This window comes from Aegilops tauschii, chromosome 7, assembly GCF_002575655.3.
Source record: "Aegilops tauschii subsp. strangulata cultivar AL8/78 chromosome 7, Aet v6.0, whole genome shotgun sequence".
Taxonomy (NCBI): Eukaryota; Viridiplantae; Streptophyta; class Magnoliopsida; order Poales; family Poaceae; genus Aegilops; species Aegilops tauschii.
In genome coordinates, this window is record NC_053041.3 from 530,175,527 (window position 1) to 530,247,615 (window position 72,089).

General features: G+C 42.0%; 3 protein-coding genes across 3 annotated transcripts; 1 reads left to right on the plus strand and 2 right to left on the minus strand.

Moving 5' to 3' along the window:
- Positions 1-20,098: 20,098 nt before the first annotated feature.
- On the plus strand, positions 20,099-20,773 carry LOC141027345 (uncharacterized). The gene has a single exon (XM_073504346.1). It carries the CDS (start codon positions 20,099-20,101, stop codon positions 20,771-20,773), a length of 675 nt encoding a protein of 224 aa, XP_073360447.1.
- Positions 20,774-28,267: 7,494 nt separating this feature from the next.
- LOC109765156 (myricetin 3-O-rhamnoside 1,2-glucosyltransferase UGT709G2) lies at positions 28,268-30,256 on the minus strand. The gene has a single exon (XM_020323930.4). The coding sequence runs from the start codon at positions 30,002-30,004 to the stop codon at positions 28,643-28,645; it is 1,362 nt and encodes a 453-aa protein (XP_020179519.1). The 5' UTR covers positions 30,005-30,256; the 3' UTR covers positions 28,268-28,642.
- A 3,783-nt stretch (positions 30,257-34,039) lies between these two features.
- LOC109765155 (myricetin 3-O-rhamnoside 1,2-glucosyltransferase UGT709G2-like) lies at positions 34,040-35,730 on the minus strand. Its single transcript, XM_020323929.4, has one exon. The coding sequence runs from the start codon at positions 35,681-35,683 to the stop codon at positions 34,307-34,309; it is 1,377 nt and encodes a 458-aa protein (XP_020179518.1). The 5' UTR covers positions 35,684-35,730; the 3' UTR covers positions 34,040-34,306.
- Between the last annotated feature and the right edge of the window lie 36,359 nt (positions 35,731-72,089).

Consider the following 72,089-nt stretch of genomic DNA (forward strand, 5'->3'; position numbering starts at 1 on the left):
GAAGTGTACAACTTCTTTGGCGAAGCCATGTCGATCTCAACGTGATTGGGTTGGCCGGTGAGGATGCTCCGGCTGACTTGGCTGTCGGAGGAGGGGAAGAAGATCTTAGGCGTCTGGAGATGGAGCCCGAGGTACTGCTCCGTTGTGATGGAGGGTTTTGTCGTTGGAGCAGCTCCGGTGAGTTACGACGCCGAGGCTGAAGCAGGACAAGAGAGACAACGTTAACCTGAGTGGAATTCTAATAGCATCTCCAATAGATGACGTAAAGTACATAACCACAAAGTGCTAGATGTATACATCAGCCGCTCATCTCTGAACTTAACTGTCGAAACTGAATTTAACTGTCGAAACTGAATTTTATTGTCGAAACTGAATTTTACTGTCGAAACTGAACGCACTAGAGGTGAGGCTACACGTCAGTCGACTGACTTTTTCATCTCTGGTCAGTCGATTTTGCAGTTGTTGGATACGAAATCAAGGGCCTGCAGTTCATCTTCAACCTCCACCCCCCTGAGCCGCCAGCCACCACCGGCCAAACAGCCGCCCCCCGCCGCCCGCGGCCGGTGGTGCGCCGCCCCGCCCGCCCCGAAAACACTCCCCACCGCCGCCCCGGCCATCCCACTAGCCTCCCCCCCCCCGTGTCAAGCTTTTTCTCCGGCGATCACCACGCCACCGCCCCACCACCGCCGGCGACCACCGCCCCACCCTGAACCCTAAGATACATAGTAGGGTACTTCTCCGGCGAGCACCCCTCCTCGCTGCGGCTGGTTCTTCCTTAACTCCAGCGAGCCCCCCGCCACCCCCTGAAAATCGACTGACCCAAAAGTCGATTCAGTCGACTGAAGTGTAGCTAAATCGGAGCAGCATCTCAAGCAAGAGCAGCAGCGCGAGCAAGAGCAGACCAGCCAGGGGACCGAGAGCAAGAGCAGAGCAGCAGCGCGAGCGAGAGCTAAAGCAGCAGCAACTCCTACTGATGTGGGCGTCGCCGCCGAGGGAGCGATGCCACGGAGGAAGTGGCCGGCAACGCCACGGTGGATGGAGCCGCGCCGTGTCGGCTCGGGACCGAGCGCCGGCACCACCGTGAGATCGAATAAAGAAGAAAATGCGGCGATTAGTGTACAACCTCTTTGGTGGCACCGATTAGGCCGCAGCTTCATCCGAGGAAACGGTGATGCTGATGCTCTTCCGGTGGTGCAGGTGAAGACGGTGATGTGGGAATGGAGGTGGCGCGAAAGACGAGGGGAACGTCGGGGCAGCTCCTTGGAGGTGGAGGACGGGGTGGCTGAACCGGCGGGACGACCAGATCGATGACGGATCCTCATCCGGTACGGTGGATGAGGGACGTCGAGGTGTTGTTGTGGACGACGTCGTCGGGGAAGAGGCTCCGGCTGGGTGGCAAACGGAGGAGGGTATGGGGCTTCGCGGGTTTTCCCGGCCTCGGTGTACGAATGGGTGGGCGGATGGGATGGGAGTGGGGAACCATGGCTTAGGGACGCGCTTGTCCGAAATGTGGGGTAAGTTACGAAACTACCCCCACCGATTTGAGGCGGTTCTTTCGGTTCAGGGGTATCACGGGCATTTCGCGTGTCGGGATTTCACAGGAGGTCGGAGTTTTCGCGCGTGTTGTAATTTTGGAATAGCAAGGCGCGGGTTGAGATGGAGGGAGTTGTCGGAGCACAACGAGACAAAGATATATCTTAAATATTTCGGGCTAACAAGGCGTGGGTTGAAATTTCTGGACAAGCCTAACGTGTACTGTACCAAATCAATTCGCACTACAAATGTCATTCAAAACTTTGAATTCATGTTATGTTCAATTAAAATATTTTGCTACGTGTATAATGCATGCAACCTAGTACTCAAATGAACGATTTAGTGCATTCCAAACGTATATACTACCGCTTCAATATAAACTAAATTTGAATTCGTTTCTCTATTTGAATAAGATCTACAATAATGATTGTTGTGAAGTCAAAGCGTTTGAATTCGTTTCTCTGTTTTAATAAGATCTACAATCGTCATTATTGTCAAGTTAAACCATCGTTTGTGTATTATCTTCACAGCACACCACATGATTAGTCTCGAGTTACATATGAACTATGTGTACTATATGAACTCGAACTCGATTTTTTGAATCCAGTTTATGTTGATTTCAAATCATAGTACATTTCAAGCTCTAGCTAGATCTTCACAAACTAAACCATGTCTCATATGTATAATGTGTTTATCACATTATGTATGGTGCCCCGCCCCCCTACGCCTACAAGTATTTAGATGTGAGTTGCAAACACCACACATTACCACAAATTCAAATAAAATGTGAGAATGTTCGATATATAGTATTGTTTAGATTGTTCGATATTTAGTTGTAAGCTGCAAATGCCACACATTATCACAAATTCAAATAAAATGTGAGATTGTTCGATGTATAGTATGGTTTAGATTGTTCGACATTTATCTGTGAGTTGCAAACGCCATGCATTATCACATTATGGTATAACATGTGCAAAACCACAACACGCGTATCACCGCTATATTCATGCATGCATATGTTTAAAACACTATGATCTCCTATTCAAATATATGAATCCACTTTCATATCAAATTATGATCTTTGTTAGTCTCTTACACCCACACAATCCTCTAACCTTTGTAGCTACCACTAACTTTCTCTCGTGCATGCACACGCCCTCCTTGCCCTCCCCTCCCTCAGCATTCTATCCATCGCGAACATTCATTTTTCTTCTTCTTTAGGTCGTTCTCCCACAGTCTCCACAACTCCTTTCCGACACACACCGATCGATAAACCTCTCCAGCGATGTCTGCCTACAACATACACACGCACCTTCAATCTCCTCCTTTATGTGTCCTTGCCTCGTGTCTCTCATACGGTCCCACTCACGTGTAAACTCTCGCCCCTCTTTTCATCGATCTCACAACCGCACACTCCTCCCCCTATCTAGCTAGTAGCTGGGCCTCTCGCACCACCTCCTAGCTCCATTCTCTCTGTCTATCCATCTCGCCGGGCCTTATTTGCCTCTAACAAATGGACGCACACCGACCGATCTCCCGCTATACATATAGCTAGCTAGGTCCTTATAACTCGTTTTCCCCCACGCGTCGATCGATCTACCTCATTAGTTATGTCTCTCCCTTCCTCCGACAAACAACAATTGATCTACCGATCTAGTTAGGTTTGCTTACCAAACACATGGTTCCCCTTCATCATCCATGGATGTGTCCCGACAGATCTATCACGCACAGGCACACACAGAAACACATCCCCACTTATTGATAATATTGCAGTTCCACCCTCAGTTTGTCTAGTAGGCCTCTCCCACCATCTTCGAGAAGCAACTCCATCACCCATCCAGCACTCTACCCCTCTCCCTCCCTCTCTCTCTCCTCTCTCTCTCTGTCCCATCCTATTTCCCGTCCTTCAGTTATGTATGGATGTCGACCGATCTCCCTCAAGACATAGCTGGGTCTCTCCTTCTCAACACATATACGAGTCGTTCTACCTCTATAGTTAGGCCTCTGCCTACCCCTCCCCCCACCCCCCTCGCACACACACACACGATACATCGAGCGCTCTAGTCATGTCTCCCTGCCAGACACAAACTTGACCTGTGCCCTCTGACGTTCCGGTAGCTAGATCAGTCGCCCTATATCTTTGACTTGCACACACACACAATTTCGATGGCTCTCTTCATCGATCTCGCACCCACCCACTTGATCCTCTCTTCGACTCTATCAATATCTATGACCCCTCCCTTTCTTCTCGTGGATCGCCCAACCCTCTATATATGATATGGATAGGCCTCCATTTCACACACATTGCATGCAAAATTTTGTTTGAGATGTCATCGACACATATTCCCACAAATACATTCACGAAATCAACCTCCCCCCCCAAAACAAAAAACACTCACGAACACACAAGCCATTTGTTTAGGTTTGTATCTCTCACACACACCCACGTAGGTGGGGGACGTGCACAAAGAGAAGAGGTGCACGCACGGCGCACGTACTCCCGTCTCTTTCCCAACCAGTGGCGGAGACAGCACCCGGCGAGCTGGGGCTGTTGCCCGGGCTCCCATGGTGCAACTCCATGAATCTCTAGTACAGAAAATTGGGTGAAGTAGAATTTTGTTTGGGCAAAACAAATTAATTTGGCAGCACTTAGATCTTGCCCAGGCTCTAAACTTGAGCTGGCTCCGCCACTGTTCCCAACCACACCCGTGCGGGTACATGGTGGAGCTCATTTCTGTACAAAAAGGCAGCCCACGTGGTAACTTGACACGTGTACTAGTTGTCCACTAGATGGAGGGAGGATCGTCTACCATGGGTGAACAAACAAATTGCGACTTGACGCGTTATGTTAAAAAAGAGGCAAACCATGTGGGGCCTACCTTAGAGGCAAGGCTCTATACACTGGAGTACTTTTGATGTGTCCCGTCAACTCGCAGAACAAGGAGAAGCTTGCTTAGTACGCCGTCTCCCCCGCCCACGGGCGCAGTGGCTCGCAGGATGAAGTGAAGCTTGCTTACTACGCCTTACGCCCGCTCCCTCGCCCATGCGCGCGGTGGCTCGCAGGACGAGGAGAAAATTTTACTAGTACTCCCTCCGTTTACTCCTCGTCCCTACCTTGGTTAGAGAGATTATCATATTGTTTGGAATATATGTCCTTTAGTAGATTTCAATATGAACTACTAGTACATACTCCAAACACTGATGTATATAGACGTATTTTAGAGTGTAGATTCACTCATTTTGCTCCGTATGTAGTCCATATTGAAACGGACGTAATAGTACGCACTCTCCCTCGCCCCTCGACCCTCGCCACGTGGTGGACGTGCAACAATTCATTCGGTCTCATATAGCCAGAACGATATATACTGCAGTACCATTATTGCTCGACTTCCCGAAGAGGCGAAGAGCCAATCGCAAGGTTAATAGTTTGGAGATGCCAAGCGCAAGGTTTATAGGAGAACGAGTAGTAGGTACTGCGTCATTTATAAATAATGTTTTTTTTCTTCAATGGCACGTACGCAATATAAATAGGTTCATATGGAGAGAAAAGGAAACCGCTCCACTATATACATAGGCAGGACGAGCCTACACGGTTGCTTGCTGGGGTTGCTCTCTTCAGTTTTCACACTCTCTCGCACAAAACCACTGTGGCCACATCTCTAACATCCCGGTGGATCACGTCCGCCGGGGGAAGGGGTGGATGCTTAGTGTAGATGCGGTCGCCGTCGCTGATGGCGAAAACCCACTGTCGGCACGTCCTGATCAGGGGTCCCCGCCATTCTCTCTCACAAAGCCGGTGAGGTTGCCTTCGTCCATTGCTCATTGCCGCGACGTGGGTAGTTGCCTCGTCCCGCCGCCCTCCTCTAGGTTGAGCTACGTCTCGACATCCCTCAGGTACAACTCCCTTTACAGCTGGCTTGCACCACTGCTCCAGCTGCCCACATCACTCCATGTGGATATTTCTCTACTTCTTTGCCCCGCACATACCTCTACTGGCTTCTACGTACTGTATTTGTGATGAGTTTATGTCTCATCAACTAGTCCCAGTAATCTTACTAATTACGCTTCTTCAATTTCTTTGCCACAGGGATGCTCATCTCGATTTTGGTGAAACTGCACAAAATGATCCAATGGTCGAAGGGTTGCAAACTTAATTTCTTAGGAAGCGCCGACGTTGTCAGCAAATTAAAGCCTGGTTAGGGTTTACGGTTCAAGGGCCAGGGACTGCATGGATCTTTTTTTCTTTAGCTGTCTCTATTTCAATGGCTAGGGACTGCATGAGTAGTAGTAGTACTGTACGCCTTACGCCCGCTCCCTCGCCCACGCGCGCGGTGGCTCGCAGGACGAGGAGAAAATTTTATACTCCCTCCGTTTACTCCTCGTCCCTACTACCTTGGTTAGAGAGATTATCATATTGTTTGGAATATATATGTCCTTTAGCAGATTTCAATATGAACTACTAGTACATACTCCAAACACTGATGTATATAGACGTATTTTAGAGTGTAGATTCACTCATTTTGCTCCGTATGTAGCATAAAGTTGAGACACTTATTTTGGAACGGAGGGAGTACATATTTGCTATGATCTGTCAATTATTGAGATGCAATAGCATGCATGTTACTCTCCTTTGTATTTGATGAAATGTTGCAACGGGCAACCTTGGACGCAAGATACACGTAACAGAAGCTGGAAGCTTCATAGCATTGTACTATCTCGCTGATAAATTATAGTACGTACTATACAAGTACTTCCTCCGTTCCTAAATATAAGTCTTTGTAGAGATTTCACCATGAACCACATACGGATGTATATAGATGCATTTTAAGTGTAGATTCATTCATTTTGTTCCGTATGTAGTCCACCTAGTGGAATCTCTACAAAGACTTATATTTAGGAATGGAGGGAGTACTATGTAAAGAGTTAGGTGTCGCACGGTGTCCAGAAAATATGGTGATAGTGTGAGGTGGGCCATGTAATCACTGAGCCTGCGTGTTTTCACTGCTCTTGCACTCCTCCGCCGTAAGAATGGAGAAAATTGTAATCTAGTAGTACCTCCTTTCGCCGAAAGCGTGGGACATCCAGCAGTCCTACCACCTCATGAGCCATCAAATCACATAGACCCAGAAGTAAGTTGGACGGACGAAGCAACCATCATTCTTGAATCCGCTTCTCCCTTCAACGCAGGCGCCAGTGAGAGGTCGCGTCCGCTCTGCCCGGGCATGAATGCGGCACCGATTCTTTGGAGTGGCGCTGACCGTTTCGGGCGGGAAGTGCGCGCGGGCGATGGAGGGGCTTTGGGTGGGACAGGCTGGTCAGGAGCGGGCGTGGCAGCTGTCCGCCTGTCCCTACCGGACGCCAAGAAATGAGAGGATGCACCGACTCTCGTGGCTAAAATCATACACTACACACCATCTCTCTGTAGGAGTAGGTCGATCTGTCGCTCTCTCTAACACACACATGCTGTTAAACACACACACGCACACACACACGCACACGCACACACAGGTTCAAAGAATAGGAAAATCATGCGAGTGCAAAGCCACAGGAAGTGAGATACAAATGGTGTACGTACAAGAAGAGAAGAGGCATCTCTTAGTTGTTTGGATTAATTGTTGCGTTTAGAGACAGAAATCAGGGCTTTGATTGGAGGAATGACCGGTCAAGTTTCTCCTTCTCCTCCAATCTGCTTGCACCTTGGTCCCGTTGCACCTTCTAACGTGACTTAGTACACCTAGACGGAGGGAGTCGTACAAGATATGGTGGCACACTGACTTAGGTCGAATACAAGTGCCCAAAATTGTGTGCATGTTATAATAAGGATTCACTTAAAATAGTACGTGAGCGAACAGAGGGATCAATTGGACAGTGTTCCCGAGCAGTAGCGAGATGTGTGAGGTAAGATACACCGCTGGCGCTTTTAATTTTTCTTATTAATTTGTTTGTTTCACCCTCTGACTGGTGGGACCCAACATACTACGTGGAGAGAGGTAAGGTGACTAAGGCTGCATTATTTCTGCACCACTATGGATAGTCTTACCACCAAAGCCACAAGACACAATTATGATTTAAATCCCAATGACTCCCACACACAGAAAAAAACATGGCATGCTTGTCACACGAATGCAGGAATGTATAAAAGGTTATTTTCCTCTCGTTGAACATAACGGGAGGGTTGTGTAGCTGGTTAGCCTGTTCGCTCATCAAACTTGAGGTCTCGGGTTCGATAACTACACTTGAGCATAATTCGTGCCAGGAGGATTCTTTGACTGGTCAAAATGGATGGATACGGAGCTATACGATCTCGTAGTGACCGTATAATCACCTCATCACGTATAAGCTGCAGCCTCGGCGCTTGTTTTCTAGGGTTTGCACTCTTCACACTCTCTCCAGTATATATATACACGCTGGAGCATCAGCGCTTGTAGTTGCTCTCTTCACACTCTCTCACCCTCTCCAGATCTAAACAAGACTTCGTTGGCCTCTCTCTCTCTCCCCTCACTGCTGGTCTGCTTGTAGTTGCTCTCTTCACACTCTCTCACCCTCTCCAGATCTAAACAAGACTTCGCTGGCCTCTCTCTCTCCCCTCACTGCTGGTCAAAGAGCCGGCAGGATCCGTCCGCCGGGAAGGGAAGGAGGCTTAACGCTGTCGCTGTTGGCGAGGGAGGGAATCCACTACCGGCGCAGCTGTTCACTTTCACCCAGCGGCGGTGCGGGAGGGCCTCCAACCCCTTCTTCTTTGCCGCCGTACATAGTGTGGGTCGAACGGCCTCCGGTCGCCCACCGAACCACACCCCAAGAACCTTAAGGTATAATTTACTTATTCCACATGCATTGCTCTAGCTGCATGTGGGCTTTTTCCGCTTCTGCACTCGAATCTAGGTGTTGGATCAAACAGGAAAGTAGTGGGGAAAGTTGTATACCATGAATCTAGGACGTGGTTCAAAGAAGAAAGGAATGGGGGAAAGTAGTGGGAAAAGTTGTATGGCATGAATCTAGGACGTGGTTCAAAAAGGAAAGGAAGGGGGAAAGTAGTGGGGAATGTTGTATCGCATGAATCTAAGACGTGGTTCAAAGAGGACAGGAATGGGGGAAAGTAGTGGGGAAAGTTGTATAGCATAAATCTAGGACGTGGTTCACAAAGGAAAGGAAGTGGGGAAAGTACTAGTACAGACTGGCTATCCAGCACCTACATTGGTCGAAAAGGTAAAACAATGACAAACGCAGTACGCAGATGTGTAACGAACTGATCTTTTGTTTTGGGGGACAAGGCTGTAGAGTTTGAGCGGGACTAGATTTGCCGCGCTCACATAGGGAAAGGTGTCTAAAGATAACAAAACTAGGACCAACACACATATGCTCCTTGGTTGTATGTTCTTTGTTGCAACAGACTGTGCATCACCCCAGTACATCGGCAGATGCACATGGTGCTCGTGCGTCCACTGTCCCGTGCAACTCTTTAGCTGTTGTTAATCTAAGGCCCTGTTTGGTTAAAAACTCCCTAGTCCCTACCTGCTTGGTTCCAGGGACTAAACATGGACTAGAGGTTATTAAATGACATGCTAAAAGACCATGTTACCCCTAGTAGTGAACTAATAGAGACAAGGTGCGATGCGTGGCAGGGGCAACTGTTGGAAAAAGTCCCAAAAAGACTCTCCCTCGGGGTCTTCTTTCCTTAGTCCCAAATTCCCACTTTTAGTCCCTAAAAGTCCCTCCTGTTTGGTTTAGATGGGACTGACACGGAGTTTTTTTAGTCCCTCCACCAAAATGTCCCTGTAAACAAACACCCTCTAATAATGCCGCTGGAAAATTGATGCAATACCACAGTTAAAAGCAAATTACATGTTTAACGAATTTTATTGTTAATATAATCTCTCTGTTAATATTAATCAATGCCACCGTTTGAGAAATGCTACTGTCTTGCTTTCTTTCACATTTAGATAAGGTAGATGCTTCTTTTTGTTGGCTTCTGTGTCATCCACCGTTATCGATCACTAGTTGTTTCCTTTGCACCTCTGTGTAAACAGGGTTATCTACTTCACCTTGTTGCCATTGTGACCTTTTGTTGCACTACACAAAACACTTTTGTTTTAAGAGTGTTTTGTGCAGTTCAACCAAAATGTCACACCGACAACGTTGCTTGATTGCTTGATCTTAGTGGAACTGCACAAGAGGAGATCTTACTTCCTATCCGTGTTGGCAAATTTGGTTCAGATCTTCTTCTTGTGAGTTGTTTGAATTCCGCGTCATGAGAGGTCAGTACTAGCCTTCTTTCACATGATTCTGCAGTGTGCTTTCATATGTTGTGCTACTTGTACGGTAATGTTGCTTGATTTTAGTGAACTGCACAAATGGAGACAAGACTTCCAATTTGTATGTGCACCGTAACCTCCCATTGAGGTAAGATAAGGGTATTTCACAATTGTAAGCCTGTATTTTGCCACTTTCATCAGAAAAATAATGTCATTGTTTAGTGCTATACTTGTGCAACCTAATTGACATGCCAAATCTTACATTGAAGGCGAAGCTTGTCTGTTATTGAACCAAGTGATGAAGGGGAAGAACAAGCAGAAGAAAAACAAAAATCAACTCCTGGTGCTGTAATGAAGCACTGGAACTGTGATGACACAAGTAATGATATAGTTTTGCATCTTAATTTATTGCTATGTCTGGAACGAGCAATTGTTTTGCCACTGATTTGATGCCACTCTTAATGTAATACGTAATTATCTCTACTTGTGCAAACAGGGATCTTCTTTGAAGATACCATATATTTTAGTGGAACTGCACAAGAAGATGTTGGAAACATTAATCTAATCGAGGAGTATATAGTAAGCATGGCCACCACAATAGATAGCAACAGATGGTTCCGGAGAAGTGCTTCATCTGTATGCTCTACATAATAAGCCTCCTGACAAAGGTTGGTACTCGCCCACTGATTTCATCCATATGATTGAGCTTTGTCATATCTATTGGTGTTGTGCTACTGTTTAGATGCTGTCATCAAAAAGTGGTATTGTCCTTGAGAAGTGCTTCATCTGTGCTGTTTTAAATATTTCCTTTCCTTTTTTCGAGCAAACAGGGATGCTAGCATTTAGTTATCCTCTTGCCTTTGCACAACAGGATCATCCTCCTCTGAAGAAGAATATGGAGTACGTGAAGTGACTAGTTCCGATTATGCCAGGATGAAGAAGCCCTGTCTATCTTCTCATCAGAAGGAGCAGTTGAAGGATGGTTACATTACCCCCCACAAGACCAAACTAACTTCAGCTCAGAAGGACTGACAAATCTCCATTTTCTTGCTGTGATGCACGAGTACAATGTTGTTCTAGGATTCTTTCCGGTGAGTTCCATTTTTGTAAAAGTGTGCTCTACATGGACCATGTAGGTGCCTGTTTAAACTGTCAATTCATAGTACATTTGCTTTATACTAATGACTTTTTTTGTATTTGTGCAAACAGGGGTGCTCAGCTTGATTTCAATGGGAACTGCACAAAATGTTCATGAATACATCGAATCATTCATTTCCACCACAAGAAAGGAGGTGCCGATAAGTTCAAGGCGTTGCAACATATAAGGGCGAAATCATACAAGCTACGTGCGAATTTGGTTGATTTTGGTGGAACTGCACAAAAAGAACAACTGGTTTATTTAGCACGAGGTGCCATGTCAATGTCCGAACTGATGGCAAACCCTGCCCATTCCACAATCGTAGGCATTTGATATTTTGGAATAGGAAAACCTTGTCAAATTTTGCTCATTGATTTTAGCAAGAAGACATGCGTTTGATATTTTCGAATGGGACGCCCTTTGCTGTCAGCAGCGTCGATCCATTTTTTCTTTATTCTTTAGTTGTGAAGTAAATATTGGCTCTGACATGTGAATCGCTGAGATGCATAATCATCAATTGTTTTGAATGTTCTCTATGACATGTAAATCGCTGTGATTGCAATGTACAGGAACGCTAAAAAGCTGCTCAAACTCTTTGTACTCCTTCTGTTCCTTTTTACTTCGCACATTGTCCGGTAGCATACAACTGAAGTGCTCAAGTTCTCTAGCAAATGACTGTATCTCATGAGCTTGCTCAACCACGGAGCCCTCTTCAATCATCCTGTAATCATAGAATTGCTCCATGATGTACAGCTCAGTGCCAGCAACCGAAGGGTAGCAGCGGTGGCCTTACTTGGACCGAAGTGTAAAATGATCGTAACAAGAAAGTAAAGTTTCTACGATCTGATCGTGGAGGAGAATATTTGAGTTACGAGTTTGGTCTTCATTTGAAACAATGTGGAATAGTTTCGCAACTCATGCCACCTGGAACACCACAGCGTAATCGTGTGTCCAAACATCGTAACCATACTCTATTAGATATGGTGCAATCTATGATGTCTCTTACCGATTTACCACTATCGTTTTGGGGTTATGCATTAGAGATAGCTGCATTCACGTTAAATAGGGCACCATCTAAATCCGTTGAGACGACACCATATGAACTGTGGTTTAGCAAGAAACCCAAATTGTCGTTTCTTAAAGTTTGGGGTTGCGATGCTTATGTGAAAAAGTTTTAGCCTGATAAGCTCAAACCCAAATCGGAAAAATGCGTCTTCATAAGGATACCCAAAAGAAACTGTTGGGTACACCTTCTATCACAGATCCGAAGGCAAGATCTTTGTTGCTAAGAGTGGATCCTTTCTAGAGAAGGAGTTTCTCTCGAAAGAAGTGATTGGGAGGAAGGTAGAACTTGATGAGGTAATTGTACCTTCTCCCAAATTGGAAAGTAGTTCATCACAGAAATCAGTTCCAGTGATACCTACACCAATTAGTGAGGAAGTTAATGATGATGATCATGAAACTTCAGATCAAGTTACTACCGAACCTCGTAGGTCAACCAGAGTACGGTACGCACCAGAGTGGTACGGTAATCCTGTTCTGGAGGTCATGTTACTTGACCATGACGAACCTACGAACTATGAGGAAGTGATGATGAGCCCAGGTTCCGCGAAATGGCTTGAGGCCATGAAATCTGAGATGGGATCCATGTATGAGAACAAAGTGTGGACTTTGGTTGACTTGCCCGATGATCGGCAAGCCATAGAAAATAAATGGATCTTCAAGAGGAAGACGAACGCTGATAGTAGTGTTACTATCTACAAAGCTAGACTTGTCGAAAATGGTTTTTGACAAGTTCAAGGTGTTGACTACAATGAGATTTTCTCACTTGTATCGATGCTTAAAAGTCTGTCCAAATCATGTTAGCAATTGCCACATTTTATGAAATTTGGCAAATGGATGTCAAACCTGCATTCCTTAAATGAATTTCTTAAAGAAGAGTTGTATATGATGCAACCAGAAGGTTTTGTCGATCCTAAAGGTGCTAACAAAGTGTGCAAAGCTCCAGCGATCCATCTATGGACTAGTGCAAGCATCTCGGAGTTGGAATATACGCTTTGATGAGTTGATCAAAGCATATAGTTTTATACAGACTTGCGGTGAAGCCTGTATTTACAGGAAAGTGAGTGGGAGCACTACAGCCTTTCTGATAAGTATATGTGAATGATATATTGTTGTCGGAAATGATGTAGAATTTTCTGGAAAGCATAAAGGAGTGTTTGAAAGGAGTTTTTCAAAGAAAGACCTCGGTGAAGTTGCTTACATATTGGGCATCAAGATCTATAGAGATAGATCAAGACGCTTGATAAGTTTTTTCAATTAGTACATACCTTGACAAAATTTTGAAGTAGTTCAAAATGGAACAGTCAAAGAAAGAGTTCTTGCCTGTGTTGTGAGGTGTGAAGTTGACTCAAAGCGCGACCACGGCAGAAGATAGGAAGAGAATGAAAGTCATTCCCTATGCCTCAGCCATAGGTTCTATAAATGTATGCCATGCTGTGTACCAGACCTATTGTATACCCTGCACTGTGTTTGGCAAGGGAGTACAATAGTGATCTAGGAGTAGATCACTGGACATCGGTCAAATTATCCTTAGTGGAATAAGGATATGTTTCTCGATTATGGAGGTAACAAAAGGTTCATCGTAAAGGGTTACGTCGATGCAAGTTTTGACACTGATCCAGACTCTAAGTCTCAATCTAGATACATATTGAAAGTGGGAGCAAATAGCTAGAGTAGCTCCGTGCAGAGCATTGTTGACATAGAAATTTGCAAAATACATACGGATCTGAATATGGCAGACCCGTTGACTAAACTTCTCTCACAAGCAAAACATGATCACACCTTAGTACTCTTTGGGTGTTAATCACATGGCGATGTGAACTAAGATTACTGACTCTAGTAAACCCTTTGAGTGTTGGTCACATGGCGATGTGAACTATGAGTGTTAATCACATGGTGATATGAACTATTGGTGTTAAATCACATGGCGATGTGAACTAGAATATTAAATCAAGTGCAAGTGGGAGACTGAAGGAAATATGCCCTAGAGGCAATAATAAAGTTATTATTTATTTCCTTATTTCATGATAAATGTTTATTATTCATGCTAGAATTGTATTAACCGGAAACTTAGTACATGTGTGAATACATAGACAAACAGAATGTTACTAGTATGCCTCTACTTGACTAGCTCGTTGAATCAAAGATGGTTAAGTTTCCTAGCCATAGACATGAGTTGTTATTTGATTAACGGGATCACATCATTAGAGAATGATGTGATTGACTTGACCCATTCCGTTAGCTTAGCATTCGATCGTTCAGTATATTGCTATTGCTTTCTTCATGACTTATACATGTTCCTATGACTATGAGATTATGCAACTCCCGAATACCGAAGGAACACTTTGTGTGCTACCAAACGTCACAACGTAACTGGGTGATTATAAAGGTGCTCTACAGGTGTCTCCGATGGTACTTGTTGAGTTGGCATAGATCGAGATTAGGATTTGTCACTCTGATTGTCGGAGAGGTATCTCTGGGCCCTCTCGGTAATGCACATCACTATAAGCCTTGCAAGCAATGCAACTAATGAGTTAGTTACGGGATGATGTATTACGGAATGAGTAAAGAGACTTGCCAGTACCGAGATATTACTAGGTATTGAGATACCGATGATCGAATCTCGGGCAAGTAACATACTGATGACAAAGGGAACAACGTATGTTATTATGCGGTTTGACCGATAAAGATTCGTAGAATATGTAGGAGCCAATATGAGCATCCAGGTTCCGCTATTGGTTATTGACCGAAAATGAGTCTCGGTCATGTCTACATAGTTCTCGAACCCGTAGGGTCCGCACGCTTAACGTTCGATGACGATCGGTATTATGATTTTATGTGTTTTGATGTACCGAAGGTAGTTCAGAGTCCCGGATATGATCACGGACATGACGAGGAGTCTCGAAATGGTCGAGACATAAAGATTGATATATTGGACGACTATATTTTGACATCGGAATGGTTCCGGGTGTGATCGGGAATATACCGGAGCACCGAGAGGTTACCGGAACCCCCCGGGAGGTATATGGGCCTTATTGGGCCTTAGTGGAAAAGAGGGGAAAGGAGCAAAGGAGGGGCGCCCCCCCAAGCCCAATCCGAATTGGGAGGGGGGCCGGGCCCCCCTTTCCTTCCTCCCTCCTTCCCCTTCCTTCCCTCTCCTAATCCTACTTGGAAGGGGGGGAATCCTACTCCCGGTGGGAGTAGGACTCCCCTAGGGTGCGCCATAGAGAGGGCCGGCCCTCCCCCTCCTCCACTCCTTTATATACGGGGGAGGGGGGCACCCCATGAAGACACAAGTTGATCAGTTGATCTTTTAGCCGTGTGCAGTGCCCCCCTCCACCATAATCCACCTCGGTCATATCGTAGCGGTGCTTAGGCGAAGCCCTGCATCGATAGCAACATCATCACGGTCATCACGCCGTCGTGCTGACGGAACTCTCCCGCGAAGCTCTGCTGGATCGTGAGTTCGTGGGACGTCACCGAGCTGAACGTGTGCTGAACTCGGAGGTGCCGTGCGTACGGTACTTGGATCGGTCGGATCGTGAAGACGTACGACTACATCAACCGCATTGTCATAACACTTCCGCTTACGGTCTATGAGGGTACGTGGACGACACTCTCGCCTCTCGTTGCTATGCATCACCATGATCTTGCGTGTGTGTAGGAATTTTTTTGAAATTACTACGTTCCCCAACAGAGGGACTATTGTGTTTGTGAGAATTGCAGGATAACACAGGTAGTAGTCCCTCATTGATTCGGTTTACCTACCAGAGATGACCCCTAAAAATGTGTGAAGACCTTGAAGACAATGGTGGTATATGAAGATATTCACAACGAAGATTATGACTCGAGAAGACATTCACGTGAAGACTATGGAGTGCGAAGACATAGTTATTTCGTAGTTTCTTTTTCTTCTTTGTTGAGTCATAGGAACCACCACATTGTTAAGTGGGGTCCAAGTGAACAAAGTCAGAGTGACTGAAGTGATGCTCAACCAAATCCTATGTCTTCGAGTGAAGACAATGAGAGCAAATTTTATCCAGAGTTGGATGAATCAGCTTTACTTGTAGCCCAAGTCAAGCTGCCGCGTGTGTTTGAAATCTGACCGTTGGACACGTGTCAGTTCCTTAGTGACCCAGGGTCATTTCGGACAAATCATGTCGGGTTGCCTCCTGGCTATAAATAGCCCACCCCCTACACCATAAATTGGTGGCTGCTCAGAGTTAGTGCACGGCTTTTGTCGTTTGAGAGCAACCCACCTCCGAAGCATTTGAGAGAGAGATCCTTGCGAGGACAAAGCCCAAAACACTCAGAGCCAAAGAGTGTTAGGCATCACTGAAGTCTTTCTGTCCACGTGATCTGAAGACTTATTACACTTCAGGACTGTGAATCCTCTAGCCGGTTAGGCGTCACGTTCTGAGCATACAAGAGTCATTGTGGATTGCCGGTAAACGAAGTCTGTGAAGGTTTGGAAGTCTACCTTGAAGACTTTCCTGAGTGATTGGGCGAGGACTGAGTGTCCTTAGCTCAAGGGGAATAAGGTCAAGGCGCGGTCTTCTGAGTTGAATCTCAGCCTCCCTAACCAGACGTACAGTTGTCACAGCAACTGGAACAGGTCCAACAAATCCCTGTCCTCACCAAGCAACTGGTTCTATCTCCTCCCTCTATTTACTTACAGTTTGTCTTCATGAAGTCTTTGCCTTCCTGTTAGATATGATTGACTTCACTGTGTGACGACTATTGTTGTTTAGCTTCATACTATCTTCCATCCTGATCCATATTACCTAGCTGCTAATAGTCTTTGTACTTTCACTTCATTGCTTACTTGACTTTGGTTGTCTAGTGTAGTCTTCTGTCCGCTGCACGTCAATAGATTCATTTCTATTGTTTGTCTTCAAAACACCATGTTTTGAAGACTTTCATAAAAATCGCCTATTCACCCCCCTCTAGTCGATAACTAGCACTTCAATTCTAGCATGAATAATAAACATTTATCATGATATAAGGAAATATAAATAGCAACTTTATTATTGCCTTTAGGGCATATTTTCTTCACTGACTTGGCAGTGGCACATGCTCTAAGAATAGTGCAGAGCATCTGACGGCAGCTAAAGCGTTCGGGTTAAAAGTCAAAAGACAGGCCGTTTGGGAGTTATTGAACCCGTTCTTTTTTTTGACGGGTGAGGGTTAGCTAGCGGGAGGGGCACTGGTTCTGTTATTGTTTTTCCTACGAGAAGAGATAGGAGAGGATAAACATAACGAGAAATCTAACAGATGCGAACGATTTCATCGCCGTCCGATGCGCACGTGTGGGTAGATGGGCCTCGATCTGTTTTCCTGATTTTTCGACAAAGTTGCCTTGCACGTCGCGATCCAACAGTCAGCCTGCAATCCACGCACACGTCCGCGTTTTTTACCAGGTCAACTGTGATTCGGCCCATAATCCCCATGCTTGTCTTTTTTACCGGGACCTCCTATTGCGATTTCCTATTTGCGGCAAAGTGTCGACTAATCGCACAGGGGGGTGCGACTAGCGAGCTATTTGGGTCGGCCCATCTTTAGCATCCGTACAGATTCCGGTTTTGGGATCCTTCCAGAGCGTTCCAAGCCGGTTCTTACTGGTTTTGGGAACCATCCAGAAGGTTCCTGAACCGGTTTTTATTTTATTTTTTTTCTTTTTCTATTTTACTCGTTCTGTTTTCTGCTTCCTCCTTTTTCTTGTTCTTTTTTTCTTTTCTTTTTGTTACTTTTTTGTTTTCTTCCAGTTTTCCTTTTCAAGTTAATTTCTCTTTTCAACAAATTTTCTTTCTTAGATTTTTTCTTTCTTTTCTATTTTCTTATATTTTTTTCAAATCTTTTTTCAAAGTATTCAAGTTTTGTTCATGTTGATAAAAAATGTTCTCCAAATTTAAAAATTGTTCTCATTACACAAAAGGTTCAAAACTTTCGAAATTCATAAAATGTACTGGATTTCAATTTTTGTTCACGTATTCAAAAACATCACGCTTCAAATTTGTTCCCTGTTTCAAAATTTGTTCTCAAGATTCAAAAAATGACCTTGCTATAAAATTTTGTTCGCGCGTTGAAATTTGTTCTCCGTTTCGAAATTTGTTCTCAAGATTCAAAAAAAGTTTGTGCTTTAAGAAACTGTTCACAAATTCCCAAACGTTCATGTTTTCAGAAAATGTTCTGTTTTCGAAAAAATGTTCTCAATACACAAAATAGTTCAAAACTTTCAGAATTCAGAAAATGTACCGGATTTCAATTTTTTGTTCATGTATTCAAAAATAATTACGCTTCCAAATTTGTTCAGGATTTTTAAAATTTGTTCTTCAAATCCAAAAAATGTCCGTGCTTTAAAAAAATGTCCGTGCTTCGAAATTTGTTCTCAAGATTCAAAAAATATTCGTGCGTTAAAAAATTGCTCACAAATTCCAAAAGCTTCATCTTTTCAAAAATGTTTGGGAAATTCAAAATTTGTTTGCGTGCAAAAGTTGTTTGTGTTTCCAATTCAGTTTTTTGGGTAGTTTAAAAAATGTTCCCTTTGTAAAAATTGTTCGCTTCTCCAAAATTCATTTGCGTGTTTAAATATGTTTGAGTTTTCAAAAAATTTGAAAAATGTTCGCGTATGGTAAAACATTCACGTTTTATTTCCGAAAAAAAGTTTTTGCGTTCGAATTTTTGAAAAAATTCGGATCGGTGTTTGAGTTCTTAAGGTGTTACGCTGTGCTACAATCATTAAAGGTCCCTAGGTCAACTGGATATAGTTATATGCACTCACGCAGCAGGTCGAGCGCCACTGGGCCAACCCAGTAGAGGCTGCCGTGAGCGCTGTAAACCAGCTTCGTTATTGTAGCCGCTAAGTGCTCGCATGGGTTCAATCCCAGGATCTCATGTTCTTGTGCGTGCTTTGCTAGCCAACGGAGCTAATGACCTATCTTGTCTATGTACTACCGCGAGACTCTAAGAACCAAAGACAGCAGGAAATCTGAAACTTTTTAAATTTCGAACGTGAACATTTGTCAAAATGGGAATATTTTTAGAATCACGAACACTTTTCGAATCCGTGAACAGAATTTAGAAAACTCTACTTTTTTGAAAAAACGGAATTTTATTGAATCTTCAACAAGGTTTGAAATTCTTAACAAGATTTGAAAATGTGAACTGATTGTTAAAACAATAATATTTTCATAAAAGAGGAACGCTTTTCAAACTCATAAACAAAATTGGAAAATGCGATTTTTTTAATTTGCAAACAAATTTAGAAAACATGAACATTTTTCGTAATTGTGAATAATTTTAACGGGAACAATTTTTGAAATTCCAAAACATTATTTGAATTTGTGAACAAGTTTAAAAGTTTTGATCATTTTTGGGCAAAAGTTAAAAGTTTCTAAATCTTGTGAAAAAATTGAAATATGTGAACAATTTTTTGGAAACACAAACTTTTTTGAATTTTCCGAACAAATTTTTTAAACTAGAAATTTTTTTATTCGTGTTTATATAAAATAAAAAATAAGAATATTTTACGTGAACGCGAACAAATTTTAAATTATGTTAACATATTTTGAAAAAACTCAAACATTTTCGGAAAAGATGAACATTTTTATGAATATTTTTTAAATGGAACATTTTTTGAATATAATAACAAAATTTGAAAATGTGAACAACTTTCGGAAAAGTGAACAAATGTTTGAAACTCCCGAACAAATTTGGAGAAGTGAACACATTTTGAAAATGTGAAAAATTTCTAAATTTGCAAACAATTTTGAAAGAGACGAACATCTAAAAATATTGAAAAGGAAAAAAGTAAACAAAAAAGGAGAGAAAAGCAAAAAAAACAGGAAAGAAGAAAATAATAAAAGAAACAACAACAGAAAAAAGGAAGAAAAAAGAACCGATTCAGGAACCTTCTAGAAGGTTCCCAAAACTGGAAAAAAAAGTGTGGTCATCTATAGAAGGTTCGGAAAATCGGGATAGCTGAAATGATTAATGGGCCGGCCCAAATGATCAATGCTTGGTTTCCAGGAGCACTTGGGCATTAACAAGTGAAGCAATCCTTGACAAACTAAGTGCTTCGGCAGAAGATAATGTGAAGAGATGGATCTTCACTATGCACGAACACTTGAGCCAGGAGGATTTCACACTGTTCGTGGTCACATTATGGGCAATCCGGGGTGCTCGCAGGAAGGCCATGTATGAGGATATTTTCCAGACTCCTTGGTCCATCAACGGTTTCATACAATCTTATATAGGCGAACTCAAGGCCATGTGGAAGCCGGCTACTGCTAGCAGGACTGTGACTAGAAGCCAGCCGACCCACTGGATTGCACCGTCGGTGGGTTTAGCAAAGCTCAATGCTGATGCTGCTGTCGGGAGAGGAGGAGCGTATGGGACTGTTGGAGTGATCTGTAGAAATCATCAGGGCTTATTCTTGGGAGCTTCGGTTGTTGTTTTTCCCAACTTGTCAGACCCAACTACACTGGAGGCAATGGCCATAAGAGAGGCGCTATCTCTAGCTGATGATCTTTACGGACGGAAGATTCAGGTTGCCAGCGACTGCAAAGTTGCAGTAGACGACAAGGGAAGATATGGTGCAATTGTGCATGAAATAGTGCAGCACAAGTGTACTTTTCATACATGTAATATTAGGCATGAATTTCGTAGCTTGAACTTCGAGGCTCACAAGCTCGCAAAGCACGCTTTATCATTAGGAGCTGGTCGCCATGTTTGGTTAGGCCAGCCCAATGGACTTGGTTTCGTCCTTGTAAACATTGTGACGGAGTAATAAAGCTTTGCAGTTTGTCTAAAAAAAACCAGGTGAACTAGTGATCCAATTTTTTTGGGGCGAGAAAATAAAAATTAAGGTGGGGAAAGGAGGATCGAAGGCATTCTAACTGTCAGCCCGCAATCCACGCACACGTCCGCGCTTTTTACCAGGTCAACTTGTGATTCGGCCCATAATCCCCGTGCTTGCCTATTTTACCAGATGAACTGGTGATCCAATTTTTCCGAGCTGGCCAACTCACCCACCATTAGTTGTTGTCATCAGTTTCCAGATCTTTTCTATGATTACTTAGGTATCTGTTTTACCACATTGAATATGACGTGAGATTTTTTTTTCCTTTTTTGATGATCAAATTTTTCTAAGCATTATTTGAACATTTTATTTCCTTTTTTCTAGTTAGACGACATGCTAAAAGTCCAGATAACTTATGCCTAGAAACACCGTGGTAATTTTTCTCCCGGTGATTTCTTTTGTTCAAACATATCCCAATAAATTATGTGTAAATATCATAGTAGTTTACACACCGTAGACCTGGTTACTTTTGATCGAGGGGAAAATGTTTATTGAAACATAACCCAATATTTTCTTTGTAAGTAACATGATAGTATATGCATCACAGACATGATAACTTATGTACAAACACCACGGTAACTTTGACCGAGTGAAAAGGTTATTGAAAACATACCTCGATAATTTCTGTGTAAATAGCATGGTAATATACAAATAGCGGACATGATAACTTACATATAAACACCCGTGGTACCGTGGATTTTGTTGGTATTGAAATATATTCCCGATAACTTATATGTAAATAGCACGATAACATACGAAATATAGCCTGATAACTTAAATACAAACACTGTCGTGATTTTTGACCCGAAGAGAAAAGACATACCTCCGGCAACATGTGTAATCTGCATGGTAAATTACGCACCATAGAGCTGGTAACTCACATATAAACATCATGATAACTTTTTTGACAGAAAGAGAAAAGTTGTTGAAAACATACCCGCGATAATTTTTGTGTAAACACCGCAAACTTGATAAATGGCGTACAAACCTGAGATCTAATTTCAAAGGTCTCGTTGCGACGGATGGAGGAACCATTTTGTATGTACCGGTAATGTTCTTTGTAAACATCATGATAACTTATGTACCACAGATCTGATTACTTATATAGTACAAGCGTGGTTGCCTGAAAAAAGTCATTGGAACATACCAACATGAACACAAATGTGGTATGTTCTGTGTGAAGAGCATGGTAATTTACGAATCAACACCTGATAATTTACGTACAAACATTGTGGTAACTTTGGCGGGGGTGGGGTTGTTGTTATACACCCCTGATAACTTTATGAATAGCATGGTAATTTATGCACCACAGATCGAATAACTTTTGTGCAACACGTTGGTAACTTTTGACCCAGGAAAATAAACTTGAAGAAACATGTCCTTGATAATTTTTGTGTGAATTACATGGTAATTTACGCAACGCAGACCTGATGATAACTTACGTACAAACACGGTGATAGTTTTGACCCGGTAACTCATGTGTAAATAATATGATAATATGTGCACAACTGAGTTGATAACTTACTTAGCCTAGGGTGTGATAACTTTCGACCGGGAGGGGGGACTTGTTGAAACACACCCGTCGGCAACTTGTGTGTGAATAGCATGGTAATGTACACACAATAGAGTTGATAACATAGTTAGCTTAGGCGTTGTCGAAGCATATTAACATGAAATCTAGTTTTGAATATCTCGTCGTAATGGAATTTTTATGTGAAAATGGCTTTTGTATCAGAGCGACGGTTTAAGTTACAAAACATTCCCATTTTTTTGAATTTCAATGGAATCTTCCCTGAGATTAGCATGTTTCGTCCTTTAGGGCAAGCATGAATGTGCATGTGGGGAGAAGGTCGAAGAAACCATTTTTTATGCCACGGTAATTGTGTAAACAACATGATAACTTATGTTGAACTGACATGATAATTTACGTAGCACATGCGTGGTAACTTTTATACCAAAAAAATCGCCAGAACATATCAACATGGGATCTAATTCTAAAGATCTCGTCGCGATGAATCTTTTATGTGAAAACAGTTTTTCAATCAGACTGATGATTTGAGCTACGAAACATTTTCAAGTTTCAAAATAGGGAGATATAGGATGACATTGTCATCTAATGCATACATGCATGTGCACGTGGGAAGAAAGGTTCGAATACCATTTTTTTCATGTCCGGTAATTTCTGAAAACAACTTGGTAACTTATATGTCTCAGACATAGTAACTTATGTAGTAAATGCCTGATAACTTTTCACCTGATAAAAAAGTCGTCAAAACATATCAACATGGGATCTAATTTCGAAGGTCTCGCCGCGAAGACAATTTTTCAATCCCACCAATCGTTTAAGCTACAAAACACTTTGAATTTTGAGTTTCAATGGAATCTTTTGCTGACATCATCAATTTTGTCCCTATATACTAGCATGCATACTTAAGATTAGTTAAAGAAAATTAGTATATCAACTTTTCATAAACTCAGGGAGTGAACCGTGGGGCTGGGAAAAGAAAGTATAATCGTGTTTTGAATCGCGGGGTGGAACAGCAGATCTAGAATCCGGTCGGATATGTCGCTATCTAGCAACTAGTCGGATTTTAGCACGGTCTTGAACATAATGGCATGATGGGTAATTAAAGCATAAAATATGTTTAGTATGTTGATCTGATGTAGACCATCAGATGATAAGATTAGATGGACGTGATGAATTGGTTCTCCTCCTTTCATGCTTTTAGAGGAGTGTGTATATATAATATATATTTATCGATCGCTCATCGTTCAAGTTGTTTCAACATTGAAACTTAACATATTTTTATATAAATGATTAAAATATATTTAAAATGAATCTTATTTAAAAGCGTTGGTCACGGAGAACAAGAATACAAAAACATAATTTAATTTAAATTTTTGTTAAAAAATATAATAATTTGAAAATCAAAAGCCAAAATAAAAAAGGACACCAGGGACACGAGTGCCCTGACACTTGTGTGTCAGAAATCCTGGCCGCTTGGTAACAGCTGCTCCATCCATATTGTACGCCTACGAGCCCCACACTTTTTTTTCTCGAGGCAAATATGCACATATTATTCAATCGTCATGATTACAGGGACGAAGCTAAGCTCCCAGGGACCCCAGCCAGACATAACGGTCAGTCCCTAGCGCTAGTGCATGTTTTGCAAGACGGTTGGCCTCAACATTCGAAGTCCGAGACTCATGACTAATAGTACAGGAAATAAACAACCCTATAATAAACGACCATATACTAAGTGATATTTCATGTAACACGACACCATAAGCAGGTGCACTCCCATGCTTGATGGCGTCTACCACCACTTTGCAATCTGATGCTATCTTTATTCTTCGTAGGTACAGACCATTTGCCAGCGCAAGAGTCTCCCGGACTACCAATGCTTCCAGCGCCGCTGGGTTCCCAATGTTTGTGTGTACTACAAGACTACAACTGAAGTTCCCTGAAAAGTCCCTTGGTGGTCTCGGCATAGTGCAGCTACTGCACTCTCCGGCCCTCGTCACGAGCCCTACACCTTTTTTTTAGGTGTAACTAGGGATTTATTCAAAGTTCAAAGAGTTTGGAATACAAATAATGTCCGGGATAGTCCCTAGCCACACATGGCGGCCCACGTCAAGAGTCGACGCGGCCTTAGCTAATCTATGAGCCTCACTAATACATTCCCTCGGTTCATGACGAAAGACAACATGCTCAAAATTCCTTCTGCGAATAGCTATCTCATGCAGAATTGGCGCATAAACTGCAACTGTGTCTCGGCTCATATTGGTGATTACTTCGGCACAATCAGAGGCGATTAGAAGTCGCTGAACATGCAAGTCCTGGCTCAAGGCCAAAGCCTCATTGCATGCCGATGCTTCCAAACTGGCTGGATCAGAGAGTCCATCGAACACAACAGCTGATGCTCCAAGGAAGGTTCCATTGCAGTCTCTGCAAATAGCTGCTGCTGCACCTCTGTTTCCACTGCGAGATAAACCTCCATCCACATTTATCTTCACTTCTGTTTCTGCCGGTGGAAGCCACCCCCGACGCACCTGGCGCGGCAGCGCTCCTGCGTTAGCTTTCGGTAAAGAAGCAGCGGTGATCTCCAGGTCCTGCAGGTAGCGATTGATGAAACTCATTGTAGTTAAGGGACTCTGATACTCATTATCATGGATGGCTTTCCTCCTAGCCCACCAGATAGACCACATTGTGATTAGCACACGGGCTAGGTCATGTCGAGGTAGCGTGTCAAACAGCCAAAAGAGCCACTGTCTTGCGTCTTCAGATTGATTTGATATCACATGCTCAAGAATACCTTCATCTCCCGACCAGACACACCGAGCCATCCGGCAGTTGAGAATAGAATGACGCCAAGTATCTTCGGTCACCGAGCATATCGCGCATACTGGAGATGTAGCCATCTTCCTCTCGTGTCTGGTCGATCCCGTCGGCAGAGACGTGTGGGCCAAACGCCACACAAAAACCCGGACCTTTGATGGCACCTCTGTTTTCCACAGTCTTGACCAGTCATTCTTCGTCGCCGTTTGGTTCGAGTTGCTTGTTCGATTTTCCAACCAGTCTTCTCACTGAAATTTAATTCCAGAGATCATTCTGTAAGCAGAACATACTGAGAATAAGCCCCTACGATCATAGTGCCACGCCCAGAAGTCTTCATGCACTCGCGTACTAAGCGGAATATTCAGAATGACATCTATGTCTGGTGCAATGAAGTGATCCTCTAATACTTGCCTATTCCATGTCCTGGTTGACTGATTAATGAGATCAGACACCAACAGGGGCGGGTTAGCTGATCGAGAGCAGATCGGTCTCAGCTTGAAATCCCTCGGTAACCAGTTGTGCTGCCAAATTTGAGTGTCTTCCCCCGTACCTATACGCTTAATCAAGCCCAGGGACAGAACTTCTCTTCCTTCCCCGATTGAGCGCCACACCTGAGATGGGTTTGGTCCAAGTGGCGCATCCAAGAACTCTCCCTCCGGGAAGTACCTTGATTTCAAGACACGGGCACTCAATGAACTCGGATCTTGTAATATCCTCCAAGCTTGTCTAGCTAATAAAGCTAGGTTAAAAAGCTCAATATCGCGGAAACCCATTCCACCCATATATTTTGGTTTTGTCATAGTATTCCAGGAGACCCAGGCTGTCTTCCTTTCACCCCTCTTACTCCCCCACCAAAATTTCCTCAGAAGCCCATTGATATGGTTGCAAAGACCACGAGGCAGCTTGAAACATGACATCGAATATGTTGGTATTGATTGGGCAACTGATTTAATTAAGACCTCCTTTCCTCCTGCAGAGAGGCACTTCTCCATCCACCCTTGCACATGTTTCCAAATCCTATCCTTCAAATATCGAAAGCATCCCTCCTTGGATTTGCCAACATCCGTTGGAAGACCCAAGTATTTCTCCGAAAGAGATTCAGTATGAACTGCTAGGGTCTCCTTGATCTCACCTCTCAAGCTGTCCGGAACTCCCTTACTGAAATAAATAGAGCTCTTGTCAGCATTGATTCTTTGGCCGGAGGCATTGCAATAAACATGCAGCAAGTCGCGGACTCTCCTTGCTTCGTCATTTGATGCCTCAAAAAACAGTAAACTTTCATCTGCGAACAGAACATGATTGACCTCCAGGGCCGTCGGTGCCACCTTGATACCGCGGATGCCATTTTTCAGTAAACAAGATAGACCCTCTGCTGTAATGACGAACAGATAGGGGGATATTGGATCCCCTTGCCTAACTCCACAAGAAGGCCTGAAATCATCCAACACACCTCCATTAAAAAGCACCGAAAAAGACACCGACGACACGCACCTCATAATAGTATCGATGAACCTCGGGCTAATACCCAACTTCGTCATGACCGCCTTCAAGTATGGCCATTCCAGTCGATCATATGCTTTCATCATATCCAGTTTTAGCACACAATACTGGTTACTCTTTACTCTTCTCGTTTTCATATAGTGTAAACTCTCATAGGCAGTTATAAAATTATCCGTGATGAGACGTCCAGGAACGAACGCTGACTGCTCTTCTGAAATCACCTCTGGAAGAATCATTTTCAGCCTATTGGCTAAGACCTTTGATGCAATCTTGTAGATTACATTACAAAGGCTTATTGGCCGAAATTGTCCTAAGATTTTTGGACTAGCAACTTTCGGAATCATAACAATGAACGTACGATTGATATCCTCCGGTGAGTCAACTCCATCGAGCACTCTTAGACCATACCCGTAATCTCTTCACCACATAAATCCCAATGCCTCTGAAAGAAGTGCGCCGGGAATCCATCAGGTCCCGGAGCTTTTGTAGGAAACATTTGGAATAGCGCTTCTTTGACCTCCTCTTTGCTATACGACTTATTCAGGCGTGTATTCATCTCAGCATCTACCCTTGATGGTATATGGGAGAGCACTTCCTCCATACCAATTGTACCTTCCGAAGTATAGAGATTAGAGTAAAACTCAGTAGCCATGCGTGCCAGCTCCTCCCGATCAGTGCTGATTGTACCGTCGTTTCTTTGTAGCTGAGTTATCTTGTTTTTTGCCCTGCGGGCACTTGCTTTTTTCTGAGAAAATTCAGTATTCTTATCCCCTTCAGCGAGCCATTTTATTCGTGATCTCTGCCTCATCATGATCTCCTCCGCCAGAGAAACTTCGATCATACGATCTTGGACTCGCTTCTCCTCCTCACTTGGGCCTACCCGACCCGGGACTGCCCGTAGGGTAGCTAGCTGATGTCGCAACGAACGAAGCTCCTGCCGGACTGATCCAAACGACCTCCGTCCCCACTGAGCTAGCGCTACAGAAACTGAACTGAGCTTGGCAGCTAGGTCCGAAACTAAAAGAGAAGGTTGATTACGGTTCCAGACTTCCTCCACTACTTGATGAAAATCTTCCTTTGTTTCCCACATACACTCATATCGAAAGGGTTTTTTTAGAGCGTGCCTCATACTTGTTGTCTCCAGCTCTGTATTAAGCAGAATGGGACAGTGATCTGACTTGGCTGCTGTTAGGTGCTCAAGAGATGCAAAAGGGAACAGCGCCGACCAACTAGGACTAGCCAGCGCACGATCCAGTCGCACCCTACAGAACTCGCCTCCCCTGACTCTCTTTTCTCACGTCCAATCAAGGCCTTTGTAGCCAAAATCAGCAAGCTCACACACATCCACAGCCTCTCTGAAGCCTGCGATCTGACCACTGTCTCGAGTGCTAGTACCCATGTGCTCCTCCGGGCGCAGCACCTCGTTAAAGTCTCCAATGCACACCTAAGGAAGTGTACTTTCCCCTCGTAATCTCTTCATCGTCTCCCATGTGTTATGCCTCGGACTTCTGTTGGCTTCACCATAAAAGCATGATAAACGCCAATCATCAGCACCTGGTTGTGAAATCCATGAGTCTATGTGGTACTGCGAAAAGTTCTTTATTGCGAGATTAACATGATCTTTTCAAAAAATACATAAACCACCACTACGACCGTTACTTGGAACTGCAAAACATCCTGAAAAACCTAAAGAAACAGCCAATCCCTCCACTCGGGCCTTCGCAAGTTGAGTTTCAACAATGCAAAGGATCGACGGCGCACACGCCTCCACGAGATCGCGGAGCTCCCTAACTGTCGCGGGGTCGCCGTACACCTGTACACCTAGAGGCAGCCGTGGGAGAGAGCATTGTTTAGCCCAAAAATGCTAAACTCACGGGCCCATTACGGGCTGATTACTGGCCTTTCCTATAATACTTTTCATCCCCCTTACTTTCAGGTGGGTGAGGCAAAGCTGTTGTTCAGCCTGAGCTAGGCTTCACACAGTGCTTCAGCTCCCCGATGAAGTGGACGAGCCGTTCGAAATCAGAGGACGACGACCCCGTCTCCGCGACATCGAGCCTCAACTGTTGCGCCATGGCTTGGGCCACCCCCCAGATCTCGTCGGACACCATGACCTCCCTCACTGTCCTCTCCACGGCACCTCTGTCGCAGATGTCCTTCATGTCCAGCCCCGTCTTCCACACGGCATCCACGAAGCGGCTGTTGGTCTGCTGGTCGACGAAGAAGGGCCAGCACACCATCGGCACGCCCTCGACGGCGCACTCCAGCGTCGAGTTCCATCCTGCGTGTGTCAGGAAGCAGCCCACCGCCCGGTGCCGCAACACGTCGCGCTGAGGAGCCCACTCGACGACGCGCCCTCTGCCGCCCTCGGCTGCCCCGACGGCCTCTCGGAGGAGCGCGGAGCTGGCCATTTGGACCATGTCCGGCCGGAGCACCCAGAGGAAGGCGTACCCGGTGGCTGCCAGGCCGGCGAGGAATTCAGTGAACTGCTCATGCGTGATCACGGCGAGGCTCCCCAGGCTCACGTACACGACGGACCGGTCGTCGTGGCCGTCCAGCCATGCCATGCACTCGTCGTCCTCCCGCCACAGGCTCGCGCTTGCGGCGAACCTCGACCTCGCGTGAAGCGGGCCTACGGCGAAGACGTCGGTTGTGCACGACGCGATGTGGGCGAGCGCTGACCGCTCCATGGACGCGGCGGTGTTGACTATGAGTGCACGTGCCTTGCTGGTACGAGCGGTGACCTCGGCGATCTTGAGCACCAAGGGGTCTTCGCCGCCTCTTTCAGCGCAGCAGAGTCCACGTGGGAGATCTCGTCGCCGGAGGAAGCCCTCCATCCCCGGAACGCCACGCACCAGGTCGTCTGCAGGGAAGGCGGTCTCGCCGAGCTCGACGAGCTTGGGCATAGATAGGATCGCCAGGTAACTGCACGCGCTGTGCGTGACGAAGGCGAGCGATGGGATGCCGAGCTCCTCGGCGATGTCGAAGGCGAACGGAATGGTGCTGTCGGCGACAACGCATGTCACCGGCGCATCGGCAGCAGAGAGCAGGGCCCGGTACGCCGCGCTGCCGGTCGTGGACATGGACTCCAGGAGCTCCAAGAAGCCGGGAGGGTGACCGTCGGGTTGGCCGTCGGGGATGGACAGCAAGCGGAGGCCCGGCGGAGGCGCCTGAGCAAGACGACGGAGGTTGCGCTCGGTGTGGAGGAAGGTAACTTGGACGCCGGCGTCGACGAGGGCGGTGGCGAAATGGAGCATGGGGTTGATGTGTCCCTGCCGTGGCCAAGGGAACACGAGAACGTGCACCGCGGCATCATCCATCACCGCGGCAAATCGGCAGGCCGTCCAACTCTTAGATTTAGTGGAAGCTCGGGCCGGCGTTTGCTACAAGCGTGATGGAGTAATAAACCATTTGCTAGAAGAGCCCTCTGCACATGTGCATCAATCTACAGTAGCATCTCTGCACATGTCGTTGTGGAAGAGAACTTGAGTTGGTATAACCCGTTACTCATGCCAAAGAGCGAAGCTACGTTGCTCCTTCCACTTTTTAATATCTGCTCACTCATCAATCAGGTTGGCTACGTCATTGATGACAATTTAGCGTGAATTCGACATGTGCTGACTGCTGAAGAGGGGCGGTACTGAAGGACCCGGTTGTCATTTTTTCTTTGAAGATCATAAATGCATACTTTGAACATATACCTTCGGTATTTCATCAAAGAACTAGTTTCTCAAAAACATATTTCACTCATTGGTGTTGTTATAAGTTGTTTCGCACGCTGAAAATTGAATGACTAACATAGATATAGGTGGGTTGAAATGTTAAAACCTAATATCATTTTTCAGTTTTGATTAACTCATTTCACGCATTCGTGTTTTTCTAAGAAGTCCCCACATAGATTTCACTCATCCACATATTTCACAAAAGTTTCAACATATGGAATATGAAATACTCCCTCCGTTCCAAAATAGATGACTCAACTTTGTACTTACAAAGTTGAGTCATCTATTTTGGAACGGAGGGAGTAGGTTTGTTGCACATATTTCCTTTAAAATAGGTTTCTTTTGAATATTTGTTCACTCATCTTCACAAATATAACTTTTCAGTTTCAGTAACTTATTTAATTGAAAACACATTTTACTCATCCTTTTATACTAAGTACGTAGTCCCCACACATATTTCACATGTTCAAATATTTTACAAAAATTTAACATATGAAATGTGTGAAATAGGTTTGTTTCAAATATTTCTAGTGAAATAGGTTTGTCTCACATATTTATTTTGAAATAGGTTTCTTTAGAATATTTGTCCACTCATCACCACAAATATAATTTTTTAGTTTCAATTAACTTATTTCACTCAAAAACATATTTTACTCATTCTTTTGTTCTAAGCAGTCCCCACACATATTTCACTCGTCCAAATATTTTAAAATTCCAGCATTTGAAATTTGTGAAATAGGTTTGTTTCACATATTTCTAGTGAAATAGATTTGTTTCAGATATTTCTTTTGAAAATTTGGCCACTCATCGTCACAAATATTATTATTTTTGGTTTCAGTTAACTTATTTCACTCAAAAACATATTTCACTCGTTCGTTTTTGTTCTTAGCAGTCCCTACACGTATTTCACTCGTCCACATATTTTTTTTAAAAAAATCAACATATGGGATGTGAAATAGTTTTGTTTCCCATATTTCTTTTGAAATAGGTTTGTTTAACATATTTCTTTTGAAATAGTTTTTATTCGGAACACTTATTTCACTCTTGGTCAAAATTAAAACGTGTTTGAATAAGTGGATTGAAATAGATTGAGTGAAAATGACTGGATTGAAACCTTGAAATTAAAACATGCTTGAAATTTAACCTAGATTAATCTTGTTCTAAAGGTATTGACGCCAGAAGCACAAATATGTTGAAATGTTAAAATCCAATATCATATTTTAGTTTTGATTAACTCATTTCACACATTCCTATTGTTCTAAGAAGTCCCCACACAGATTTCACTCATCCACATATTTCACAAAAGTTTCAACATATGGAATGTGAAATATGTTTGTTTCACATATTTCTTTTGAAATAGGTATGGTTCACATATTTATTTTCAAATAGGTTTCTTTTGAATATGTTCACTCATCTTCACAAATACAATTTTTCAGTTTCACTAACTTATTTCACTCAAAAACACATTTTACTCATTCCTTTTGTTCTAAGTACGTAGTCCCCACACATATTTCACTCGTTCAAATATTTTACAAAAATTCCAACATATGAAATGTATGAAATAGGTTTGTTTCAAATTTTTCTAGTGAAATAGGTTTGCCTCACATATTTCTTTTGAATATTTGTGCACTCATCGTCACAAATATAATTTTTTAGTTTAAGTTAACTTATTTCATTCAAAAACATATTTTACTGATTTGTTTTGTCTAAGCGGTCCCCACACATATTTCACTCTTCCAAATATTTTAAAAGTTCAACATTTGAAATTTTTGAAATAGGTTTGTTTCACATACTTTCTAGTGAAATAGGTTTGTTCAGATATTTCTTTTGAAATAGGTTTGTTTTGAATATTTGTGCACTCATCGTCGCAAATATAATTTTTTTGGTTCCAGTTAACTTATTTCACTCATTCGTTTTTGTTCTAAGCAGTCCACACACGAATTTCACTCGTCCACATATTTAAAAAAAATCAACATATTAAATGTGAAATAGGTTTGTTTCCCATATTTCTTTTAAAATAGATTTGTTTAACATATTTCTTTTGAAATGGTTTTCATTTCAGAAAACTTATTTCACTCTTGTTCAAAATTAAAACATGTTTGGGTAAGTAGATTGAAACAGATTGAGTGAAATAACTGGATTGAAACCTTGAAATTAAAACATGTTTGAAATTTATCCTAGATTGATCTTTTTCAAAAGGTATTGACGACAGAAGCTCAAATATATAAATTGTTTCAGAAACAAAATTATGGTTCAAAAGATACGAATGATTAAAATTGTGAAAGAGAAAATAAAAGTAAGGGTTTGTTTCTTCCATGACTTCCTGTAGGTGTGAGATGGGGAGGAGACAGTGCATGCGCATGTACTTGATAATGACTTGACCAGTGGGTCTTGCTATGATTTGACTTAATGCAGTATACGGGCTGGGAATACAGATATATACCATATGCATGTGTATACGGAGGGAGCAACTAGTTGACGAGCGCTCCTTCGGGAGCCTACAACGCCACTTGGCACGCTCTCAGCCGCCCGTCACGTGTCGCGCCCTCCGGATTTTGTTTTTTTTTTTTTTAATTTTTTCGCATGCGTTTTAGGCTTTTTAATTTTTTTTGTTTTTTTTCGACGTTTCGGTTTTCCACCGGTCTACCTTAGCTTTTGGATCGAAAAAAAATTGCGTAAAAAATGCGTTTTCTTTTTTCTTTTTTCTTCCACGAGTAACGGTTTTGCTTCCGCGAGAGGCACGGTTTTGCTTTCGCGAGAATCTCAGCCGTGCCTTTTGGAAACGAAAAAAAACGTGTGTTCTGTTTTATTTTCCTTCCGCGAGAGGTACAGTTTTGCTTCCACGAGAAGCACGGTTGTGCTTTCGCGAGAGTCACGGCCGTGCCTCTCGGAAACGAAAAAATGCATTTTCTATTTTTTTCCTTCCGCGAGAGGCACGATTTTGCTTTCGCGAGAGACGTGGTTGTGCTTCCGCGAGGAAACGAGAAAAGAAACATATTTTCTATTTTTTTTCTTTTGCGAGAGGCACGATTTTGCTTCCGCAGAGGCATGGTTGTGCTTTCACGAGAGGCACGGCCGTGCCTCCTCGGAAACGGGGAAAAACGTGTTTTCTCTTTTTTTTCCTTCCGTGAGAGGCACGGCTTTGCTTCCGTGAGAGGCACGGTTGTGATTTCGCGAGAGGCATGGTTGTGATTTCGCGAGAGGAACAGGCGTGTCTCTTTCGGAAAGGGAAAAAAACCGTGCTCCCGGTTTGGTTTTTTCGTCCGTTTTTTTTGAAGAAAAAGTTCATCAAAACCTATCAACATGAAATCTAGTTTTGAAGATCTCGGCGCGAGGAATCCAACGATGAAAACGGTTATAGATTTGAACGCACAGTTTAAGAGATAAAACGTTTTGAATAAACGGATCTACGAAAAAAAGGAAAAACTCTCAGGTTGCGAAAAAAATGGCGTACATACAGCACGCCACTTGTCACCACCTGAAAATATAAAAATGACCTTTGCAATGAATACTCCTTAATTAGTGGTTTCGGCATACGCACTTATATCCGTACATGCGGTGCCATATGGCGGAGGGCTGTTTTTGCTCTTGGGCTAGGAGCCCATCCACCAAGTCGTCATAGCCAACTCATACTAATCTTTGGATCAACTTAATACTTTAAATTATTATATTCCTTTACAACGCAAATGAGAAATTATCTACTCTCTTCGTTCAATATAAGAACGTTTTTGACACTACGCTAATGACAACAACACTTTTATATTATGGGATGGAGCCAATAGTTTTTAAGAAAAACATGACCGCTCTGCATATACTGATGGTGGCACTAAAAAATACGTTTATTTTAGTCCAAAAGTGTCTAGCAAATTGTTACCAGCCTGTACTAGTTCTTCATTCTTTCTAGGCTTCATCAGAGATCCTGGAGCTGATGTTGAGCTCCCTGATGAAGCGGACGAGCCGCTCGAACTCGAACGATGACGACCCCACCTCCGCGACATCCAGCCTCAACTGTTGTGCCATGGCTTGGGCCGCCTCCTTAATCTCGTCGGACACCATGACCTCCCTCACCGTCCTCTCCACGACGCGTCTGTCGCAGACGTCCTTCATGTCTAGCCCCGTCCTCCACACGGCGCCAACGAAGCGGCTGTTGGTCTGCTGGTCGGCGAAGAAGGGCCAGCACACCATCGGCACACCCTCGACGGCGCATTCCAGCGTCGAGTTCCATCCAGCGTGTGTCAGGAAGCAGCCCACCGCCCGGTGGCGCAATACGTCCCGCTGAGGAGCCCACTCGACGACACGTCCGTTGCGGCCTCCCACTGCCGCGACGGTTTCTCGGAGGAGCGCGGAGCTGGTCATCTGGACCATGCCCGGCCGGAGCACCCAGAGGAAGGCGTACCCGGTGGCTGCCAGGCCAGAGAGGAACTCGGTGAACTGCTCCTGGGTGATCACGGCGAGGCTCCCCAGGCTCACGTACACGACGGACCGGTCGTCGTGGCTGTCCAGCCAGGCCATGCACCCGTCGTCCTCCCGCCACAGGCTCGCACTTGCGGCTATCCTCGACATGGCGTGCAGTGGGCCGACGGCGAAGACCTCGCATGCGCACGACGCGATGTGAGCGAGCGCTGGCCCCTCCATGGACGCAGCGGTGTTGATTATGAGCGCACGCGCCTTGCAGCTACGAGCGGTGACCTCAGCAAGCTTTAGCACCAAGGGGTCTTCGCCGCCTTTTTCAGCGCAGGAGAGACCACGAGGAAGGTCACGTCGACGGAAGAAGCCCTCCATCCCCGGGACGCCACGCACCGGGTCGTCCGCAGGGAAGGCGGTCTCGCCGAGCTCGAGGAGCTTGGGCATGGACAGGAGCGCCAGGTAGCTGCACGCGCTGTGCGGGGCGAAGGCGAGCGCTGGGATGCCGAGCTCCTCGGCGATGTCGAAGGCGAACGGCATGGTGCCATCGGCGACAACGCATGTCACCGGCGCATCAACGGCGGAGAGAAGCGAGAGGAGCAGGGCACGGTACGCGGCGCTGCCGGTCGTGCACATGGACTCCATGAGATCCAAGAAGCTGCAGGGTTGGTCGTCGGGGAGGCCGTCGGGGATAGAAAGCAAGCGGAGGCCCGGCAGAGGCGCCTGGGCGAGACGGCGGAGGTTGCGCTCGGTGTGGAGGAAGCTGACTTGGACGCCGGCGTTGACGAGGGTGGTGGCGAAATGGAGAATGGGGTTGATGTGCCCCTGCCGTGGCCAAGGGAACACGAGAACGTGCGCCGCGGTATCCATCATTCTGGCAAACGGCAGGTCGGCCAACTCGTAGACTTAATGGCGGCTCTGGTTGGTGTTGCTTGGCGTCCTATATATAGGGAGAAGGAAGAAACCATTGGCAATAAGAACACTCCAATTGGGAGTACGGGAGTAGTAGTAATCTCCAACAGCAACTCTGCACCCGATCCGGCCGTCGCTACAACACGTCACTGTTGGTTGCGTAACTTCATTTTGCTTTCCTGTATCATTTTTTTTTTGCGAAATGGCTTCCTGTATCATTGGTCCTACGTACTATTTGAGGTATGGTAGGTACACACTAGACGCATAGTATGATCTTAATTACTTGGACAATAATTGTAGGCCTACAAAGACTTACAAATGTTTACTTAGACTAGCAAGAGTAACATACACGAATAACATACATATATCCCTAGACTATGTTACTACATTTATAGTGGGTACTAACATAAGGCTGGTTATAATCGGGAGTATCATATACTAGTATCATGCATATGATATTAGTATATGATACTACCTCCTTAATGCATAGTACTCCATTCGTTTTTTTATATAAGGTGTATTTCTTTTTTCAAAAGTCAAATGAGTGCATGTTTGACCGTGTTTTCAGAAAAGGATATCAATATCCACAATATGAAATTTATAGCATTTGATCCATCATGAAAAGTAGTTTCATATTTTATCTATAAGGAGTACGTAGCACTCATCTAGATGAGATATAATTTGGTCTCATTCACCTAGAAAACAAGAACAGATACAACTCACATCAGCACACACGCATCTTATAGCATCACATCCAATGGCTATAAAATGTGAACGAGACCAAATTATATCTCATCTAGATGAGTTCTCGCAAAAGTGTTATTTTATTGTATAATCTTGGTCAAACATTTAAATGGTTGACTTGGACGGAAACGAATACACCTTATATTATGGAACGGAGAGAGTATCATATATTAGTATCATGTAATACTTTATTTATTGTCATGCATGACATATATTAGCATAGCATTTATTATGATACAATATCATGATATGATACTCAACTATCTCTTTCTTCATTTAATTGTATGACACCTCATCAAAATTGCGTAGTTAGCATGCATGATACTACCATTACGACCAACCTAAGTGTGATGTCATGCAAAGCTTCACTTATTAGGTTACAGACTCGGTAACTAGCTATTACTCAAACTATCTCTCTCCTCATTAACTCATTGTCACATAGGCAAATTTGCAGAGTTGTACTCAATGTTACTACTGAAGTTACTCCTACTGTGGCTACTCTTAACCTTCCAAACTAATTCTCTCTCTCCCCCCTGATTTTAAGTGGGGTGGACCCCCGTATCCCCCAATTACCAATCACAATACTTCACAACAGTTTGTACGTAAAATCTTTAAGTAAACCTTTGTAGATGTAGCATTACTCTTATTTGGACGCATCTAACGAGCCAATGGTGGCTCGTTAGCGCTCCCCACCTTTTCGAGGTAGTTTGTCCATCGTCATCTTGAAAGGAAAAGGAGCTAAGAAAAATTTACCAGCCAATCATTTGACATGGTGGCCATTGTTTTGGAAAGGTTTTTGTCCCTGGTCATCCTTGACAAGGGAAATAAGCTAAAAAACAAATGAAAAACTAACCATACCACATGTTCCTTTCCATGTGATGGACTCATGCCCCTGCAATTAATGCATTCACACCATGCAGAGTTTGCTTTGTGCCTTAAATTCGGGTTTCAAATTTTAAAAAGGCATAGCTTTCAGAGCATGTATCAGAAATTCAGATCCATTTTAACCGTTGGAATCCTTATACCGAGCTCTTTCAAATTAGACCTTACTAGTAGAACGCCCGTGCATTGCCACGTGCCTTCAATGATATATGTGTATTGTTGTATAAACTCGGTGAATCTTTGGCCCTTTCAATGATATCGCCACGGGACCCTTGTCGATGGATTATTTTTTAATGTCGACATAATACATCTTCATCTCTATTATAATCTGCAAAAATAAACTTATATAGAAATACACCTTTTGTATTATCATGTGCAACGTATATGCAAAAGAAGAACAATTATTTGTATGCACCTCTTCTGGTTGTGTATAACTCGATGAGGTTTCAGTCCAGTCCATCATAGTTGTGACTTGGCCAATCAACATTTTCAAAGCATCATTCGAAGCCATTAGTTTTCATCTATGATCCACAAAAGCGAACATATATGTTGGTGCAATAGTTTGCCCCATTGTGTTTTGGAGATTGTTGCTAGAAACAGTAATTGACTGATTTGTTTGCTAGTGCACAGAGAGAGAAAGAGTCCATGCAAGCCCGAGAAGAATGTTGTATGCGGAGAGAAGTTCGAAGAACTTCACCGAAGATTATCTGCTTTGCAGAGAAGGATGAGCTACATGTTGAGAAGACGTGGAAGCGAAAGATTGTATCAAAGGAATTGACCCCTTAAAATTATTGATGTCGTGAACCAATATTCGTTCGGAGTGTCTGAGGAAAAGTGACTGCAGTCGAGAAGATTGAAGGCGAAGTGAAGAAGTAGCATGTTGGGGAATGTTGCACGCAAAACACAAAAAATTCTACGCACATGCAATGTTCTATCCATGGAGATGCATAGCAACGAGGAGAAAGAGTGTGTCGACATACCCTCGTAGACCGTAAGCGGAAGCGTTTCACAACGCGGTTGATGTAGTCGAACATTTCTTCATGATCCAACCGATTGAGTATCGAACGTACGACACCTCCGCGTTCAGCACACGTTCAGCTCGGTGACGTCCGCGCCTTCTTGATCCAGTAAGACGGCGAGGTAGTGGATGAGTTCCGACAGCACGACAGCGTAGTGACGGTGATGGTGAAGTGATCTCTGCAGGGCTTCGCCTAAGCACTATGAAAATATGACCGAGGGAGTAAACGGTGGACGGGGGTGCTGATATGTCTCCAACGTATCTATAATTTTTGATTGCTCCATGCTATATTATCTTCTGTTTTGGACATTATTGGGCTTTATTATTCACTTTTATATTAGTTTTGGGACTAACCTATTAACCAGAGGCCCAACCCAGAATTGCTGTTTTTTGGTCTATTTCAGAGTTTCGCAGAAAAAGAATATCAAACGGAGTCCAAACGGAATGAAACCTTTGGGAACGTGATTTTCGGAACGTACGTGATCCAGGGGACTTGGACCCTACGTCAAGAAAGCCAATAGGAAGCCACGAGGTAGGGGGGCGCGCCTACCCCTTGGGCGCGCCCTCCACCCTCGTGGGCCCCCTGTTGCTCCACCGACGTACTCCTTCCTCCTATATATACCTACGTACCCCCAAAGGATCAGATACAGAGCCAAAAACCTAATTCCACCGCCGCAACCTTCTGTACCCACGAGATCCCATCTTGGGGCCTGTTCTGGAGCTCCGCTGGAGGGGGCATCGATCACGGAGGGCTTCTACATCAACACCATAGCCTCTCCGATGAAGTGTGAGTAGTTTACCTCAGACCTTCGGGTCCATAGTTATTAGCTAGATGGCTTCCTCTCTCTTTTTGGATCTCAATACAATGTTCTCCCCCTCTCTTGTGGAGATCTATTCGATGTAATCTTCTTTTGCGGTGTGTTTGTTGAGACCGATGAATTATGGATTTATGATCAAGTTTATCTATGAACAATATTGGAATCTTCTGAATTCTTTTATGTATGATTGGTTATCTTTGCAAGTCTCTTCGAATTATCAGTCTGGTTTGGCCTACTAGATTGATCTTTCTTGCAATGGGAGAAGTGCTTAGCTTTGGGTTCAATCTTGCGGTGTCCTTTCCCAGTGACAGTAGGGGCAGCAAGGCACGTATTGTATTGTTGCCATCCAGGATAAGAAGATGGTTTTTTTATCATATTGCATGAATTTATCCCTCTACATCATGTCATCTTGCTTAAGGCGTTATTCTGTTCTTATGAACTTAATACTCTAGATGCATGCTGGATAGCGGTCGATGTGTGGAGTAATAGTAGTAGATGCAGGCAGGAGTCGGTCTACTTGTCTCGGACGTGATGCCTATATACATGATCATACCTAGATATTCTCATAACTATGCTCAATTCTGTCAATTGCTCAACAGTAATTTGTTCACCCACCGTAAAATACTTATGCTCATGAGAGAAGCCACTAGTGAAACCTATGGCCCCCGGGTATTTTCCATCATATTAATCTTCCAACACTTAGCTATTTCCGTTGCCGTTTTTATTTTACTTTCTTTACTTTGCATCTTTATCATAAAAATACCAAAAATATTATCCTATCATATCTATCAGATCTCACTCTCGTAAGTGACCGTGTAGGGATCGACAACCCCTTATCGCGTTGGTTGCGAGGATTTATTTGTTTGTGTAGGTGCGAGGGACTTGCACGTAGCCTCCTACTGGATTGATACCTTGGTTCTCAAAACCTGAGGGAAATACTTACGCTACTTTGTTGCATCACCCTTTCCTCTTCAAGGGAAAACCAACGCAGTGCTCAAGACGTAGCAAGAAGGATTTCTGGCGCCGTTGCCGGGGAGGTCTACGCAAAAGCCAACATACCAAGTACCCATCACAAACCCTTATCTCCCGCATTACATTATTTGCCATTTGCCTCTCGTTTTCCTCTCCCCCACTTCACCCTTGCTGTTTTATTCGCCCTCTCTTTTTCGTTCGCCTCTTTTTCGCTTGCTTCTTGTTTGCTTGTGTGTTGGATTGCTTGTTTGTCACGATGGCTCAAGATAATACCAAATTATGTGACTTTACCAATACCAACAATAATGATTTTCTTAGCACTCCGATTGCTCCTCTTACCGATACTGAATCTTGTGAAATCAATGCTGCTTTGTTGAATCTTGTGATGAAAGATCAATTCGCCGGCCTTCCTAGTGAAGATGCCGCTACTCATCTAAATAGCTTCGTTGATTTATGTGATATGCAAAAGAAGAAACATGTTGACAATGATATTGTTAAATTGAAGCTATTTCCTTTTTCGCTTAGAGATCGTGCTAAAGCTTGGTTTTCGTCTTTGCCTAAAAATAGTATTGATTCTTGGAATAAGTGCAAAGATACTTTTATCTCTAAGTATTTTCCTCCCGCTAAGATTATCTCTCTTAGAAACGATATTATGAATTTTAAGCAACTTGATCATGAACATGTTGCACAAGCTTGGGAGAGGATGAAATTAATGATACGTAATTGCCCCACTCATGGTTTAAATTTGTGGATTATTATACAAAATTTTTATGCCGGATTGAATTTTGCTTCTAGAAATCTTTTAGATTCGGCCACGGGAGGCACTTTTATGGAAATCACTTTAGGAGAAGCTACTAAACTCCTAGATAATATTATGGTTAATTATTCTCAATGGCACACTGAAAGATCTACTAATAAAAAAGTGCATGCGATAGAAGAAATTAATGTTTTGAGTGGAAAGATGGATGAACTTATGAAATTATTTGCTAATAAAAATGTTTCTTCTGATCCTAATGATATGCCCTTGTCTACTTTGATTGAGAATAATAATGAATCTATGGATGTGGATTTTGTTGGTAGGAATAATTTTGGTAACAACGCGTATATGGGAAACTTTAATCCTAGGCCTTATCCTAGTAATTCCTCTAATAATTATGGTAATTCCTACACCAATTCCTATGGAAATTTTAATAAGATGCCCTCTGAATTTGAGACTAGTGTTAAGGAATTTATGAATTCGCAAAAGAATTTCAATGCCTTGCTTCAAGAAAAATTGCTTAAAGTTGATGAATTGGCTAGGAACGTTGATAGAATTTCTCTTGATGTTGATTCTTTGAAACTGAGATCTATTCCTCCTAAGCATGATATCAATGAGCCTCTCAAAGCCATGAGAATTTCCATTGATGAGTGCAAAGAAAGAACCGCTAGGATGCGTGCTAAGAAAGATTGCTTTATAAAAGTGTGTTCTTCTATTTTTTATGAAAACAAAGATGAAGATCTAAAAGTTATTGATGTGTCCTCTATTAAATCTTTGTTTTGCAATATGAATCTTGATAATGATGGGACTGAATATGATCCACCCTTACCTAGAAGGCGTTCAATTTTTTTAGAGTTTTTAGATCTTGATGTTAAAATTGATAAAAGTGGGATTGAAGAGATCAAAACATTAGATATTAATAGACCCACTATTTTGGGTTTCAAGGAATTTAATTATGATAATTGATCTTTGATAGATTGTATTTCCTTGTTGAAATCCGTGCTAAATTCTCCTCATGCTTATAGTCAAAATAAAGCTTTTACCAAACATATCGTTGATGCTTTGATGCAATCTTATGAAGAAAAACTTGAGTTGGAAGTTTCTATCCCTAGAAAACTTTATGATGAGTGGGAACCTACTATTAAAATTAAAATTAAAGATCATGAATGCTATGCTTTGTGTGATTTGGGTGCTAGTGTTTCCACGATTCCAAAAACTTTGTGCGATTTGGTAGGTTTCCGTGATTTTGATGATTGGTCTTTAACCTTGCACCTTGCGGATTTCACTATTAAGAAACCTATGGGAAGAATTAATGATGTTCTTATTATTGAAAATAGGAACTATGTGCACATAGATTTTATTGTTCTTGACATAGATTGCAATCCTTCATGTCATATTATTCTTGGTAGACCTTTCCTTAGAACGATTGGTGCAATTATTGATATGAAGGAAGGGAATATTAGATTCCAATTTCCATTAAAGAAAGGCATGGAACACTTCTCTAGGAAGAAAATAAAATTACCATATGAATCTATCATGAGAGCCACTTATGGATTGCCTACCAAAGATGGCAATACCTAGATCTATCCTTGCTATTATGCCTAGCTAGGGGCGTTAAACGATAGCGCTTGTTGGGAGGCAACCCAATTTTATTTTTAGTTTTTTTTGCTTTTTGCTTATGTTTAGGAATAAATATTTGTTCTAGCCTCTGGTTAGATGTGTTTTTATGTTTTAATTAGTGTTTGTGCCAAGTTAAACCTATAGGATCTTCTTGGATGATAGTTATTTGATCTTGCAGAAAATTCCAGAAACTTTCTGTTCACGAAAATAATTGTTAAAAATCACCAGAACGTGATAAAATATTGATTCCAATTGCCGCTGATCAATAAAAAAATTTCTAGGTCGTCCTATTTTGCCCGATTTTTGGGAGTTCCAGAAGTTTGCGTTAGTTACAGATTACTACAGTCTGTTCTGTTTTTGACAGATTCTGTTTTTCGTGTGTTGTTTGCTTATTTTGATGAATCTATGGCTAGTAAATAGTTTATAAACCATAGAGAAGTTGTAATACAGTAGGTTTAACACCAATATAAATAAATAATGAGTTCATTACAGTACCTTGAAGTGGTCTTTTGTTTTCTTTCGCTAACGGAGCTTACGAGATTTTCTGCTAAGTTTTGTGTTGTGAAGTTTTCAAGTTTTGGGTGAAAGATTTGATGGATTATGGAACAAGGAGTGGCAAGAGCCTAAGCTTGGGTATGCCCATGGCACCCCCAAGATAGTCTAAGGACACCAAAAAGCCAAAGCTTGGGGATGCCCCGGAAGGCATCCCCTCTTTCGTCTACTTCCATCGGTAACTTTACTTGGAGCTATATTTTTATTCACCACATGATATGTGTTTTGCTTGGAGCGTCTTGTATGATTTGTGTCTTTGCTTTTTATTTTACCACAATCATCCTTGCTGTACACACCTTTTGAGATAGACACACATGATTCGGAAATTATTAGAATACTCTATGTGCTTCACTATCTTTTGAGTTATATAGTTTTTGCTCTAGTACTTCACTTATATCTTTTAGAGCACGGTGGTGGATTTGTTTTATAGAAACTATTGATCTCTCATGCTTCACTTAGATTATTTTGAGAGTCTTAAATAGCATGGTAATTTGCTTTAAAAAATCCTAATATGCTAGGTTTTCAAGAATAGTAAAAACTTTCTTATGTGTGTGTTGAATACTAAGAGAAGTTTGATGCTTGATGATTGTTTTGAGATATGGAGGTAGTGATATCAAAGTTGTGCTAGTTGAGTAGTTGTGAATTTGATAAATACTTGTGTTGAAGTTTGCAAGTCCCGTAGCATGCACGTATGGTAAACGTTATGTAACAAATTTGAAACATGAGGTGTTCTTTGATTGTCCTCCTTATGAGTGGCGGTCGGGGACGAGCGATGGTCTTTTCCTACCAATCTACCCCCTAGGAGCATGCGCGTAGTGCTTGGTTTTTGATGACTTGTAGATTTTTGCAATAAGTATGTGAGTTCTTTATGACTAATGTTGAGTCCATGGATTATACGCACTCTCACCTTCCCATCATTGCTAGCCTCTTCGGTAGCGTGCATTGCCCTTTCTCACATTGAGAGTTGGTGCAAACTTCGCCGGTGCATCCAAACCCCGTGATATGATACGCTCTTTCACACATAAACCTCCTTATATCTTCCTCAAAACATCCACCATACCTACCTATTATGGCATTTCCATAGCCATTCCGAGATATATTGCCATGCAACTTTCCACCATTCCGTTTATCATGACACATTCATCATTGTTATATTGCTTTGCATGATCATGTAGTTGACATAGTATTTGTGGCAAAGCCACCGTTCATAATTCTTTCATACATGTCACTCTTGGTTCATTGCATATCCCGGTATACCGCCGGAGGCATTCATATAGAGTCATACTTTGTTCTAGTATCGAGTTGTAATCATTGAGTTGTAAATAAATAGAAGTGTGATGATCATCATTTTCTAGAGCATTGTCCCAAGTGAGGAATAAAAAAAAGAGAGAAAGGCCATAAAAAAGAGAAGGCCCAAAAAAATGAGAGAAAAAGAGAGAAGGGACAATGTTACTATCCTTTTACCACACTTGTGCTTCAAAGTAGCACCATAATCTTCATGATAGAGAGTCTCTTGTTTTGTCACTTTCATATACTAGTGGGAATTTTTCATTATAGAACTTGGCTTGTATATTCCGACAATGGGCCTCCTCAAGTGCCCTAGGTCTTCGTGAGCAAGCAAGTTGGATGCACACCCACTTAGTTTCCTTTGTTGAGCTTTCATATATTTATAGCTCTAGTGCATCCGTTGCATGGCAATCCCTACTCCTTGCATTAACATCAATCGATGGGCATCTCCATAGCTCATTGATTAGCCTCATTGATGTAAGACTTTCTCCTTTTTTGTCTTCTCCACATAACCCCCATCATCATATTCTATTCCACCCATAGTGCTATATCCATGGCTCACGCTCATGTATTGCGTGAAGGTTGAAAAAGTTTGAGATTACTAAAGTATGAAACAATTGCTTGGCTTGTCATCGGGGTTGTGCATGATGAGAGCATTCTTGTGTGATGAAAATGGAGCATGACTAAACTATATGATTTTGTAGGGATGGACTTTCTTTGGCCATGTTATTTTGAGAGGACATAATTGCTTAGTTAGTATTCTTGAAGTATTATTATTTTTATGTCAATATGAAATTTTATCTTGAATCTTTCAGATCTGAATATTCATACCACAATTAAGAAGAGTTACATTGAAATTATGCCAAGTAGCATTCCGCATCAAAAATTCTGTTTTTATCATTTACCTACTCGAGGACGAGCAGGTATTAAGCTTGGGGATGCTTGATACGTCTCCAACGTATCTATAATTTTTGATTGATCCATGCTATATTATATTCTGTTTTGGACATTATTGGGCTTTATTATTCACTTTTATATTATTTTGGGACTAACCTATTAACCAGAGGCCCAACCCAGAATTGCTGTTTTTTGGTCTATTTCAGAGTTTCGCAGAAAAAGAATATCAAACGGAGTCCAAACGGAATGAAACCTTTGGGAACGTGATTTTCGGAACGTACGTGATCCAGGGGACTTGGACCCTACGTCAAGAAAGCCAATAGGAAGCCACGAGGTAGGGGGGCGCGCCTACCCCCTGGGCGCGCCCTCCACCCTCGTGGGCCCCCTGTTGCTCCACCGACGTACTCCTTCCTCCTATATATACCTACGTACCCCCAAAGGATCAGATACAGAGCCAAAAACCTAATTCCACCGCCGCAACCTTCTGTACCCACGAGATCCCATCTTGGGGCCTGTTCTGGAGCTCCGCTGGAGGGGGCATCGATCACGGAGGGCTTCTACATCAACACCATAGCCTCTCCGATGAAGTGTGAGTAGTTTACCTCAGACCTTCGGGTCCATAGTTATTAGCTAGATGGCTTCCTCTCTCTTTTTGGATCTCAATACAATGTTCTCCCCCTCTCTTGTGGAGATCTATTCGATGTAATCTTCTTTTGCGGTGTGTTTGTTGAGACCGATGAATTGTGGATTTATGATCAAGTTTATCTATGAACAATATTGGAATCTTCTGAATTCTTTTATGTATGATTGGTTATCTTTGCAAGTCTCTTCGAATTATCAGTCTGGTTTGGCCTACTAGATTGATCTTTCTTGCAATGGGAGAAGTGCTTAGCTTTGGGTTCAATCTTGCGGTGTCCTTTCCCAGTGACAGTAGGGGCAGCAAGGCACGTATTGTATTGTTGCCATCCAGGATAAGAAGATGGTTTTTTATCATATTGCATGAATTTATCCCTCTACATCATGTCATCTTGCTTAAGGCGTTATTCTGTTCTTATGAACTTAATACTCTAGATGCATGCTGGATAGCGGTCGATGTGTGGAGTAATAGTAGTAGATGCAGGCAGGAGTCGGTCTACTTGTCTCGGACGTGATGCCTATATACATGATCATACCTAGATATTCTCATAACTATGCTCAATTCTGTCAATTGCTCAACAGTAATTTGTTCACCCACCGTAAAATACTTATGCTCATGAGAGAAGCCACTAGTGAAACCTATGGCCCCCGGGTATTTTCCATCATATTAATCTTCCAACACTTAGCTATTTCCGTTGCCGTTTTTATTTTACTTTCTTTACTTTGCATGTTTATCATAAAAATACCAAAAATATTGACAACCCCTTATCGCGTTGGTTGCGAGGATTTATTTGTTTGTGTAGGTGCGAGGGACTTGCGCGTAGCCTCCTACTGGATTGATACATTGGTTCTCAAAAACTGAGGGAAATACTTACGCTACTTTGCTGCATCACCCTTTCCTCTTCAAGGGAAAACCAACGCAGTGCTCAAGAGGTAGCAGTTGCCGCACACGGCTAAGACAATGTTGTGTCCTTGTGTGGCGCCCCTCCCCACATATATATATAGGTGGGAGGGGAGAGGAGGCAGCCTAGGACAGCCAGGGCGCGCCCCAAGGGGCTGGCCGCCGGCCCTAGGGCTCCTGCCCTCCTGCGCCCCCCATTCCTTGTATGAAGAAGGGGGTAGGAAAGAGGGGGGAGAGGGAAGGAAGGGGGAGTCCTACTCCACACTTTCCTTTCCCTCCCCTCTTTCCTTCTCCTCCTCATAGGGCCGGCCTCTATAGGGGCGCACCAGCCCCTTGTGGGCTGGTGTGTTCCCTCTCTTGGCCCATAAGGCCCATAGCTTTGCCGGGGGTGCCCGAAACTCCTTTCCGGTGACCCGATAAGTACTCGGTACCCTCTGAAACACTCCCGATGTCCGAATACCATCGTCCTATATATCAATCTTTACCTCTTGACCATTTTGAGACTCCTCGTCGTGTTTGTGATCTCATCCGGGACTCTAAACAACATTCGGTCACCAAATCACATAACTCACATAACACTATATCGTCAACGAACGTTAAGCGTGCGGACCCTACGGGTTCGAGAACTATGTAGACATGACCGAGACACCTCTCCAGTCAATAACCAATAGCGGAACCTAGATGCCCATATTGGCTCCTACATATTCTACGAAGATCTTTATCGGTCGAACCGTAATGGCAACATACGTAATTCCCTTTGTCTATCGGTATGTTACTCGCCCGAGATTTGATCGCTGGTATCTTCATACCTTGTTCAATCTCGTTACCGGCAAGTCTCTTTACTCGTTTCGTAATACATCACCTCTTTACTAACTCCTTAGTCATTTGCTTGCAAGCTTATGATGTGTATTACCGAGAGGGCCCAGAGATACCTCTCCGATACTCGGAGTGACAAATCGTAATCTCGATCTATGCCAACTCAACAAACACCTTCGGAGTTACCTGTAGAGCATCTTTATGATCACCCAGTTACGTTGTGACGTTTGATAGCACACAAGGTATTCCTCCGGTATCTCGGAGTTGCATAATCTCATAGTCAAAGGAATAAGTATTTGACATGAAGAAAGAAATAGCAATAAACTGAACGATCATTATGCTAAGCTAACGGGTGGGTCTTGTCCATCACATCATTCTCCTAATGATGTTATCTCGTTATCAAATGACAACACATGTCCATGGTTAGGAAACCATAACCATCTTTGATCAACGAGCTAGTCTAGTAGAGGCTTACTAGGGACATGGTATTTGTTTATGTATTCACACATGTATTTAAGTTTCCGATCAATAAAATTCTAGCATGAATAGTAAACCTTAATCATGAATAAGGAAATATAAAATAACAACTTTATTATTGCCTCTAGGGCATATTTCCTTCAGTCTCCCACTTGCACTAAAGTGAATACTCTAGTTCACATCGCCATGTGATTTAACACCAATAGTTCACATCGTCATGTGATTAACACCCATAGTTCACATCGCCATGTGACCAACACCCAAAGGGTTTACTAGAGTCAATAATCTAATCACATCGCCATGTGATTAACACCCAAAGAGATCTAAGGTGTGATCATGTTTTGCTTGTGAGAGAAGTTTAGTCAACGGGTGTGTCACATTTATTTGCAAATTTCTATGTCTACAATGTTCTACATGGTGCTACTCTAGCTAATTGCTCCCACATACAATATATATCCAGATCAAGACTTAGAGTCATCCGAATCGGTGTCAAAGCTTGCATCGACGTAACCCTTTACGACGAACTCTTTATCACCTCCATAACCGAGAAATATCTCCTTAGTCCTTCTTAAGTAACTAAGGACAATTTTTTACCGCTGTCCAGTGATCTACTCCTGGATCACTATTGTACCCCTTTGCCAAACTCATGGCAAGGTACTCAAGAGGTTTGGTACACAGCATGGCATACTTTATAGAACCTATGGCTGACGCATAGGGAATGACTTTCATTCTCTCTCTCTATCTTCTGCCGTGGTCGGGTTTGGAATCTTACTCAACTTCAAACCTTGTAACATAGGAAAGAACCCTTTCTTTGACTGATCCATTTTGAACTTCTTCAAAACTTTGTCAAGGTATGTGCTTTATGAAAGTCCTATTAAGCGTCTCGATCTATCTCTATGGATCTTGATGCCCAATATATAAGCAGCTTCATCGAGGTCTTTCATTGAAAAACTCTTATTCAAGTATCCTTCTATGCTATCCAGAAATTCAATATCATTTCCAATCAACAATATGTCATCTACATATAATATCAGAAATGCTACAGAGCTCCCACTCACTTTCTTGTAAATACAGGCTTCACCAAAAGTATGCATAAAACCATATGCTTTGATCACCTCATCAAAGCGTATATTCCAACTCCGAGATGCTTGCACCAGTCCATAGATGGATCGCTGGAGTTTGCACACTTTGTTAGCACCTTTAGGATCGACAAAACCTTCTGGTTGCATCATATACAACTCTTCTTTAAGAAATCCATTAAGGAATGCAGTTTTGACGTCCATTTGCCAGATTTCATAATCATAAAATGCGGCAATTGCTAACATGATTCGGATGGACTTAAGCATCGCTACGGATGAGAAGGTCTACTCGTAGTCAACCCCTTGAACTTGTCGAATACCTTTTACGACAAGTCGAGCTTTGTAGACAGTAACATTACCATCAGCGTCAGTCTTCTTCTTGAAGATCCATTTATTCTCTATGGCTTGCCGATCATCGGGAAAGACCACCAAAGTCCACACTTTGTTCTCATACATGGATCCTATCTCAGATTTCAGGGCCTCAAGCCATCTGTCAGAATCTGGGCTCATCATAGCTTCTTCATAGTTCGTAGGTTCGCCTTGGTCTAGTAACATGACTTCCAGGACAGGATTACCGTACCACTCTGGTGCAGATCGTGCTCTAGTCGACCTACGAGATTCAGTAGTAACCTGATCTGAAGTTTCATGATCATTATCATTAGCTTCTTCTCTAGTTGGTGTAGGCATCACGGGAACAGTTTTCTGTGATGTGCTACTTTCCAATTCGAGAGAAGGTACAATTACCTCATCAAGGTCTACTTTCCTCCCACTCACTTCTTTCGAGAGAAACTCCTTCTCTAGAAAGGACCCAAACTTAGCAACAAAGATCTTGCCTTCGGATCTGTGGTAGAAGGTGTACCCAATAGTTTCTTTAGCATATCCTATGAAGACGCACTTCTTCGATTTGGTTCGATCTTATCTGGCTGAAGCCTTTTTACATAAGCATCGCATCCCCAAACTTTAAGAAACGATAGCTTAGGTTTCTTGCCAAACCATAGTTCATACGGTATCGTCTCAACGGATTTAGATGGCGCCCTATTTAACGTGAATGCAGCTGTCTCTAATGCATAACCCCAAAACGATAGTGGTAAATCGGTAAGAGACATCATAGAACGCACCATATCTAATAAAGTATGGTTACGACGTTCGGACACACCATTATGCTGTGGTGTTCCAGGTGGCGTGAGTTGTGAAACTATTCGACATTGTTTTAAATGAAGGACAAACTCGTAACTCAAATATTCGCCTCCACGATCAGATCGTAGAAACTTTATTTTCTTGTTACAATGATTCTCCACTTCACTCTGAAATTCTTTGAACTTTTTGAATGTATCATACTTGTGTTTCATCAAGTAGATATACCCATACCTACTCAAATCATCAGCGAAGGTGAGAAAATAACGATACCCGCCTTGTGCTTCAACACTCATCGGACCGCATACATCGGTATGTATTATTTCCAATAAGTCATTAGCTCGCTCCATTGTTCCGAAGAACAGAGTTTTAGTCATATTGCCCATGGGGCATGGTTCGCAAGTATCAAATGATTCATAATCAAGTGATTCCAAAAGCCCATCTACATGGAGTTTCTTCATGCTCTTTATACCAATATGACCTAAATGGCAGTGCCACAAATATGTTGCACTATCATTATCAACTTTGCATCTTTTGGAATCAATATTATGAATATGTGTATCACTACGATCGAGATTCAATAAACCATTCACATTGGGTGTATGACCATATATAGAAGGTTTTATTCATGTAAACAGAACAACAATTATTCTCTGACTTAAATGAATAACCGTATTGCAATAAACATGATCCAATCATATTCATGCTCAACGCAAACACCAAATAACATTTATTTAGGTTCAACACTAATCCCGAAGGTAGACGATGGTGATCATATCAACCATGGAATTACTTCCAACACACATCGTCACCTCGCTTTTAACTAGTCTCTGTTTATTCCGCAACTCCTTTTTTGAGTTACTGATTTTTAGCAACTGAACCGGTATCATATACCCAGGGGTTACTATGAACACTAGTAAAGTACACATAAATAATATGTATATCAAATATACCTTTGTTCACTTTGCCATCCTTCTTATCCGCCAAGTATTTGGGGTAGTTCCGTTTCCAGTGACCATTCCCTTTGCAGTAGAAGCACTCAGGTTCAGGCTTGGTTCCAGCATTGGGTTTCTTCCCGGGAGTGGCAACTTGGTTGCCATTCTTCTTGAAGTTCCCTTTCTTTCCCTTGCACTTTTTCTTGAAACTAGTGGTCTTGTTAACCATAAACATTTGATGCTCTTTCTTGATTTCTACCTTCGCCGATTTCAGCATCGCGAAGAGCTCGGGAATCGTTTTTGTCATCCCTTGCATATTATAGTTCATCACAAAGTTCTAGTAGCTTGGTGATAGTGACTAGAGAACTCTGTCAATCACTATCTCATCTGGAAGATTAACTCCCACTTGATTCAAGCGATCGTAGTACCCATACATTCTTAGCACGTGCTCACTGGCTGAGCTATTCTCCTCCATCTTGTAGGCAAAGTAGTTGTCAGAGGTCTCATACCTCTCGACACGGGCATGAGTCTGAAATACCAATTTCAACTCTTGGAACATCTCATATGCTCTGTGGCATTCAAAATGTTTTTTAAGTCCCAGTTCTAAGCCGTAAAGCATGGCGCACTAAACTATTAAGTAGTCATCATATAGAGCTTGCCAAACTTTCATAATGTCTGCATCTGCTCCTGCAATAGGTCTTTCACTTAGCAGTGCATCAAGAACATAATTCTTCTGTGCAGCAATGAGGATGATCCTCTGATCACGGATCCAGTCTGCATCATTGCTACTATCATCTTTCAAGTTAGTTTTCTCTAGGAACATATCAAGAAATAGGGGAACTATATCGCGAGCTATTGATCTACGACATAGATATGCATAACTATTAAGACTAAGTTCATGATAAATTAAGTCCAATTTAATCAAATTACTAATGAACTCCCACTTAAATAAACATCCCTCAAGTTATCTAAGTGATACATGATCCAAATCAACTAACCCATGTCCGATCATCATGTGAGATGGGGTAGTCAGCAATGGTGAACTTCTCTATGTTGATCATATCTACTATATGACTCATGTTCGACCTTTCGGTCTCCAGTGTTCCGAGGCCATGTCTGTAGATGCTAGGCTCGTCAAGTTTAACCCAAGTATTCTGCATGTGCAAAACTTTCTTACACCCATTGTATGTGAACGTAGAGTCTATCACACCCGATCATCACGTGGTGTCTCAAAACGACGAACTTTCGCAACGGTGCATACTCGGGGAGAAAACTTATATCCTGAAATTTAGTGAAGGGATCATCTTATAATGCTACCGTCGTTCTAAGAAAAATAAGATGCATAAAAGATAAACATCACATGTAATGAAAATATGTGACATGATATGTCCATCATCATCTCGTGCTTTTGATCTCCATCTCCAAAGCATCGTGATGATCTCCATCATCACCGGCTCGACACCTTGATCTCCATCGTTGCGTCGTGGTCGTTGATACCCACAAGTATAGGGGACCAATTGTAGCCTCTTTCTATAAGTAAGAGTGTGGAACCCAACGAGGAGCTAAAGGTAGAACAAATATTCCCTCAAGTTCTATCGACCACCGATACAACTATACGCATGCTTGACGTTCGCTTTACCTAGAACAAGTATGAGACTAGAAGTACTTTGTAGGTGTGATAGGATAGGTTTGCAAGATAATAAAGAGCACGTAAATAAAATCTAGGGGCTGTTTAGATAAAGACACAACTAAGTTAGTTTTAGTAGAGAGTTTTTGTGAACAAGAAAGTCATTTGTCCTTAGGCAATCGATAACAAGTACCGGTAATCATTCTTGCAATTTTATATGAGGGAGAGGCATGAGCTAACATACTTTCTCCACTTGGATCATATGCACTTATGATTGGACCCCTAGCAAGCATCCGCAACTACTAAAGATCATTAAGGTCGTGAAACCCAACAATAGCATTAAGTATCAAGTCCTCTTTATTCCCATACGTCATACCCCACCGACTCGGGTTTAAGTTTCTGTCACTCTCGCAACCCACCATAAGCAAACCATGAACATATTGCAACACCCTACAGCGGGGGCCCCTCACGTTTGCGCGAGATGGAGGGCACCGTAGGACAGCACCAAAAATTAAATATACAATCATACCAACCAAGATCACGATTAACCCATAGGACAAAACATATCTACTCAAAAACATCATAGGATAACCATAGATCATTGGGAAATAATATATGGAGTTGAGCACCATGTTTAAGTAGAGATTACAGCGGGGAGAGGAGGTGTTACACCGCTGCATAGAGGGGGAGAGAGTTGGTGTTGACAATAGCAAGATTGTTTATGTAGTTCGCCGTCCAGATCGTTGCCCCGGCGGCACTCTGGCGCCACCGGAAGCGAGGGGGAGAGAGCCCCCCTCCTTCTTCTTCTTCCTTGGCCTCCCCCTAGATGGGAGGAGGGTTCCCCCTTTTGTCCTTGGTCTCCATGGCGGCGGAGGGGCATGAGCCCCTCCAAGATTGGATCTCCCTCTCTGTTCTCTTCTGTTTCACGTTTTCCTGATCTGGCCGAAAACCGTTTCTTATATTCCGGGAGATCCGTAACTCCGATTGCGCTGAGATTTGAACACTATTTTTTTCCGGATATAAGCTTCCCTGCGCTCGAAGTACATCCCCAACCGACGTTCAAGGAGGGTACAAGACACCTGGGCGCGCTAGGGGTGTCTGGAGCGCCCTGGTGTGTTGTGGGCTCTGTGGGCCCCCGTTTGTGTTGATTCCACCTCCTAAAAATCACATATATTCCACAATAATTCTTCGTGAAATTTTATTGCATTTGGACTTCGTTTGATATGGATACTCTGCGATACAAAAAACATGCAGAAAACAAGAACTGGCACTGGGCACTGGATCAATAGGTTAGTCCAATAAATCATATAAAAAGTTGCCAAAAGTATTTGAAAGTGGTATAATATTGGCATGAAACAATCAAAAATTATAGATACGATGGAGACATATCAGCATCCCCAGGCTTAATTCATGCTCGTCCTCGAGTAGGTAAATGATAAAAAAGATAATTTTTGATGTGTAATGCTACCTAGCATAAACTTGATCATATATCTAATCATGGCATGAATATTAAGACATAAGTGATTCAAAGCAATAGTCTATAATTTGACAGAAAGACATCAATACTCAGGCATCCCAACAAACAATCATGTTTTTCAAAATATCAACGCTAAAGAAAGTTATCCCTACAAAATCATATAATCTTGTCATGCTCTGTCTTCTTAACACAAAGTATTTATCATGCACAACCCCCATGACAAGCCGAGCAATTGGTTCATACTTTTTAACGCGCTTCAGCTTTTTCAACCCTCACGCAATACATGGAAAAAGCCATGGATATAGCACTATAGGTGGAATAGAGTATGATGATAGGGGTAAATATAGAGAAGACAAAAAGGTAAGAAAGTCTCACATCGACGCGACTAACCAACAGGCTATGGAGATGCCCATCAATTGATATCAACATGAGGAGTAGGGATTGCCATGCAACGAATGCACTAAGAGCTATAAGTGTATGAAAGCTCAATATGAAAACTAAGTGGGTGTGCATCTAATCCTATAATGAAAAATTCCCACTAGTATATGAAAGTGACAACATAGGAGACTCTCCATATGAAAAACATGGTGCTACTTTGAAGCACAAGTGTGGTAAAGGATACTAACAATGCCCCTTCTCTCTTTGTTTATTTATTTCTTTTTCTTTTTCTTTTTCTTTTTTTATTTTTTTATTTCCTTTATTTCCTTTTTTCTGTTCTTTTTTTCTTTTTATATTTTTTCCTCTCATTGTCCGGAGTCTCATCCCGACTTGTGGGGGAATCATAGTCTCCATCATCCTTTCCTCACTGGGGCACTGCTCTAAAAATGAATAATGATGATCATCACACTTCTATTTACTTATAACTCAAAAGAAATAAAAATTACAACTCGATACCTATGACAAAGTATGACTCTATATGAATGCCTCTGGCAATGTACCATGATGTGCAATGATCTAGCGTAACATGTATAAAAAATGATGAACGGTGGCTGAGCCACAACTACTATGTCAGCTATATGATCATGCAAAGCAATATGACAATGAATGCTCAAGTCATCAGACGAAAGCGGTGGAAGTTGCATGGCAATATATCTCGGAATGGCCATGGAAAAGAAATAATAGGTAGGTATGGTGGCTGTTTTGAGGAAGATATAATAAGCTTATGTGTGATAGAGCGTATCATCACGGGGTTTGGATGCACCTGTGAAGTTTGCACCATGTCTCGATGTGAGAAAGGGCAATGCACGGTACAATAGAGGCTAGCAAATTGCGAAAAGGTAAGAGTGCGTATAATCCATGGACTCACATTAGTCATAAAGAACTCATATACTTATTGCAAAAGTTTATTAGCCCTCGAAGCAAAGTACTACTGCACATGCCCCTAGGGGGATAGGTTGGTAGGAAAAGACCATCGCTCGTCCCCGACCGCCACTCATAAGGAGGACAATCAATAATAAATCATGCTCCAACATCATAGCATAACGAGAGACTATACGTGCATGCTGCAAGAATCACAAACCTTAACACCAATATTCTTACTAAACACAACCATTTACTAGTACCTCCCACATATTATTGATACGTCTCCGTCGTATCTACTTTTCCAAACACTTTTGCCCTTGTTTTGGACTCTAACTTGCATGATTTGAATGGAACTAACCCGGACTGACGCTGTTTTCAGCAGAATTGCCATGGTGTTATTTTCGTGCAGAAACAAAAGTTCTCGGAATGACCTGAAACTTCACGGAGATTATTTTTGGAAATAATAAAAAATACTGGCGAAAGAATCAAGGCCAGGGGGCTGTCCACGAGGGTGGGAGGCGCGCCTGCCCCCCTGGGCGCGCCCCCTTGCCTCGTGGGCCCCCTGGAGCTGCACCGACCTCAACTCCAACTCTATATATTCACGTTCGGGGAGAAAAAAAATCAGAGAGAAGGATTCATCACGTTTTACGATACGGAGCCGCCGCCAAGCCCTAATCTCTCTCGGGAGGGCTGGTCTGGAGTCCGTTCGGGGCTCCGGAGAGGGGAATCAGTCGCCATCGTCATCATCAACCATCCTCCATCACCAATTTCATGATGCTCACCGCCGTGCGTGAGTAATTCCATCGTAGGCTTGCTGGACGGTGATGGGTTGGATGAGATTTATCATGTAATCGAGTTAGTTTTGTTAGGGTTTGATCCCTAGTATCCACTATGTTCTGAGATTGATGTTGCTATGACTTTGCTATGCTTAATGCTTCTCACTAGGGCCCGAGTGGCATGATTTCAGATCTAAACCTATTATGTTTTCATGAATATATGTGAGTTCTTGATCCTATCTTGCAAGTCTATAGTCACCTACTATGTGTTATGATCCGGCAACCCCGAAGTGACAATAATCGGGACCACTCCCGGTGATGACCATAGTTTGAGGATTTCATGTATTCACTATGTGTTAATGCTTTGGTCCGGTACTCTATTAAAAGGAGGCCTTAATATCCCTTAGTTTCCAATAGGACCCCGCTGCCACGGGAGGGTAGGACAAAAGATGTCATGCAAGTTCTTTTCCATAAGCACATATGACTATATTCGGAATACATGCCTACATTACATTGATGAATTGGAGCTAGTTCTGTGTCACCCTATGTTATAACTGTTGCATGAATAATCGCATCCGGCATAATTCTCCATCACCGATCCAATGCCTATGAGCTTTTCACATATTGTTCTTCGCTTATTTACTTTTCCATTGCTACTGTTACAATCACTACAAAACCCCAAAATATTACTTTTGCTACCGTTATCACTACTATCATACTACTTTGCTACTAAATACTTTGCTGCAGATATTAAGTTATCCAGGTGTGGTTGAATTGACAACTCAACTGCTAATACTTGAGAATATTCTTTGGCTCCCCTTGTGTCGAATCAATAAATTTGGGTTGAATACTCTACCCTCGAAAACTGTTGCGATCCCCTATACTTGTGGGTTATCAATTATCATCTCTATATCGCAAAACTATTGCAAGGAATCAAACATATCATATTCAGTGATCGATAAGTTTTATGTAGGATTTTATGACTAACCATGCAATTGACCAATCCTATTTGACTCTCTAAATAGATATAAGTGAAGCATGAGAGTTTAATTCTTTCTACAAAAGACCATGCTCTAATAAATATAAGTGAAGCAAAAGAGCATTCTTCAAACAACGGTGTTCTATGTGAAGAGAAACAGGCAATCCAAACTTCAAATGATATAAGTGAAGCACATGAAGCATTCTAAAAAGCCATACTCAAAAGATATAAGTGAAGGTGCAATGAGCATTCTATAAATCAACCATGGACTATCTCATACCAGCATGGTGCATAAAAGAAAAAGGGAAAAACTAAATACAAAAGACGCTCCAAGATTTGCACATATCACGTGAACGAAACGAAACCGAATACATAGCGATATTTGTTGAAGAAAGATGGGATGCCTTCCGGGGCATCCCCAAGCCTAGACGCTTGAGTTTCCTTGAATATTTACTTGGGGTGCCTTGGGCATCCCTGATAACCCACAAGTATAGGGGATCAATTGCAGCCTCTTTCGATAAGTAAGAGTGTCGAACCCAACGAGGAGCTAAAGGTAGAACAAATATACCCTCAAGTTCTATCGACCACCGATACAACTCTACGCACGCTTGACGTTCGCTTTACCTAGAACAAGTATAAAACTAGAAGTACTTTGTAGGTGTTTTTGGATAGGTTTGCAAGATAATAAAGAGAGCGTAAATAAAAAGTAGGGGCTGTTTAGATAAAGACACAACTAAATTAGTTTTAGTAAAGAGCTTTTTGTCACGAGAAAGTTATTTGTCCCTAGGCAAACGATAACTAGACTGGTAATCATTATTGCAATTTTATTTGAGGGGGAGGCATAAGCTAACATACATTCTCTTCTTGGATCATATGCACTTATGATTGGAACTCTAGCAAGCATCCGCAACTACTAAAGATCATTAAGGTAAAACCCAACCATAGCATTAATGTATCAAGTCCTCTTTATTCCCATACACCATGGCCCACTTATCCATGTTTGTGTTTCAGTCACTCACGCAACGCAGACACTAAGCAAACCATGAACATATTGCAAACCCTACAGTGGGGATCCCTCACGCTTGCGCGACACAGAGAGCACCATAGGACAGCACCAATAATAAAACATGCAACTCAAACCAATCACGATCATCAATTAACCCATAGGACAAAATGGATCTACTCAAACATCATAGGCTAGCCATACATCATTGGGAAATAATATATAGCGTTGAGCACCATGTTTAAGTAGAGATTACAGTGGGTAAAAGAGGGGTTACACCGCTGCATAGAGGGGGGGGGGGGAGAGTTGGTGATGACGGCGGTGAAGTTGTTGGTGTGGATTGCGGTGACGATGATGGCCCCGGCGGCACTTCGGTGTCACCGGAAGCGAGGGGGAGAGAGCCCCCTCCTTCTTATTCTTCATTGACCTTCTCCCTAGATGGGAGAAGGGTTCCCCCTCTGGTCCATGGTCTCCATGGCGTGGGAGGGGCAAGAGCCCCTCCGAGACTGGATCTGTCTCTCTGTCTCTCTCTGTTTCTACGTTCCCAGATTCTGGCCTTTCACCGTTTCTTAAATTCCCGGAGATCCATAACTCCGATTGGGCTGAATTTTGGACACGATCTCTATCCGGAAATTAGCTTTCTTGCGGCAAAATAAGGGCACCAACCGCCTTACGGGGTGGCCACAAGGGCCCAGGCGCGCCTGACCCCCTGGGGCGCGCCCCCTGCTCGTGGCCCCCTCGGGCATCGTATCGCGTTGATTCTTCTTCCCAAAAATCACATATATTCCAAAAAAATCTCCATCAGTTTTTATCCCGTTTGGACTCCGTTTGATATGGATTTTCTGCGAAACAAAAAACATGCAACAAACAGGAACTGGCACTGGGCACTGTATCGATATGTTAGTCCTAAAAATAGTATATAAAGTTGCCAAAAGTATATGAAAGTCGTAGAATATTGGCATGGAACAATCAAAAATTATAGATACGACGGAGATGTATCAATCCCCAAGCTTCAGCTCTTGCCTCTCCTCCTTCTCCTCATATTGAGACCTCCTCGATCTTTGATCACTTCACCCACACAAAACTCAACAGGAAGTTCGGTAAGATCCGTTAGTATAATAAAGCAAATCACTACTCTAAGTACTGTTGCAAACAAATTCATATTTTGTTTTTGCATTGTAGCTACTGTAATATAACTTTTCCATGGCTTAATCCACTGATAGAAATCGATAGTTTTATCAAAACAAGCAAACAATGCATCAAAAACAGAATCTGTCTTAAACAGGACAGTCTGTAGTAATATGAACATTCACCATACTTCTGGTACTCCAAAAATTCTGAACAAATTAGGAAAAGTAATAAATTTGTATAGAAAGACAGTGCAAAAAGTTTCAGAACTGTTTGACGTCCCAGTAAAAAAATGTTAAATCGCGCACTACAGCCAAAGTTTCTGTTTTGCACCGCACAAACCAACAGGCAATGTAAACATCCTAAAGGCAAAACTTGGCACATTATTTTTTAAATACAATGGAATTGTACAAGGGGATAATTATTTTTGTGAGAATATTCATGAAAATTCTACATTGTTTCCATGAGCATGAACACAAGTGTTCAAGGTCGACCCTCACTTCTCCAATGCATAACTTCCAATCGTTTCTCTTTTGTGAAAAGTTTCAAGTTCCCCTCTATATATTTTTTGTTTTAAAACTTTATAAAAGCACCCAACAGAAACAAATGACTCTCTAAAACTTCCGGGTTGTCTCCCTGGCAGCGGTTTCTTTAAAGCCATTAAGCTAGGCATAAAGTGCTCAAGTAATGAATCCACCCGGATCCCAAGGTATATCAAAGCCAATTTGAATCGACAATGATTTAGCATTTAATAATGAGCACAAAGCAACATATATCAAGAAATGACAAAGTCTAACTCTCTTCCTATGCATCGGCATGTCATACAAGAACAATTCATGCACATCAAGTAAAGGCCAATACATAGCATAAGCAGTTTCTTGCAATTTTATCGTGTTGCAAACATAGAGAGGTGGAGATGTAGTTCCTCTCTCATAATAATTGCAAGTAGGAGCAGCAAGCACATGCATATTATATTCATCAACATCATCATGTGCAATGGTAAAAAGCAACCCATCAACATAATCCTTAATAAGAGCAAACATCTCCGATATAGTGTAGTTGGGAGAATTCAAAAAGATAATAGGACTATCATGTGTGGGTGCAATAGCAAGAATTTCATTCTTAATATAAGGAAGAATAGCAAGTTCATCTCCATAAGCATAATTCATATTGGCATCATGGCCATAAGCATAGCAAGCATCATCAAAAAGGGATATTTCAAACGAATCAATGGGATCATGATGTCGCTTGAAGCTACGTCGGTATTTCCCCAAAGAGGAAGGGATGATGCAGCACAGCGGCGGTAGGTATTTCCCTCAGATATGAAACCAAGGTTATCGAACCAGTAGGAGAACCAAGCAACACAACATAAACGGCCCCTGCACACAAATAACAACACCTCGCAACCCGACGTGTTAAAGGGGTTGTCAATCCCGTTTGGGTACGGGCCTCAAACGGTGCATGGACGGGAGAAAGTTGTAATAGATTGAAATAATAGATTGCAAATAAAATAAAGTGCAGTGCTACCTCTTGAGCATGCGTTGGTTTTCCCTTGAAAAGGAAAGGGTGAGGTAGCAAAGTAGCGTAAGTATTTCCCTCAGTTTTTGAGAACCAAGGTATCAATCCAGTAGGAGATAACACACAAGTCACCTAGTACCTGCACAAAAAATTAAGAACCTTGCAACCAACGCGATAAAGGGGTTGTCAATCCCTTCACGGTCACTCGCAAAAGTGAGATCTAATAAAGATAGTAAGATAAATATTTTTGGTATTTTTGTTGTATAGATGGAAAATAAAGATTGCAAAATAGTAAACGAGATGTGACGTAAATAAAAGAGATGCAATATAATAAGAAAGAGACCCGGGGGCCATAGGTTTCACTAGTGCCTTCTCTCAAGATAGCATGTATTACGGTGGGTGAACAAATTACTGCCGAGCAATTGATAGAAAAGCGCATAATTATGAGAATATCTAGGCAATGATCATGAATATAGGCATCACGTCCGTGTCAAGTAGACCGAAACGATTCTGCATCTACTACTATTACTCCACACATCAACCGCTATCCAGCATGCATCTAGAGTATTAAGTTCATAAGAACAGAGTAATGCATTGAGCAAGATGACATGATGTAGAGGGATAAACTCAAGCAATATGATATAAACCCCATCTTTTTATCCTCGATGGCAACAATACAATACGTGCCTTTTTGCCCCTACGGTCACTGGGAAAGGACACCGCAATATTGAACCCAAAGCTAAGCACTTCTCCCATTGCAAGAAAGATCAATCTAGTAGGCCAAACTAAACCGATAATTCGAAGAGACTTGCAAAGATATCAAATCATGCATATAAGAATTCAGAGAAGAACCAAATATTATTCATAGATAATATTGATCATAAATCCACAATTCATCGGATCTCGGCAAACACACCACAAAAGAGTATTACATCGAATAGATCTCCAAGAACATCGAGGAGAACTTTGTATTGAGAACCAAAGAGAGAGAAGAAGCCATCTAGCTAATAACTATGGACTCGAAGGTCTGTGGTAAACTACCCACACATCATCGGAGAGGCTATGGTGTTGATGTAGAAGCCCTCTATGATCAATTCCCCCTCCGGCAGAACGCCGGAAAAGGCCCCAAGATGGGATCTCACGGGTACAGAAGGTTGCGGCGGTGAAAAAGTGGTTTCGTGGCTCCCCCTGATGTTTTTAGGGTATAAGGGTATATATAGGCAAAAGAAGTATGTCGGTGGAGCTCCGTGGGGCCCATGAGGGTGGGGGGCGCGCCCTCTTGCCTCATGGCCGCCTCGTGGAGTTCCAGACTTCAACTCCAAGTCTTCTGGATTGCTTTCGTTCCAAGAAAGATCATCGCGAAGGTTTCATTCCGTTTGGTATTCCTTTTCTGCAAAACACTAAAATAGGCAAAAAAACAGAAACTGGCACTGGGCCTTTGGTTAATAGGTTAGTCCCAAAAATAATATAAAGATAATATTAAAGCCCATTAAACATCCAAAACAAATAATATAATAGCATGGAACAATCAAAAATTATAGATACGTTGGAGACGTATCAAGCATCCCCAAGCTTAATTCCTGCTCGTCCTCGAGTAGGTAAATGATAAAAACAGAATTTTTGATGTGGAATGCTACCTAACATAATTTTCAATGTAATTTTCTTTATTGTGGCATGAATGTTCAGATCCGAAAGATTCAAGACAAAAGTTTAATATTGACATAAAAATAATAATACTTCAAGCATACTAACAAAGTAATCATGTCTTCTCAAAATAACATGGCCAAAGAAAGTTCATCCCTACAAAATCATATAGTTTGGCTATGCTCCATCTTCGTCACACAAAATGCTCAAATCATGCACAACCCCGATGACAAGCCAAGCAATTGTTTCATACTTTAGTATTCTCAAACTTTTTCAACTTTCACTCAATACATGAGCGTGAGCCATGGACATAGCACTATAGGTGGAATAGAATGGTGGTTGTGGAGAAGACAAAAAAGAGGAAGATGGTCTCACATCAACTAGGCATATTAATGGGCTATGGAGATGCCCATCAATAGATATCAATGTGAGTGAGTAGGGATTACCATGCAACGGATGCACTAGAGCTATAAATATATGAAAGCTCAACAAAAGAAACTAAGTGGGTGTGCATCCAACTTTCTTGCTCATGAAGACCTAGCGCATTTGAGGAAGCCCATCGTTGGAATATACAAGCCAAGTTCTATAATGAAAAATTCCCACTAGTATGAAAGTGACAAAATACGAGACTCTCTATCATGAAGATCATGGTGCTACTTTGAAGCACAAGTGTGGAAAAAGGATAGTAACATTGTCCCTTCTCTCTTTTTTTTGTTGGGCTTCTTTGGCCTCTTTTTTTTTATTTCCTCACGCGGGACAATGGTCTAATAATGATGATCATCACACTTTTATTTATTTACAACTCAAGAATTACAACTCGATATTTAGAACAAAACATGACTCTATATGAATGCCCCCGGCGGTGTACCGGGATGTGCAATGAATCAAGAGTGACATGTATGAAAAATTATGAATGGTGGCCTTGCCACAAATACGATGTTAACTACGTGATCATGCAAGGCAATATGACAATGATGGAGTGTGTCATAATAAATGGAACGGTGGAAAGTTGCATGGCAATATATCTCGGAATGGCTATGGAAATGCCATAATAGGTAGGTATGCTGGCTGTTTTAAGGAAGGTAAATGGTGGGTTTATGGTATCGGCGCAAGTTGCGCGGTACTAGAGAGGCTAGCAATGGTGGAAGGGTGAGAATGCGTATAATCCATGGACTCAACATTAGTCATAAAGAACTCACATACTTATTGCAAAAATCTATAAGTCGTCAAAACCAATCACTACGCGCATGCTCCTAGGGGGATAGATTGGTAGGAAAAGACCATCGCTCGTCCCCGACCACCACTCATAAGGAGGACAATCAAAGAAACACCTCATGCTTCAAATTTGTTACACAACTGTTACCATACGTGCATGCTACGGGACTTGCAAACCTCAACACAAGTATTTCTCAAATTCACAATTACTCAACTAGCATGACTCTAATATCACCATCTTCATATCTCAAAACAATCATCAAGCATCAAACTTCTCATAGTATTCAATGCACTTTATATGAAAGTTTTTATTATACCCATCTTGGATGCCTATCAAAATAGGACTAATTTTATAGCCAAAGAAATTACCATGCTGTTCTAAAAGACTCTCAAAATAATATAAGTGAAGCATGAGAGATCAATAATTTCTATAAAATAAAACCACCACCGTGCTCTAAAAAGATATAAGTGAAGCACTAGAGCAAAATTATCTAGCTCAAAAGATATAAGTGAAGCACATAGAGTATTCTAATAAATTCCGATTCATGCGTGTCTCTCCCAAAAGGTGTGTACAGCAAGTATGATTGTGGTAAACTAAAAAGCAAAGACTCAAATCATACAAGACACTCCAAGCAAAACACATATCACGTGGTGAATAAAAATATAGCCTCAAGTAAAGTTACCGATAGACGAAGACGAAAGAGGGGATGCCTTCCGGGGCATCCCCAAGCTTAGGCTCTTGGTTGTCCTTGAATTTTACCTTGGGGTGCCTTGGGCATCCCCAAGCTTAGGCTCTTGCCACTCCTTATTCCAAAATCCATCAAATCTTTACCCAAAAACTTGAAAACTTCACAACACAAAACTTAACAGAAAATCTCATGAGCTCCGTTAGTATAAGAAAACAAACCACCACTTTAAGGTACTGTAATGAACTCATTATTTATTTGTATTGGTGTTAAACCTACTGTATTCCAACTTCTCTATGGTTCATACCCCCCGATACTACTCATAGATTCGTTAAAATAAGCAAACAACACACGAAAACAGAATTTGTCGAAACAGAACAATCTGTAGCAATCTGATTCATACGAATACTTCTGTAACTCCAAAAATTCTGAAAAAAATAGGAAAACCTAGATAATTTGTTTATTGATCTACTGCAGTTGGAATCAGTATTTTATCACTCTCTGGTGATTTTTAACAATTGTTTTCGTGAGCAGAAAGTTTCTGTCTTTTTTCAGCAAGATCGCAAAGACTTCACCCAAGTCTTCTCAAAGGTTCTACTTGGCACAAACACTAATTAAAACATAAAACCACATCTAAACAGAAGGTAGATGAATTATTTATTACTAAACAGGAGCAAAAAGTAAAGAACAAAAATAAAATTGGGTTGCCTCCCAACAAGCGCTATCGTTTAACGCCCCTAGCTAGGTGAAGAGATTTCAATGATGCTCACATGAAAGACAAGAATTGAAGCACAAAGAGAGCATCATAAAACACATGACAAACACATCTAAGTCTAACATACTTCCTATGCATAGGCATCTTATAGGCAAACAAATTATCAAGGCAAGCAAAAACTAGCATATGCAAGGAAGCGGAAAGAAACAATAGCAATCTCAACATAACGAGAGGTAATTTAGTAACATGAAAATTTCTACAACCATATTTTCCTCTCTCATAATAATTACATGTAGGATCATAAGAAAATTCAACAATATCGCTATCACAAAACATATTCTTAACACGATACACATGTATGCAAAGTTGACACTCTTCCAAAATAGTGGGATTAACATTAACTAAAGTCATGACCTCTCCAAACCCACTTTTATCAAAAACTTCAAAAGATTGAACATTGTACAAATATGTGGGATCTAAAGTCGACATTCTTCCAAACCCACTTTCAATATTATTGCAAACAAAATTATCAATCTCATATTCATCATGGGGCTTAAATAAATTTTCAAGATCATAAGAAGAAACACCCCAATCATGATCATTGCAACAAGTAGTCGACATAGCAAAATTAGCATCCCCAACCTTAGGGTTTTGCATATTATTAGCACAATTTACATGAATATAATTTATAGTAGAATCATTGCAATCATGCTTTTTATTCAAGGAGCTATCGTGAATCACTTTATAAATTTCTTCTTTCAACACTTCATCACAATTTTTGGATTCACGAATTTCAAGCAAAACCTCATAAAGATAATCTAGTGCACTCACATCACTAGAAATTGGTTCATCATAATTGGATCTCTTAAAAAGATTAGCAAGTGGATGAGGATCCATAAACTTTTAGCAAGCAAAGATGCAAGCAAAAGGAAGGCACATGGTAACACAAGCAAACAAAAGATTGAACGAAAGAAGGGCGAAGAAAAGGCAAAGGATTTTGAAAATTGTTTTAGACGTGTGGGAGAGGAAAACGAGTGGCGAATGGAAAATAATGTAATGCGAGGGAGAAGAGTTTATGATGGGTACTTGGTATGTCTTGATCGACTTGACGTAGATCTCCCCGGCAACGGCGCCCGAAATCCTTCTTGCTACCTCTTGAGCATTAGTTGGTTTTCCCTTGAAGAGGAAAGGGTGATGCAGCAAAATAGCGTAAGTATTTCCCTCAGTTTTTGAGAACCAAGGTATCAATCCAGTAGGAGATAACACACAAGTCACCTAGTACCTGCACAAAAAATCAAGAACCTTGCAACCAACGCGATAAAGGGGTTGTCAATCCCTTCACGGTCACTCGCAAAAGTGAGATCTAATAAAGATAGTAAGATAAATATTTTTTGGTATTTTTGTTGTATAGATTGGAAAATAAAGATTGCAAAATAGTAAACGAGATGTGATGTAAATAAAAGAGATGCAATATAATAAGAAAGAGACCCGGGGGCCATAGGTTTCACTAGTGGCTTCTCTCAAGATAGCATGTATTACTGTGGGTGAACAAATTACTGCCGAGCAATTGATAGAAAAGCGCATAATTATGAGAATATCTAGGCAATGATCATCAATATAGGCATCATGTCCGTGTCAAGTAGACCGAAATGATTCTGCATCTACTACTATTACTCCACACATCAACCGCTATCCCACATGCATCTAGAGTATTAAGTTCATAAGAACAGAGTAACGCATTAAGCAAGATGACATGATGTAGAGGGATAAACTCAAGCAAAATGATATAAACCCCATCTTTTTATCCTCGATGGCAACAATACAATACGTGCCTTGCTGCCCCTACTGTCACTGGGAAAGGACACCGCAATATTGAACCCAAAGCTAAGCACTTCTCCCATTGCAAGAAAGATCAATCTAGTAGGCCAAACTAAACCGATAATTCGAAGAGACTTGCAAAGATATCAAATCATGCATATAAGAATTCAAAGAAGAACCAAATATTATTCATAGATAATCTTGATCATAAATCCACAATTCATCGGATCTCGGCAAACACACCGCAAAAGAGTATTACATCTAATAGATCTCCAAGAACACCGAGGAGAACTTTGTATTGAGAACCAAAGAGAGAGAAGAAGCCATCTAGCTAATAACTATGGACACGAAGTTCTGTGGTAAACTACTCACACATCATCGGAGAGGCTATGGTGTTGATGTAGAAGCCCTTCATGATCGATTCCCCCTCCGACCGACACCGGAAAAGGCCCCAAGATGGGATCTCACGGGTACAGAAGGTTGCGGCGGTAAAAAGTGGTTTCGTGGCTCCCCCTGATGTTTATAGGGTATAAGGGTATACATAGGCGGAACAAGTACGTCGGTGGAGCTCCGTGGGGCCCACGAGGGTGGGGGCCGTGCCTACCCCCCCTGGGCACACCCTCCTGCCTCGTGGCCGTCTCGCGGAGTTCCAGACTTCAGCTCCAAGTCTTCTGGATTGCTTTCGTTCCAAGAAAGATCATCGCGAAGGTTTCATTCTGTTTGGATTCCGTTTCTGCAAAACACTGAAATACGCAAAAAAACAGAAACTGGCACTGGGCCTTTGGTTAATAGGTTAGCCCCAAAAATAATATAAAAGAGCATATTAAGACCCATTAAACATCCAAAACAGATAATATAATAGCATGGAACAATAAAAAATTATAGATACGTTGGAGACGTATCATGCAGCAGAGTATTGTTGTATTTTTGGGTTAATAGATCTGAATAAAAGAAGCAAAGAAAAAGTAGATCGTAAAGCAAATATACGAGAAAGAAGACCAGGGGGCCGTAGGTTTCACTAGTGGCTTCTCTCGAGAAAAATAGGAAACGGTGGGTAAACAAATTACTGTTGGGCAATTGATAGAACTTCAAATAATTATGACGACATCCAGGCAATGATCATTATATCGGCATCACGTCCAAGGTTAGTAGACCGACTCCTGCCTGCATCTAATGCTATTACTCCACACATCGACCGCTATCCAGCATGCATCTAGTGTATTAAGTTCATGGAAAAATGGAGTAATGCAATAAGAACGATGACATGATGTAGACAAGATCCGTTTATCTATGGCGGTAGATATAGATCCCATCTTTTTATCCTTAGTAGCAACGATACATACGTGTCGGTTCCCTTTCTGTCACTGGGATCAAGCACCGTAAGATCGAACCCACTACCAGGCACCTCTTCCCATTGCAAGATAAATAGATCAAGTTGGCCAAACAAAACCCAAATATCGGAGAAGAAATACGAGGCTATAAAAGATCATGCATATAAGAGATCAAATAAACTCAAATAACTTTCATGGATATAAAAAGATATAACTGATCATAAACTCGAAGTTCATCAGATCCCAACAAACACACCGCAAAAAGAGTTACATCATATGGATCTCCAAGAGACCATTGTATTGAGAATTCAGCGAGAGAGAGGAAGCCATCTAGCTACTAACTACGAACCCGAAGGTCTACAAAGAACTACTCACGCATCATCGGAGAGGCACCAATGGAAGTGGTGAACCCCTCTTGGTGCCTAGATTGGATCTGGTGGTTCTAGACTCTGCGCCGGCTGGATGAATATTTTGTCGACTCCCCTAGGGTTTCTGGAATATTGGGGTATTTATAGATCAAAGAGGTGGTCCGGGGGGCACCCGAGGTGGGCACAACCCACCAGGGCGCGCCAGGGCCTCCTGGCGCGCCCTGGTGGGTTGTCCCCTCCTCCGGACTCCCCCCAGGTGCAACCAGGGCCCAACTTCTTCCTTTTGGCCCATAAAAAATCATCGTGAAGTTTCGTTGCATTTGGACTCCGTCTGATATTGATTTCCTGCGATGTAAAAAAAAAGGAAAAAACAGCAACTGGCACTTGGCACTATGTCAACAAGTTAGTACCAAAAAATGATATAAAATGACTATAAAATGATTTAAAACATCCAAGATTGATAATAAAACAGCATGGAACAATCAAAAATTATAGATACGTTGGAGGCGTATCAGCATCCCCAAGCTTAACTCCTACTCGTCCTCGAGTAGGTAAGTGATAAAAACAGAGTTTTTGATGTGGAGTGCTGTTTATCAAGTCATATCACATTCTTTTCTTTATAGTATGGACATTTGGACTTTTATGTGATTCAAAGCAATAGTCTAGTTTTGACATAATAATTTAGATACGCAAGCATATCAACAAGCAAGCACGTCTTTCAAAATATCAAAAGTTATCCCTAGGCCATCAAGCTCAAACATTGATCCATTCATGAAACACACTCGAATATTAACTACACCCAATACTTAAGCACGATCATATTGCCTCTTAGTTGGTGCTTTTGTAAGAGAGGATGGAGACTCAAATTCAAAAATAAAATTTGCATAAAGTAAAATAAAGGCCCTTCGCAGAGGAAAGTAGGGATTTGTAGAGGTGTCAGAGCTCAAAGCAAAAAATAGAGATAAAAACACTTTGGGAGGTGTATCCATCCCACCAAAGAAAATGACGTAGAGCTATGAACACTTTCCATGCTAGATATATCATAGGTGGTTCCCAAACAGAAAATAAAGTTTATTCCTTTTTCCACCATTCTTTCAGTTTCCATGGCTAGCCGTATCCACGGGTGCCTTCCATACCAACACTTTCCAAGGAATTTATTATTTTAATACATAAAGTAAATTCATGTTTGCAATTCGGGACTGGACATCCCTAAAACCTTTGCCTTACTCTCGTGCAATGACAAGTGAATAAACACTCATCTTGAGAATAACACATCCAGCATGGAAAATATTAGCCACCCGTTACCGTTCCGCGAGCGAAAGAAACACACAAAAGAGAAGTTTATTTTGAAAATTAGAGATGGAATATGCAAATTTGCTTAGAACGGCAAAAGAATACCGCATATAGGTAGATATAGTGGACTCATGTGGCAAAACTGGTTTAAAGGATTTTGGATGCATAAGTAGAGGTCATACCTTGTGCAAAATGAAGGCTAGCAAAAAGATTGAGAAGCGACCAACCAAGAAACGAATAATCTCATAAGCAAGCATTAAGCATAATTAATACCGAATAATGCACCACAAGTAGGATATAATTTTAATTGCATGATTATTGACTTTCGTGCATGCATAGGGAATCACAAACCTTAATACCAATATTCTTACTAGAGCACAATTACTCATCAACATAACTCACATATCACATCATCATATCTCAAAACTATTACTAAGAATCAAGTTTATTTTGTCCAATGATCTTCATGACATTTTTTTTACCTTATCCTTCTTGGATATCTATCACTTTGGGACTAACTTTCATGTGTAGCTTTTCATAAGCTCAAACAAATATAAGTGAAGATCATGAGCATAACAAATTTTCTTTCTCTCAAAATAATTTAAGTGAAGCCAGAGAGAATTTCTTTAAAATTTTACGAACTCTCAAACAAATCTAAGTGAAGCAAGAGAGTATTTCTTCAAAAATACTAAGCACACCATGCTCATAAAGATATAAGTGAATCACTAGAGCAAGTCCTAGCTCATAAAAGATTTAAGTGAAGCACAGAGAGCAATTCCAACAAGTCATGATATAATTTTGGCTCTCTCAAATAGGTGTGTCCAGCAAGGATTGATGAATTAAAACACAAAATGAAACAAGCAAAGACTCATATCATACAAGACGCTTCAAGCAAAAACACATATCATGTGACGAATAAAAATATAGCCTCGAGTAAAATACCGATAGTTGTTGGAAGAAAGCGGGGATGCCTCTCGGGGGCATCCCCAGGCTTAGTTGGTTGCTCATTTTTGGATAATAGCTTGGGATGCCGGGGGATCCCCAAGCTTAGGCTCTTGCATCCTTCCTTCATCCATCGTAAGATAACCCAAAACTTGAAAACTTCAATCACACAAAACTCAACAAAACCTTCGTGAGACCCGTTAGTATAAGAAAGCAAACTACTACTATAAGTTCTGTATCAAGCCAATTCATATTTTGTTTTTGTATTATATCTACTGTATTCTAACTTTTCTATGGCAAAAGCTCATCAAAGAAAACCATAGAGCCATCAAAATAAGCACACAACACAAAGAAAACAGAATCTGTCAAAACAGAACAGTCTGTAGTAATCTGACTTTTGCGAATACTTCTGTAACTCCAAAAATTCTACCAAAATAGGACGACCTGGGTAATTTGTATATTAATCTTCTGCAAAACGAATCAGGGAAAAAGCTCTTTCTGATAAAAAATGCGAATTGTTTACGTGAGCGCAAAGTTTCTGTTTTTTTCAGCAAGATCAAACAACTATCACCCAAGAAGATCCTATAGGCTTTACTTGGCACAAACACTAATTAAAACATAAAAAACACAATCATACCAGTAGAATAATTATGTAAACACACAAGAACAGAAAGCAAAAAGCAAAAATAAATTTTATTCATTGGGTTGCCTCCCAACAAGCGCTATAGTTTTACGCCCTTAGCTAGGCATAAAGCAAGGATCTAAGTTTTGTCATCTTTGGTTCTAGATCCATAAGATGCTCTCATGATTGATTCATAAGGTGGCCTGATTTTTGTTCTAGGAAAGTGTTCCATGCCCTTTCTCAAAGGGAATTGGAACTTGATATTGCCTTCTTTCATATCAATCACGGCATCGATAGTGCGTAAAAACGGTCTACCAAGAATAATTGGGCAAGACGGATTGCAATCAATATCAAGAACAATAAAATCTATGGGCAAATAATTCCTATTTGCAAGAATA

Bases quoted from the DNA above. Each gene is read 5' to 3' on its own strand.
- LOC141027345 (XM_073504346.1), top strand. From the start codon at position 20,099: ATGCACGAACACTTGAGCCAGGAGGATTTCACACTGTTCGTGGTCACA.
- LOC109765156 (XM_020323930.4), bottom strand. From the start codon at position 30,004: ATGGATGATGCCGCGGTGCACGTTCTCGTGTTCCCTTGGCCACGGCAG.
- LOC109765155 (XM_020323929.4), bottom strand. From the start codon at position 35,683: ATGATGGATACCGCGGCGCACGTTCTCGTGTTCCCTTGGCCACGGCAG.